Source organism: Heptranchias perlo, chromosome 7 (assembly GCF_035084215.1).
Source record: "Heptranchias perlo isolate sHepPer1 chromosome 7, sHepPer1.hap1, whole genome shotgun sequence".
NCBI classification, from domain to species: domain Eukaryota; kingdom Metazoa; phylum Chordata; class Chondrichthyes; order Hexanchiformes; family Hexanchidae; genus Heptranchias; species Heptranchias perlo.
The window spans coordinates 6,808,021-6,868,968 of NC_090331.1; the positions used below are offsets into that span (position 1 = coordinate 6,808,021).

Below are 60,948 nucleotides of genomic sequence, written 5' to 3' on the forward strand. Positions count from 1 at the left end.
AGGGGAATAGTTTGGTCTATTGGGATTCTATACAATGCGAGTAAATGGGAATCATTTGGTCCATTGGGAGTCTATACAATGGGAGTGAATTGGACAAGATTTGGTCCATTGAGATTCTACACAATTGGAGTGAATGGGAAGATATTTGGTCCCTTGGGTTCTATACAGTAGGAGTGATTGGGAATGGGTTTAGTCCTTTGAGATTCAGTAGGTGTGAATGGGAATATATTTGGTCTGTTGGGATTCTACACAATGGGAGTAAATGGGAAGGAGTCTGGTCTCTTGACGTTCTGCAATAGGAGTGAATGGAAAGATATTTGGTCTTCGGGATTGTATACAATGGAAGTGAATGGGAAGATGTCTGGTCTATTGGGATTCTATACAATGGGAGTGAATGGGAAGATATTTGGTCCATTGGGTTGTATATAATGGGGAGCAAATGGGAAGGTATTTGGTTTATTGAGATTCTATACAATGGGAGTGAAAATTAGGATATTTGGTCTATTGGGATTGTATACAAAGGGAGTGAATGGGAATTGTTTGCTCTATTGAGTTTCTACACAATGGAAATGAAAGGGAAAGGGTCTGGTCTCTTGAGGTTCTGCAATAGGGGTGAATGGGAAGATATTTGGTCTATTGGGATTGTATACAATGGGAGTGAATGGGAAGATGTTTGGTGTATTGATATTCTATATAATGAAAGTGAATGGGAATTGTTTGGTCCATTGGGAGTCTATACAATGGGAATGAATGGGAAGGAATTTGTTCTATTGAGATCCTATGCAATAGGAATGAATGGGAAGATATTTGGTCCATTGGGATTGTATACACTGGGAGTGATTGGGAAGACATTTGGTCATTGAGACTATATAATGGGAGTGAATGGGAATTGTTTGGTCTATTGGGACTCTACAATGGGTCTGAATGGGAAGGAGTTTGGTCCGTTGGGTTCCTATACATTGGGAGTTAATGGGAATGGGTTTTGCCCATTACTATTCTATACAATGGGACTGAATGGGAAGGAGTTTGGTCCGTTGGGTTCCTATATATTGGGAGTTAATGGGAATGGGTTTTGCCCATTGCTATTCTATACAATGGGACTGAATGGGAAGAAATTTGGTCTATTGTGATTCTATACAATGGGTGTGAATGGGAAGATATTTGATCTATTGGGATTTTATGCAATAGGAGTGAATGGGAAGGAGTTTTACCCATTGGGTTTCTTTACATTGGGAGTGATTGGAAAGGGGTTTGGTCTATTGGGATATGACACAATGAGAGTGAATGGGAAGGGGTTTGGTCTCTATTGAGATTCTATAAAATGGGAGTGAATGGGAAGATAATTGGTCTATTGGGATTCCATACAATAGAAAAAAATGAGAAGGTGTTTGCCCATTAAAATTCTGTATTGATACAGGGAATGAGTTTATCCCTTGTTCACTATTATAACATGGCCTGTGTTCGTGTGTTCTATTTTGAGTGATAGCCTCATAGCTCAGTTTTTCTGGGACTTGTTTCTCAATCTCTCCGCTGGCACATTTGGCAGCAGTCAGCACAGGTTTAAGTGTTTCCTGGTGAATAGAGGATCATACCTCATTGAATCCGACTATTCCACCTTGGGGTGAGGGGAAGGGAAGGTAAAACTGATATTGGTCAATTGGAATTCTGTACTAGAAATCTGCGGGCATGGCCTGAGATTAAAAAGATCAGAGAGTGGCATCTGTCAGGGAAATGAGTGTGAACTGTACAGTTTTCTCACAGAATCATAGAAGGTTATGGTACAGAAGGAGGCCATTCGGCCACTCGTGTCCGTGCTGGCCAAAAAAGAGCTTTCCAGCTTAATCCCACTTTCCAGCCCTTGGTCCATAGCCCTGTAGGTTACAGCACTTCAAGTGCTCATCCAAGTACTTTTTAAATGAGTTGAGGGTTTCTGCCTCTACCACCCTTTCAGGCAGAGAGTTCCAAACCCCCACCACCCTCTGGGTGAAAAAATTTCTCCTCAGCTCCCCTCTAATCCTTCTACCAATTACTTTAAATCTATGCCCCCTGGTCACTGACTCCTCTGCTAAGGGAAATAGGTCCTCCCTATCCACCCTATCTAGCCCTGTCATAATTTTATATACCTCAATTAAATCTCCCCTCAGCCTCCTTTGTTCCAAAGAAAACAACCCCAGCCTATCCAATCTTTTCTCATAGCTAAAATTCTGCAGCTCTGGCAACATCCTCGTAAATCTCCTCTGTACCCTCTCTAGTGCAATCACATCTTTCCTGTAATGTGGTGACCAGAACTGTACACAGTACTCAAGCTGTGTCCTAACCAATGTTTTATACAGTTCCAGCATAACCTCCCTTCTCTTATATTCTATACCTCGGCTAATAAAGGAAACTATCCCATATGCCTTTTTAACCACCTTATCTACCTGTCCTGCTTCCTTCAGGGATCTGTGGACATGCACTCCAAGGTCCCTCACTTCCTCTACACCTCTCAGTATCCTCCCATTTATTGTGTATTCCCTTGCCTTGGTTGCTCTCCCCAAATGCATTACCTCACACTGCTCTGGATTGAATTCCATTTGCCACTTTTCTGCCCACCCAACCAGTCCATTGATATCTTCCTGCTGTCCACAGCTTTCCAGCTCACTATCAACCACATGACCAATTTTTGTATCATCTGTAAACTTCTTGATCAAGCCCCCGACATTCAAGTCCAAATCATTAATATACACCACAAAAAGCAAGGGACTGAGTACTGAGCCTTGTGGGACCCCACTGGAAACAGCCTTCCAGTCACAAAAACACCTGTCAACCATTACCCTTTGCTTCCTGTCACTGAGCCAATTTTGGATCCAACTAGCCACTTTCCCTTGGATCCCATGGGCTTTTACTTTATTGACCAGTCTGCCCCTGTGGGACCTTGTCAAAAGCCTTGCTAAAATCCATGTACATACACTACATCAAACGCATTACCCTCATCGACCCTCCTGGTTACCTCCTCAAAAAATTCAATCAAGTTAGTCAGACACAAGCTTCCATTAACAAATCGACGCTGACTGTCCTTGATTAACCCATGCCTGACGATTTATGCTGTCCCTCAGAATCGATTCCAATAATTTGCCCACCACCGAGGTTAGACTGACCGGCCTGTAATTACTCGGTCTATCCTTTTCTCCCTTTTTAAACAATGGTACAACATTAGCAGTCCTCCAATCCTCCGGCACCACGCCTGCAGCCAGGGAGGATTGGAAAATGATGGTCAGAGTCTCCGCTATTTCCTCCCTTGCTTCTCTTAACAGCCTGAGATACATTTCATCCGGGCCTGGCGATTTACCTACTTTCAAAGATGCTAATCCCCTTAATACTTCCTCTCTCACTATGTTTATCCCATCCAATATTTCACACTCCTCCTCCTTAACTACAATCTCTGCATCGTCCCCCTCTTTTGTGAAGACAGATGCAAAGTATTCATTAAGAACCAGACCCACATCTTCCGCCTCCACACACAGGTTACCTTTTTGGTCTCTAATAGGCCCTACTCTTTCCTTAGTTAACCTCTTGCTCTTTATGTATTTATAAAACATTTTTGGGTTTTCCTTAATTTTACTTGCCAGTATTTTTTCACGCCCTCTCTTTGCTTTCCTAATTTCCTTTTTAATTTCACCCCTTGCACTTTCTATACTCCTCTAGGCTTTCTGCAGCATTGAGCTCTCGGTGTCTGACATAAGCTTCCCTTTTTTGCCTTGTCTTTTCTGCTGGAACAAGACTGGATAGAAATAAACAGACCGTGGATGCACGGAACAGGGGTGGGGGGGGGGGGGGCGGAGGCAGGAGGTGTGGGGGAGGGGGTGAGGCGGAGGCAGGAGGTGTGGGGGGAGGGGAGGTGTGGGCCGCAGACGGACGCTCAAGAAAAATATTTTTTTATGGAAGAATGCCGGCCACTGTTTAGAACTGTACTTGCGTCTTGACGGTTTACAGCCTCCTCCGTCGCATGCTTTTACATTGGGGATGGGACCAGATGGGTGGAGATACATTGTTTGGCCGCCAGGGGGGGTCAGTATGGCTCCTACTTGGTGCAGTGGATGATGTCAAAAACTTGGAGAGTTAAAATGGAGCCTGTGCTCACGGAGCGCACTGTAGGACGGTGAAGAGGCAGTGCGTGCTTCGCGTGATCAAATCGGCTGCTCTTGTGCCGCAAACGGCTTTGGGAACTTGTCAGACGGAGCCACGCGGAGGAAAACGTCCCTCGGTGCTGATTGCTCCCTCACAGTGATGGTCTGCTCTCGCCCCAGCGATGTCACACAAACTGAGGCACAGTGATGAGGGGTTTGGTCACGAAAAAAGAAAGAACTTGCATTTATATAGCGCCTTCCCCAACCTCAGGACGTCCCAACCGCTTTCACAGCCAGTGAAGTACTTTTCGAAGTGTAGTCGCTGTTGTAAGGTAGGAACCACGGCAGACGATTTGCGCACAGCAAGATCCCACAAACAGTAACGCGATAATCTTGTTTTTTTTTAGTGATGTTGGTTGAGGCATAAATATTGGTCCAGGAAACAGGGGAGAACTCCCCTTGCTGTTCTTCGAAATAATGGCCCTGGGACCTTTTACATCCACCCGAGAGGGCAGACGGGGCCTCGGCTTAACATCTCATCCGAAAAAGACGGCACCTCTGACAGTGCAGCACTCCCTCAGTCCTGGCTCTGGGAGTGTACGTCCTGGATTTGGTGCTCAAGTCTCTGGAGTAGGACTTACACCCACAACCTTCTGACTCAGAGGCGAGAGTGCTGCCCACTGAACCACCAGCTAACACTGCCTTGAGTGAGGATTAAGTTTAATTAATTAATATTTTTCTATTAAATACAGAAGTATAGTGCCATGCAGTTAAAAGGGAGGTCCCGGGACAGGCACCCTGTGGCTTGTGGGTTGCCCGGTTTCCGTTACAGACCAAGGTGCAGCTTCTGTATCGGTGCCATCTGATGCCAATAACCCACAACTGCAGTACAGACAGGTAGGAGGCAGGCCCACGCTGCTGACTCGCAAAGATAGAGCAGCGGTCACTCTCACTGGACGCCAGCGGAGAACTGGAAGGTCCGTATCGGTCACCCACCCTCGATTTTCATTTTCCATTGACTTCAACAGAACAGATAATCGAGTCGGGGCGTGTACAATGGGCGTCTGAATTCACAACCGCCAGCTCTCTGCCCGCGTCCAGGGTGAAGGTGAACCCCTGTAAACTCATTGAGGGGGGTGAGAACATAATCCCGCCCCCCCCCGCCAGGACAAAATTCAAAACACCTCCCCGCCTCCCCGGACTGAATTACTGCCTTAAACTCACAAAGAGATGTCTACTCTATAAGATCGACCAGACAGCATCAATTCCCAATGCCCTCCGCCCCCCCACCCCCGCCCCCCCCCCACAAACCCAGCCCCCGCTTCTTTGACTCGGGGCCTTTGACGATATTCAGTCTGTTTTAAATGAAATGGAGCAGTGTCCCTCAGATAAACGTGCCACCAGTTGGCGCCGAGAGCTGGTTAGAGTTACCGATTTGGGTACACTTGGCACATGTTGCATGATTTGGTGCCCGAGCGTTGATATTTTGGGTAAAAATTACTCGGGGTGCGGTGGGGCGGGGGGGGCCGCGGGGTGGGGGTGGGGATGGGTGGGGAGGGGTGGATGAAAACGAGGGCTAAAAATAACACAACAATCGCGCATTCGCCACGACCGGACAAACCGAAACCCGGCCGGACATTGGATGAAATCCTGAGATCTTTGCCGGTGTTTTTTTTTTGGTGGATCTCATTTCCCAATTCCCTCCATTTTTGTTGCCCGCCCCCCCCAAGCTTCCATTAAAAAATTGGCAAACCAGGGATTTCTATTCCCTAAAATCAGGGGGCCACTCTGATACAGGGGCAGGGAGAGGAGGGGAACGCAACAAGTGAAATTCCGTTTTTATGACCTGGGATTCCCGGGATTTTTATTTTTTTACCATCCGGCGGTCTCCTGCTGCGATTCCGGACCATTCATTTATTTATTTTTTTGTAACCTATTAAAAGCCGGCAGCCTTGCAATCACTTGCCCTCTTGACAGGACACCCCCCACTGAACCTTTGTAAAATCCTCCAGTTCAATGTTTCTAACCCTGCACTTTCCACTGTGTACAGTAACAGATTTTATATATTCCCGCTCCCCCCTCACTGCTGCTCATCTGACGGGTGTTGGGTATTTGTGTATATGAGCGTACATTTATAAATTATTTTATTGAGAATAGATGTGACAATAATAATTTTAAAAAATTAAAAGAATTGAAATGATTGGTGAGAAGACCCTGGCATTTGAACTGTGAATACGGAGCTGAGTGAAAGTTAATTTTTTTTTCTGTGTCAATGATTTTTCTGATTTCTTTCCTTCTGTATGTGTGAAGCTGTGCCCTCCAGAACCAGCTGTGTGTTTTATATTCTAACCACGAGAAGTGTTCCTTTTCCCGACACAGATCTGACGCAGTCAGCTGTTCAATAAAATTTGGTGTGTTACAATCACTTACACCCTGGTGTCTCCTTCTGGTCATTGGTGTGAGTAGCTCAAGGTGAATGAGGGAACAATGAGAACATTAAGATCAGGACCAGGCCATTCAATCAGATCACGGCCCATCTGCATCTCAATTCCTTGGCTCCATATCCCCTTGAGGGTGGCAAATGTAACCCCACTATTTAAAAAAGGAGGGAGAGAAAAAAAACAGGGAATTACATGACCAGTTAGTCTAACATCAGTAGTGGGGAAAATGCTAGAGTCTGTTATAAAAGATGTGATAACAGAACACTTGGAGGGCATTAACGGGATTGGACAAAGTCAGCATGGGTTCATGAAAGGGAAATCATGCTTAACAAATCTACTGGAGTTTTTTGAGGATGTAACTAGTAGAATAGATAGGGGAGAACCAGTGGATGTGGTGTACTTGGATTTTCAGAAGGCCCCACACAAGAGGTTAGTGTGCAAAATTAAAGCACATGGGATTGGGGGGACTATACTGGCATGGATTGAGAACTGGTTGACAGACAGGAAACAGAGAGTAGGAATAAACGGGTCTTTTTCCAGGTGGCAGGCAGTGACAAGTGGGGTACAGCAGGGATCAGTGCTTGGGCCCCAGCTATTCACAATATATATCAATGATTTGGATGAGGGAACTGAATGTAACAATTCCAAGTTATCAGACGACACAAAGCTGGGGTGGAATGTGAGCTGTGAGGAGGATGCAAAGAGGCTCCAATGTGATTTAGACAAGTTGGGTGAGTGGGCAAGAACATGGCAGATGCAGTATAATGTGGATAAATGTGAGGTTATCCACTTTGGTTGTAAAAACAGAAAGGCAGATTATTATCTGAATGGTGATAGATTGGGAAAAGGGGAGGTGCAACGAGACCTGGGTGTCCCTGTACACCAGTCGCTGGAAGCGAGCATTCAGGTGCAGCAAGCAGTTAGGAAGGCGAATGGTATGTTGGCCTTCATTGCAAGAGGATTTGAGTACAGGAGCAGGGATGTCTTACTGCAGTTGTACAGGGCCTTGGTGAGACCACATCTGGAGTATTGTGTGCAGTTTTGGTCTCCTTATCTGAGGAAGGATGTCCTTGCCATGGAGGGAGTGCAACGAAGGTTTACCAGACTGATTCTTGGGATGGCAGGACTGACGTATGAGGAGAGATTGGGTCGACTAGGCCTATATTCACTAGAGTTTAGAAGAATGAGAGGTGATCTCATCGAAACATAAAATTCTAACAGGACGAGACAGACTAGATGCAGGGAGGATGTTCCCGATGGCTGGGGAGTCCAGAACCAGGGGTCTCAGGATACGGAATTTGCCATTTAGAACCGAGATGAGGAGAAATTTCTTCACTCAGAGGGTGGTGAACCTGTGGAATTCTCTCCCACAGAAGGCAGTGGAGGCCAAGTCATTAGATGTATTCCAGAAGGAGATAGATATATTTCTTAATGCTGAAGGGATCAAGGGATATGGGGAAAAAGCGGGAACAGGGTACTGAATTAGAAGATCAGCCATGATCATTTTGAATGGCGGAGCAGGCCCGAAGGGCCGAATGGCCTACTCTTGCTCCTATTTTCTATGTTTCTATGATACCCTTACCCAACAAAAATCTATCGATCTCAGTCTTGAAAGCTCCAATTGACCCCCAGCATCTACAGTCTTTTTGGGGGAGAGAGTTCCAGATTTCCACTCCCCTTTGTGCGAAGAAAGTGCTTCCTGATTTCGCTCCTGAACGGCCTGGCTCTAATTTTAAGGTTATGCCCCCTTGTTCTTGATTCCCCCACAAGAGGAAATAGTTTCTCCGTATCTATCCTATTAAATCCTTTTAACATTTTAGGTACCTTGATCACATCACCCCTTGCTCTTCTATACTCGAGGAAATACAAGCCAAGTTCATGCAACCTGTCCTCATAATTTAGCCCTCTAAGCTTGTGCTCCAGAACTAGCCGCGCCTCTAGCCAAGCTGTTCCAGTACAGCTACAACACTGGCATCTACCCGACAATGTGGAAAATTGCCCAGGTATGTCCTGTCCTCAAAAAGCAGGACAAATCCAATCCGGCCAATTACCGCCCCATCAGTCTACTCGCAATCATCAGCAAAGTGATGGAAGGTATCGTCGACAGTGTTATCAAGCGGCACTTACTCACCAATAACCGGCTCACCGATGCTCAGTTTGGGTTCCGCCAGGACCACTCGGCTCCAGACCTCATTACAGCCTTGGTCCAAACATGGACAAAAGAACTGAATTCCAGAGGTGAGGTGAGAGTGACTGCCCTTGACATCAAGGCAGCATTTGAGCCCTAGTAAAATTGAAGTCAATGGGAATCAGGGGGAAAACCCTCCAGTGGCTGGAGTCATACCTAGCACAAAGGAAGATGGTAGTGGTTGTTGGAGGCCAATCATCTCAGCCCCAGGGCATTGCTGCAGGAGTTCCTTAGGGCAGTGTCCTAGGCCCAACCATCTTCAGCTGCTTTATCAATGACCTTCCCTCCATCATAAGGTCAGAAATGGGGATGTTCACTGATGATTGCAGTGTTCAGTTCCATTCGCAACCCCTCAAATAATGAAGCAGTCCGAGCCTGCATGCAGCAAGACCTGGACAACATCCAGGCTTGGGCTGATAAGTGGCAAGTAACATTCGCACCAGACAAGTGCCAGGCAATGACCATCACCAACAAGAGAGAGTCTAACCACCTCCCCTTAACATTTAACCGCATTACCATCGCCGAATCCCCCACCATCAACAGCCTGGGGGTCACCATTGACCAGAAACTAAACTGGACCAGCCATATAAATACTGTGGCTACAAGAGCAGGTCAGAGGCTGGGTATTCTGTGGCGAGTGACTCACCTCCTGACTCCCCAAAGCCTTTCCACCATCTACAAGGCACAAGTCAGGAGTGTGATGGAATACTCTCCACTTGCCTGGATGAGTGCAGCTCCAACAACACTCAAGAGGCTCGACACCATCCAGGACAAAGCAGCCCGCTTGATTGGCACCCCATCCACCACCCTAAATATTCACTCCCTTCACCACCGGCGCACTGTGGCTGCAGTGTCCACCATCCACAGGATGGACTGCAGCAACTCGCCAAGGCTTCTACGACAGCACCTCCCAAACGCACGACCTCTACCACCTAGAAGGACAAGGGCAGCAGACACATGGGAACAACACCACCTGCACGTTCCCCTCCAAGTCACACACCATCCCGACTTGGAAATATATCGCCGTTCCTTCATCGTCGCTGGGTCAAAATCCTGGAATTCCCTTCCTAACAGCACTGTGGGAGAACCTTCACCACACGGACTGCAGCGGTTCAAGAAGGCGGCTCATCACCACCTTCTCAATGGCAATTAGGGATGGGCAATAAATGCCGGCCTCGCCAGCGATGCCCACATCCCATGAACGAATACATTTTAAAAAAGCCCTCTGAGCCCTGGTTGAGATGAACTGTGGGACGGGTGCCATTAGTTTATCATCTGTGGGATGAAAGGTTCAAATCCAAATGGGTTTGTAGTGGTTCAAATTGCCAGGTTTATTGAATTCAGTTTCACAACTTGCCATTGTGGGATTTGAACTCACAAACTCCAAGTTGCTAGTCCAGTATCACAACCACTACAACTCACACAAAGGCTGCGGGAATAGCGGTGGCAAAATGAAAATATTACCCTGGTGCAGCAGGGGCCACACTTTTGATGTTTGATGGGACAGTGTAGAGGGAGCTTTACTCTGTATCTAACCCGTGCTGTACCTGCCCTGGGAGTGTTTGATGGGACAGTGTAGCGGGAGCTTTACTCTGTATCTAACCCGTGCTGTACCTGCCCTGGGAGTGTTTGATGGGACAGTGTAGAGGGAGCTTTACTCTGTATCTAACCTGTGCTGTACCTGCCCTGGGCGTGTTTGATGGGACAGTGTAGCGGGAGCTTTACTCTGTATCTAACCCGTGCTGTACCTGCCCTGGGAGTGTTTGATGGGACAGTGTAGAGGGAGCTTTACTCTGTTCAATTTTGTATCCCTCTTTCAATAGACCCGTAAGGAGACACTGCATTGCCCCAGTGTCATCAACTAAAAAAATCTAACAAAAATGCCCCCTTTTTAGAGAGGAACAAATAATAAACACCCAGATCATACCAAAGAATGGAGCTTACAAAATTAAACAACAATATTATTTTCAGTGTCCTGTACACACTCCAGTCCCTGCGGTGCCCACTGGCCGGCACACACCGCGTGCTCCCTCTCCAGGGCCACCCGGGCACGGACAAAGCCGCGGAAGAGAGGCAGGGAGCCAGAACGACCCCCCCCACCAATGGGCCGTGACCAACCTCGACCTGTGGATGGCCACCCTGGCCAGACCCGAGGAGCAGACGCCCGAGAAGGTCCTTCAAACCTAGTAGTGGGTTCCTGCGAGTATCGACACCCCTCCAGGGACCCACGATGTCCGAACTTCTCAAAGACAATGTCAACCATCCAATGCTGCCGTTATCAAGCAAGAGAAATAACCTGCTCGTAATTGAGCGGCTGCCCAAAAACGTCGGAAGCAGGTTTGTGCAGACACGACTCAGGGTGTTCGATGTGCCCAGACCCATATTGACAAACATTTCATGACTTTGCAAATCCCTACGATCATCTTTCAAACACCTATGTTTGCAGACCCCAACTTATGTCTGGGAACCCTGAGGGTGGCGGTGGGGGGGGGGGGGCGGGGGAGGGTCTGCGAGGGGCAGTGGGCAAATGCAGCAGTCATTTTGTACACAGCAAGATCCCACAAGCAATAATGAGATGAATGTGCAGTTCTATTTTGATTCTGGGCCGATAGACTGGCATTGGGCGTCCACCCAATCACCAAGTACAAGTGCCCCTCCCCTCCCCTCACCCCCCCCACCAGGGGCCGAGCACCACTGATACCAAACAAGTGGCCCAGTCAAACTAAGAGCGGGTGCGTAGCGTAGTAAAACAGGCCATGTCCTACGCTGTTCACCGACCATGGAAGGCTTGGACTGCTAAGTGGCAAGCAACATTCGCGCCAGAGAGGGAGTCCAAAACTAGGGATCACAGGTCTGCATGAGCCTCCTCCCACCCCTCTTCATCTCACCCTATCAGCATATCCTTCTATTCCTTTCTCCCTCATGTGTTTATCCAGCTTCCCCTTAAATGCATCTATGTTATTCGCCTCATCTACTCCTTGTGGGAGTGAGTTCCACATTCTCACCACTCTCTGGGTGAAGAAGTTTCTCCTGAATTCTCTATTGGATTTATGAGTGACTATCTTATATTTCTGACCTCTAGTTCTGGTCTCCCCAACAAGTGGAAACACTTTCTTCACATCTACCCGATCATCTTAAAGACCTCGATCAAGTCACCCCCCCAAAGCCATCTCTTTTTTTGAGAAAAAAGAGCCCCAGCCTGTTCAGTCTTTCCTGAGAGGTATAGTCCCACTCTCCCCTGCTCTTTCCCCATTGCCCTGCTAATTTTTTCTTTTCAAGTATATATCCAATTCCCTATTGAAAGTTACAATTGAATCTGAACGTGGTGTCCACTGATTTTTTTTTTATTCGTTCATGGGATGTGGGCATCGCTGGCGAGGCTGGCATTTATTGCCCATCCCTAATTGCCCTTGAGAAGGTGGTGGTGAGCCGCCTTCTTGAACCGCTGCAGTCCGTGTGGTGAAGGTTCTCCCACAGTGCTGTTAGGAAGGGAATTCCAGGATTTTGACCCAGCGACGATGAAGGAACGGCGATATATTTCCAAGTCAGAATGGTGTGTGACTTAGAGGGGAATGTGCAGGTGGTGTTGTTCCCATGTGCCTGCTGCTCTTGTCCGTCTAGGTGGTAGAGGTCACGGGTTTGGGAGGTGCTGTCGAAGAAGCCTTGGCGAGTTGCTGCAGTCCATCCTGTGGATGGTACAAACTGCAGCCACAGTGCACCGGTGGTGAAGGGAGTGAATGTTTAGGGTGGTGGATGGGGTGCCAATCAATGGGCTGCTTTGTCCTGGATGGTGTTGAGCTTCTTGAGTCTTGTTGGAGCTGCACTCATCCAGGCAAGTGGAGAGTATTCCATCACACTCCTGACTCGTGCTTTGTAGATGGTGGAAAGGCTTTGGGGAGTCAGGAGGTGAGCCACTTGCTGCAGAAAACCCAGCCTCTGACCTGCTCTTGTAGCCACAGTATTTATGTGGCTGGTCCAGTTTAGTTTCTGGGTAATGGTGACCCCCAGGATGTTGATGGTGGGAGATTTGGCAATGGTAATGCCGTTGAATGTCAAGGTGAGGTGGTTAGACTCTCTCTTGTTGGAGATGGTCATTGCCTGGCACTTGTCTGGAGCGAATGTTACTTGCCACTTATCAGCCCAAGCCTGGATGTTGTCCAGGTCTTGCTGCATGCTTCAATATCTGAGGGGTTGCAAATGGAACTGAACACTGTGCAATCATCAGCCAACATCCCCATTTCTGTCTTTATGATGGAGGGAAGGTCATTGATGAAGCAGCTGAAGATGGTTGGGCCGAGGACACTGCCCTGAGGAACTCCTGCAGCAATGTCCTGGGGCTGAGATGATTGGCCTCCAACAACCACTACCATCTTCCTTTGTGCTAACTATGACTCCAGCCACTGGAGAGTTTTCTCCCTGATTCCACTGACTTCAATTTTACTGGGGCTCCTTTGTGCCACACTCAGTCAAATGCTGCCTTGATGTCAAGGGCAGTCACTCTCACCTCACCTCTGGAATTCAGCTCTTTTGTCCATGTTTGGACCAAGGCTGTAATGAGGTCTGGAGTCGAGTGGTCCTGGCAGAACCCAAAATGAGCATCGGTGAGCAGATTATTGGTGAGTAAGTGCCGCTTGATAGCACTGTCAACGACACCTTCCATCACTTTGCTGATGATTGAGAGTAGACTGATGGGGCAATAATTGGCCGGATTGGGTTTGTCCTGCTTTTTGAGGACAGGACATACCTGGGCAATTTTCCACATTGTCGGGTAGATGCCAGTGTTGTAGCTGTACTGGAACAGTTTGGCTAGAGGCGTGGCTAGTTCTGGAGCACAAGTCTTCAGCGCTACAGCCGGGATGTTGTCGGGCCCCATAGCCTTTGTTGTATCCAGTGCACTCAGCCGTTTCTTGATATCACGTGGAGTGAATTGAATTGGCTGAAGACCATATGACCATAAGAGATAAGAGCAGGAGTAGGCCATTCGGCCCCTCGAGCCTGCTCCGCCATTCAATGAGATCATTGGCTGATCTAATTTTTACCTCAACTCCACTTTCCTGCCTTTTCCCCATATCCTTTGACTCCCTTGCTGATCAGAAATTTGTCTAACTCAGCCTTGAATGTATTCAATGACTCAGCCTCCACAGCTTTTTGAGGTAAAGAATTTCCACAACTTTTTGGGGTAAAGATGAAGACTGGCTTCTGTGATGGTGGGGATCTTGGGAGGAGGCTGAGATGCATCATCCACTCGGCACTTCTGGCTGAAGATGGTTGCAAACACTTCGGCCTTGACTTTTGCACTCACGTGCTGGACTCCACCACCCTTGAGGATGGGGATGTTCATGGAGCCTCCTCCTCCTGTTAGTTGTTTAATTGTCCACCACCATTCACGACTGGATGTGGCAGGACTGCAGAGCTTTGATCTGATCCGTTAGTTGTGGAATCGCTTCGCTCTGTCTATAGCATGTTGCTTCCGCTGTTTAGCATGCACGTAATCCTGTGTTGTAGCCTCACCAGGTTGGCACCTCATTTTTAGGTATGCCTGGTGCTGCTCCTGGCATGCTCTTCTGCACTCCTCATTGAACCAGGGTTGATCCCCTGGGGCTTGTTGGTAATGGTAGAATGAGGAATATGCCGGGCCATGAGGTTACAGATTGTGCTGGAATACAATTCTGCTGCTGCTGATGGCCCACAGTGCCTCATGGATGCCCAGTTTTGGGCTGCTAGATCTGTTCTAAATCTATCCCATTTAGCACGGTGGTAGTGCCACACAACACGCTGGACGGTGTCCTCAATGGTGGATTGTACCAGGCCCAGGAGTAAACTCACCAGGAGATCCTCCAATCTGCTTGACCACTTAACCGTGTCGGATAAGGAAAGTAACGTGAACCAGGATCTCTGGAGATCTCCCTGCTAATTTTTTACTATGAGATCACCAGAGGGGAACAATCTCAATTCCACCTTCGGTGACTGGTGGGCATCGCAGGGACTGGAGTGTGTCGTCCATGCTGGAAATAGTCTTATTATTTAATTTCATAAGTTTCCTTGTTTTCGGTATAATCTGGGTGTTTATTGTTTGTGCCCCTCCAACAAGGGGGCACTTTTGTTAGTTTATTTGGGTTGATGACACTGGGGAACAAACCCAGTGCCTCATTCCAGGTTCACGAAAAGAGACAATCTCAGGTCCACGTTCTCGCACCTCAATTCCTTTTTTTGGGGGATAAGGGTCGATTTCAACTCCTTTACTTGAAAAGTGCCAATTAAAATGTCAACAAGTACGTTGTGATCGTTTAATTAAAACCCAAACTGTTCCAATTGGGCTGATCGGTTGCAGGTGATTGGAGAGTATTAGAAGCAGGTCCCTGGTGGGTGAAGGAAATCACTGGGTTATAAAGTTTTTTTTTTAAAGAGTTCAGTAGTTGTCAGTAAAGTCTATTCGATCATGAAGTCGGTCGCTCCTGTCGTTAAGCACCAGCAATCCGCTGAGCTGCGCAAAGCCACGAAAATGACAAGTTTCAAACGCAAGACCAGTTACTCCACCTACATCTACAGGGTCCTGAAACAGGTAAGGAGACATCCTCCGGCCGGGGGCCGACTTTGAGATGTAGTGGCTGTTGACTCATTTAATTCGGTGCCGGACGGTAGCACCTACTGGTGGCGAGGTCTGGCTGTAAAGTTAGACCTTCCTTGGTCTAGCCACAGAATCTTCCTCCTCCCCCCTCTAATCTGAATGATTCCTGACCCTTGGTGAGGTGTTTTTTTTTGTAGTCTCCGATTGTATGGAGTAGTCGAACCGATTAGAGAATGGGCGGGTGCTATTGGGGTGGGAAACTTTCAACCGGGATTTTATTTTTAACTGTAGGTTAATCCAATCTTCTGACTAGTGTCTTGGGTGGGAGGCGAAGACCGTGGGATTTGTGTGTGTGTGTGTTGACTAATAACGTTTGTTACATACCTGCAATGGATTCTGCAGACTTGGGTAGGACAGTGTCCTGGAAGCGTAGGGACTCTTTCCCACTCAACACAGTTTGTAAGGCAATTCTCTCCTAACCAGGTAACACTGGCTAGGCTGTATGCATCTGGTTGGTATGTGAATTAGGTTGGAATTGCCTCTCCATTTCTTGGGCATTGTTAACAAACAGTTCTGTGTGTGCGCCTCCCCTCTTGAACTGTTAATGCTTCTCTGCAACCTCCTCCTTGCCTTGAAGGGCCAGCTTGCCATTGGGGAATGCACTATCCTTTCCAATTTCAGGCTTATTGTAAATGCTCACGTCTAGGTGAGACCCCTGGGTAGAGGGAAGAAATGTCTTGCAATTATATCAAGTCTACAGCACTGAAATGGGCTAATAAATGGAAGCATCATCTCTACTTCTACCCTCAATGATAAAGACCCCCTATCAGGTCACCCCTCACTCTCTTCTCTCTAGAGTCTCAGCCTTTCCTGATAAATATAACCTCAGTTCTGGTGTCATCTTTGTAAACCCTTTTTTTTTGTTCTCAGTGCCTCTATATCCTTTTTTGTAATATGGAGACCAGAACTGTTCACAGTACTCCAAGTGTGGTCTAATCAAAGTTCTGTACAAGTTTAACATAACTTCTCTGCTTTTCCATTCTATCCCTCCAGAAATGCACCCCTGTGCTTTGCTGGTTTTTTTATGCCTTTGTTGCTACTTTTGTGCTTGTGATTTCTGCACCTGTACCCATTTAGACTCTTGCTAGCCAAGCTGGTTTGGCCACAACTGGAGTATTGTGTCCTGTTCTGCGCTCTGTATGGAAGGCCTTAGAGGGTGCAGAGGACATTTACTAGAATGTTTCCAGGGATGAGGGGCTTAAATTATGTGGGTAGGCTGGGGTTGTTCTCCTTGGAACAGAGAAGGTAGAGAGGAGATTTGATAGATGTTTAAAATCATGAAGGGCCTCTACATAGGGAGAAACCCTTTCCACTGGTGAAAGGGTCAAAAACCAGAGGGCATAGATTTAAGGTGATTAGCGAAACAACCGAAGGTGACATGAAAAACTTTTTTAGTGAGTGGTTATGATCTAGAGAGAGCCCCTTACATTTCTATGCCCAGACATTCTTAATGGTCCTTGCATCTCCAATTTTGATTGCTTCAAATCCATTCCTTAGACCATATGCTGGATGCAACACTATTTGTTTTACAAATCCCAGTCCTTGGACAGAATAGCAGATAGGAATGAGGTTCCTGCTTTTTTCACATCTATTGCTTTCCTGATCCAAAGCCTTTGTGTCCTTGTTACCTTTTTCTTGCATTACCCTCTGCTGTGTTGAAAAGCTTGTGCTTCCAAAAGCCTGCTAACACTTTAGCTCACTATTATCCATCTAGCTTATTTAGTTAATAATCTAGATATCCAACTGTAGTACAAGGTCGTCAATTCCCAAAACTCATACTGCTCCAATGCAATCAGCATCAGTGAGGGAAAAACAGGATTGGCAAGAACAGTTTACCACATTAGTGTGTGCAGGTTTTCAAATGCCTTCTTTCCTTTAACAAAAGCTATTTAAAAGAAGTTTTGAACCCAACAAATCAGCTTTGATCTCATTGAATGGCAGAACAGCCTCAAGGGGCTAATGGCCTCCTCCTGTTCCTGGCACAGCCTGCACTTCCATTTCTAGTTTTGTTATTTAATTCTAGCTACAATTACATCTTTATTTCAGATTAATTAGTCTTTTTGTTTATTAACTGTGTCCCTTAACTAATTTGTGTGCCAGATTTTTACTTAGTGCAATTCTGATCCCTTTAATGTTGGTATCCCCTTAGATCTAATTAATGTTAAAAAAAAATATTTACTGTTGTCCCTTGGTTTAAATTATTTAGCACTTCCTTCCCACTCTTCCTGTCACTGTTTAGTGGAATTGTGTGCCCTACTGCCCCCACCCACATGCTCCTGATTTGCCCTAATTGGTATAATGGGATATGAAAGTGAAGATTTGAGAACCTGAATAGAGCAGTTCTTAATTGATGCATCAGTCTAAATTATTGCTAGGGAGTGTAGGGTAGTCTCAGATTTCTGAAGCATTATGCTTGCAGTGAAGAAAATCCTTTTTTTGTATTCTCTGGGAAAATTGGCTCTGCTTGATGCTATAAGCATAAGACTTCCTATAGCTGGCCAACTGGCACATCCTCTGGGAATGGCTTGGAAAGTGTCCATCTTACAAATGGAGCTGGAGTCATCAGATCAGGTACTTGCATATTGTTGACTGAACACTAGTTGGCACCCTGTTGGGAGTAAGAACACTGTAGCAATTACACTCCAATGTCACCTACTTCCGAGTCCCTCTTGGAACAGTCTGTCAAAGTAACTGACAGACCCATTTGTGTTTTTTATTTGGGCATGACACTGATTCCTCTGCCTTGACCTCACTTTTTTGGGTTTATCATCTTGTTGCTACACTGGCACTAATGGTCATTGTCTGCTGCCTGCCTCACTCTTGGTTCAAATGAACTGGATGGCAGCTCAGATGGCTTGCTGTTGGCAAAAGTTCTCTATGCTTGCCCTATTGAATTAATACTTGACCATGGAAAGTGCTGAGCCTTTTCCCACAAACTAATCCTATACTTAAGCATAGCAACAATACCACATCTAGCTGCCAAATTGTCCCCTATCTTTGTTTGTAATCTTGGCCCTGACTTGCTTGGAACCTACATTTTTGATGTGTTGACTTGTCTTCTCTCTTTCCAATTATGGAGCCTGATAATTAGATCAACTTGATCACTTCCACAATGGGGCTCCATGCAAAGAAGTAGTTGCAGTTCACAAGAGTAGACTTGTGTTATAATATCCCACACTTAATGAATGGATAATCACTGCTCTTACCCTGACCATTTGTTATCTGACACACACCCTCTTTAACTGAATCAATGGGCTCTGTTTACAGGTGCATCCAGATCATGGGCACTCCATGGAGTTTGTGCCAATGAACTCCTCCCCTCTGTTTGACCAGATAGCTGCTGAAGCTGCCAGGTTGTCCCTCTACAACAAGAGAAGCACCATCACCAGCCAAGAAGTTCGGAATGCTCTTCGCCACATACTCTCTGGAGGACTTGCCAATGCTAAATAAACTCTCCCATGTGAACTCTGCGACCTTTGATACAAAACTGAAGTATGTTTATTTTTTCCAATAAAAGATGAATTTTGATACATAATCTGAACTATTGATTGTATCTTCTTGTCAAATGACTTGATCTCTCGCAAATCCCCAATTTCCTTTGCTCCACCATTGGCAGCCTTGCCTTCAGCTGTCTCAGCTCTGGAATTCCCTCCCTAAATCTCCAAGACATGTCTTAAAATCTAACTCTTTGACCAAGCTTTTGGTCACCTAATCTCCTTATGTGGCTTGGTATCAAATTTTGTCCATAATGCTCCTGTGAAGCGCCTTGGGATGTTTTACTACATTAAAGACACATAGGAACAGGAGTAGGCCATTCAGCCCCTCGTGCCTGCTCTGCCATTTAATAAGATCATGGCTGATCTGTGATCTAACTCCATATACCTGCCTTTGGCCCATATCCCTTAATACCTTTGGTTGCCAAAAAGCTATCTATCTCAGATTTAAATTTAGCAATTGAGCTAGTATCAATTGCCGTTTGCAGAAGAGAGTTCCAAACTTCTACCACCCTTTGTGTGTAGAAATGTTTTCTAATCTCTCTCCTGAAAGGTCTGGCTCTAATTTTTAGACTGTGCCCCGTACCCATGGAATCCCCAACCAGCGGAAATAGTTTCTCTCTATCCACCCTATCTGTTCCCCTTAATATCTTAAACTTCGATCAGATCACCCCTTAACCTTTGAAACTCTAGAGAATACAAGCCCAATTTGTGTAATGAAATTCTGCAAGTTGTTGTGTCTGCTTACCTTAGTCATTTGAAACTTACATAGGTGTTATGGGGGTGAGGTGAGCCTCTGGATTACCAATAGCCCTTTGTAATCAAGATTTTGCAATGGGGTTGCACTACCTACCCATGTTCTCCTGTAGTATAATTGAGTAATATTAACAGGGAAATGGTGGGGGGAAGAAAGTAATCAGCAATGCTGACTTTGCACAGTACTTTAAACCATTGGGAGGGAAGAATTGTCTTATGATCATGCTCTTCAAAAGAGATAGTCTTTTTCACCATGATCCATTTAACTCCAAGTGGTGTGAATGCTGCTCTAAACTGGCTTTTAGCACTCTGATCTCTGCTGTCCCTTCTGTAGATGTGCAAGGAAGTTGTATGTGATGCATTCCAAATACATGTGATGAGGGCTTTTTCAGCAGGTTGCTACAATTGCCTGTAGACAGTGTGGACTCTCTTATAGGAGTGGTAAATTTAACCTTTTTGTGGGGGGGGGGGGGGGGAGAGATAAAGTAACACCCCCTCCTAGCAACCACCAATTAATTGGCAAGTGGAGGCCATTCAGCTCCTTGAGCCTGTTCTGCCATTCAGTTAAATCATGGCTGATCTGTATTGTCACTCCATTTACCCACCTTGTTCCATACCCATTAATACACCTACCTAGTTGAGGGGGCTAGACAATTTCAAAACACAACAGCTTTTTGGGGCAGAGTTCCAGATTGCCATTACTTTGTGATGTGCTTCCTGACATCAGCCTAGCTCTAATGTTATTACCCCTCTGTTCAGGACACTCCCACCAGAGAAAATAGTTTCTCTAAGGACCAATTCCTACACTTTTAAGGATCTCAATTCAGGGATAATGTGGTCTGAGCTCACAATGTCCTATTGATGAGCATGAAGGATGTTTAAATTGCACTATGGGTCTTTGTATCCCATCCCATATAAACTGTCCATGGGAAAATTTCCATTTGGTTCCCATAACCTGAAATGCCCTCAGTGTTTTAGCATTGAGACCAGTGCTGCAGGAACAAAGCTGTGACAAAAACAAATGACTAAATTATATCTATGCAATCCTAGAATTATTTCTTAATACTGTGATTGCTGGATTATAGGAACAGGAGCAGGCCATTCAGCCCCTCGTGCCTGCTCTGCCATTTGATAAGATCATGGCTGATCTGTGATCTAGCTCCATATACCTGCCTTTGGTTGCCAAAAAGCTATCTCTCATTTAAATTGAGCTCGTATCAATTGGCGTTTGCAGAAGAGAGTTCCAAACTTCTACCACCCTTTGTGTGTAGCACTCCCTCAGTACTGCACTGGGAGTGTCAGCCTGGATTTTGTGCTCAAGACCCCAGAGTGGGATTTGAACGCTCAACCTTCTGATTCAGAGGTGGGAGTGCTACCCCACTGAGCCACAGCTAACACCTTGTGTGCCAATGTATGTATCCTGTGCCAGGTTTGCAATCAATAGGCACTTTTCTGACTGGTGGGGAGCCTCTCCTACTGGGAGTACAGATGTGCCAGGCACCATTTTCCAATCAAAATAGTCAATCATTGCACATTTTTTTCGCTCTTGCCCCTTTCTTGCTCGCACGCTCTTTCCTGTTTGATTTATGGGCTCCTGGCAGGGTACCACTCCCTACCAGGAGTGCAACGTCAGGAAAAATTACCCTGTGTATGTTTTCAACACAACAAAGGCTTGCCATACCCCAAAAAAATGACTGCTCCTGGGGTATAGTCACATGACCATGCCTTTATTTATTCTTGATATGGGCATCACTGGCATTTGTGGTCTATGTGGTGAAGGTGCTTCCACAGTCCTGTTATGGAATTCCTGGATTTTGACCCAGTGACCATGAAGGAACGGCCAATATGCCCAAGTCAGGATGGGGTGTGACTGGGAGAACCTGTGGGTCTAGCTCCCGCCAGACTCGAGGTGGAAGTTTGTTCTCTGTTGTAAGGGTCTTAAGTGAATTAGTTTCAACCTGGTTCTACATTGTTGAGTGCATTAATTTTCACCAGGGCTTAGAGGGCAGGTTGCATAAACTTGGCTTTAATTCCCTTGAGTATAGACGATGAAGGGTGGTCTGATCTTGGTGTTTTTAAAAAAAAAAAAATTGGATCGGGTAGATAGAGAAACTCTCCTCTGATGGCATCAAGAGGGGACATAACTCTAAAAGGGAAACCAGGAAGCACTTTTTCACACAGGATTGTGGAACTTTTCTCCCCCAAAAGGCTGGGGGTCAATTGGAGCTTTTAAAACAGATTAACAGTTTTTTGTTAGGTAAGGGTATCAAGGGATATGGAGCTAAGGTGGGTTAATTAAATTTAAAATTCTCATCCTCGTTTCTAAATCCCTCCATAGCCTCTCCCCTCTCTCTGTAACCTCCTCCAGCTCTACAACCTTCCAAGATCTTTGTGCTCCAATTCTGGCCTCTTGCCCATCCCCAATTTTCATCGCTCCACCATTGGCGGCCGTACCTTCAGCTGCCTGGGCCCTAAGCTCTGGAATTCCCTCCCTAAACCTCACCTCCATTCTCTTGCTCGCTTCCAATCTCGCTTTCTATTGCTCCTTAAAACCTACCTCTTTGACCAAGCTTTTGGTCACCTGCCCTAATATCTCCTGGCTCGGTGTCAAATTTTGTTTGATAATCGCTCCTGTGCAGCACCCTGGGACGTTTTTATTACGTTAAAGGCGCAATATAAATACAAGTTGTTACAAATATTAGTGGATTCGCATTTCAATATGTCAAAACTTTTTATTAAATCTTAATGAGGCTCTTTGAAAGGGTTTGACTTGTTGGTGGTCAGGAAAGGCGCTTGGTCCACGTTGAGGGTAGAGAAAGAGGCAAAATACTCTGCAGCAAAGGTGATGACGTCTTGCGGTTTTCGGAGGAGGAGGAACTGCAGGAAGTCTGCCAGTAAGCACCTCAGCTCCGGGTGGTTTCGGATGTAGCTGCTGTAGTCTGCTTTGAGCGCCTCCTGAAAGACAAGAGCCTCCCTCAACAGTCCTTCCAGGCTGCATTAAGTGACGATGCAAGTTTTCCCAAACATGGTGACGCGTCGCTGGGGACGAAGGCAGGAACCAGACAGGGTCACCGAGCCTGTCTGGCTCACTGTTGTCTTCGGTCGACCGTGCAGGATGTGCGAAGGTTACTTTCATCATATCAGCTGTGGCTCAGTGGCTGGCACTCTCCTCAGTCAGCGGGTCGTGGGTTCAAGCCCCACTCCAGAGATTTGAGCACATAATCCAGGCTGACACTCCTGGTGCAGTGCTGCGGGAGCGCTGCACTGTCGGAGGTGCGGTCTTTCGGATGAGACGTTAAACAGAGGCCCCGTCTGCCCCCTGAGGTGGATGTAAAAGATCCCCGGCGCCATTTCGAAGAAGAGCAGGGGGAGTTCTCCCCGGTGTCCTGGCCCGATATTTATCCCTCAACCAACATCACTAAAACAAATTATCTGGTCATTATCACATTACTGTTTGTGGGAGCTTGCTGTGCGCAAAGTGGCTGCCGTGTTTCCTACATTACCACAGTGACTACACTTCAAAACGTGCTTTGGGATGTCCAGAGGTTGTGAAAGGCGCGAATGAAATACAAATACTTTATTTCTCTCCCATCAACAACATGCCCATGTTCCCCCATCTCTGTTCCTCCCTCCCCTCCTCCCATGTTTCCTCTTGTTTTGTGTTGGCCCCATCTATCTGTAGTTGGGATTGGGGGGGGGGAGCGGGGGAGCTTTAGCCCCTTCATCGCCCGATAGATTTGCGCCGAGGCAACTGTCGAGAAAGCAACATAGCTGGGGAGAGGTAAAAAGGTTGCGCTGAAGTCCAGCAACTTCGGTTTAATTTTATCTTCTCTGTGCTAATTGAATGCTGGGGAAACTGAGTCACTTTCTATCAGGTAAAGTACTCCCGCAGATGCTGCGTGGGTAGATGCAGAGCACGTTTCCCTCAACGCTGTCCCCGTCAAGCATCCGCAGATCAGGTGCAGGTGGGGTGGGTTGCATGTGTGGTACAGCTTGCTCTACACTGCCTCCATCAGGCACTCCCAGGTCAGGCAGGAAGGAGAAAGAAAGAAATTGCATTTGTATAGCATCTTTCGCATCCTCAGAACGTAAAGTGCTTTACAGCAGGTGCATTACTTTTGAAGTGGGGTTATTGTCTTGTAGGCGATCGCGGCGGCCGACTTGCGCACAGCAATGGCCCCGCGCACAGCAAGTGAGACAAAGGACCAGTTGATCTATTTTTTTGGTGATGATGGCAGAGGGATAAATATTGACCCAGGACACCAGGGAGAACTCCGCTGTTCTTCGAAACAGTGCCAGTGGGATCTTTTACATCCACCTGAGAGGGCCGACGGGGCCTCGGTTTAACGTCTCATCCAGAAGGCAGTGCCTTTGGAAATGCAGAAGTCCCTCAGAGGGAGGATTTGTGTTCGAATAAACGCAGCCAACTGTAAAACTTTCTTTGCTATGTTCTAATCTCAGAACAGTGTCACTCTATTCACCAGCTCCCTGTGGTCACTCTAGTGGTGACTGCAGTTTAGTGTTAAATTAGAGGCTGCATTGTTCACTGAGATTGGGACCTCCTCAAACTCATTTCCTGTACAACCCTTTCAGCCAGGAGTCCCTGGTCCGTCATCCCATCAGTCCAGCCTGTATTCAGCGCTCTGGTTTCAGAGACAAAAACCGTGCCATGCAACTTTTATTTTTGTGAACTTTGCACTTAATCAAGGTGAGGGATCTTAGTGCTGGGGAACGGGACATGATCCATTTCAGGGACTCAATGTCGGCATCGACCACTCCTAGGTCAGATGTGGGAAGGAACATAGGAACAGGAGGAGGCCATTCAGCCTCTCGAGTCTGTTCCGCCATTCAATTAGATCATGGTCGATCTGTATCTTAACTCCATTTACCCGCCTTGGTTCCGTATCCCTTAATCCCCTTACCCAACAAAAATCTATCAAGCTCAGCCCTGAAATTTTCAATTGACCCCCGGCCTCAACAGCTTTTTGGGGAAGAGAGTTCCAGATTTCCACTCCCCTTTGTGTGAAGAAGTGCTTCCTGACATCACCCCTGAACGGCCTGGCTCTAATTTTAAGGTTCTGCCCCCTTGTTCTGGACTCCCCCCACCAGAGGAAATAGTTTCTCTCTATCGACCCTATCACATCCTTTAATCACCTTCAACACATTGGATCACCCCTTAATCTTCTATACTCGAGGGAATACAAGCCTAGTCTGTGCAACCTGTCCTCATAATTTAACCCTTTTAGCCCAGGTATCATGCTGGTGAATCTGCACTGCACCCCCTCCTATCCTTCCTGAGGTGAAGTGCCCAGAAATAAATGCAGTACTCTAAATGGGATCTAACCAGAACTTTATATAACTGCAACATAACATCCACTGTCAGATATAGCAAAGTAAAGTTGCTTCTGCACTCCTGCAATGTGTCTCAGCCCCAACCTCCGAACAGCACTCCCGTCTGTACCTGCGTTCCATCCTGCAGCCTAACTTGAATGAGATTGCCAATTATGGGCAGTTTTGTGCCTTGGGCTGATTCCTCCCAGGAACTGACATGAAACTGTCAACACTCATTTCACGTAGGACCCTTAGGGTCAGCAGACAGAAGAGACTTTCAATCCATGAATCTCAACTGAACTCGCACCAAGTCCCGTTCACCCATCACCCCCTGTGCTCGCTGACCTACATCGGCTCCCGGTCCGGCAACGCCTCGATTTTAAAATTCTCATCCTTGTTTTCAAAACCCTCCATGGCCTCGCCCCTCCCTATCTCTCTAACCTCCTCCAGCCCTACAACCCTCCGAGATCTCTGCGCTCCTCCAATTCTGGCCTCTTGCACATCCCCAGCGTGTTGCAACTTAATGCATTGCACCAGGGACACAGAGTGTTGCAACTTAATGCACCGCACCAGGGACACAGCGTGTTGCAACTTAATGCACCGCACCAGGGACACAGCGTGTTGCAACTTAATGCACCGCACCAGGGACACAGCGTGTTGCAACTTAATGCACCGCACCAGGGACATAGCGTGTTGCAACTTAATGCATTGCACCAGGGACACAGCGTGTTGCAACTTAATGCACCGCACCAGGGACACAGCGTGTTGCAACTTAATGCACCGCATCAGGTACCCAGCGTGTTGCAACTTAATGCATTGCACCAGGGACACAGCGTGTTGCAACTTAATGCACTGCACCAGGGACACAGCGTGTTGCAACTTAATGCACCGCATCAGGTACCCAGCGTGTTGCAACTTAATGCACTGCACCGAGGACCCATCATACTAGTGCTCAACATATTTGCAGCAATGCACATCTGTGGCTTTCTTTGGTTTCATTGTTTTAGATGGACAAGGGAAAAAGAACAATATTTCAGCACCTTATGTCCAGTGCGGGTTCAGCCCCAGCCCAAACAGTTATTAGCTGTTACCGTTCTGTCGATAAACCGAAAGTATAACTGCATGTCCTCCTCCCAGTCCAGGGACTTCTTCTCAAAGACTGGTTTGGGCTCCTCTTCCTCTGCAAAAGTTGAGAAGCACAAGAACATTTCTTAAATCGATAATATAAAACGTGTAAATCCAGTTGAAGACGTAATGAAGGATGGACCCCAGCAAAAAGCAGTTTATACTGTGTCAATCAAACGGAGCTGGATAACTATCTGGAGCAGAACTGGAGATTAATGAGGCAGGTATAGATGGAGGTGGGGCATGGGCAGGGGTGGGGAACAAGCACTGATAGTGGAGTCTATATTGGTGTGGAGAAGGAAGGATGATACCGGTTGTGTTCGCTTTAATGGGGCGTCTCCCTGTCCGGGAGGGGAGGATGCGGTCTGATCGGAGCTTTTGAGATGGTGAGGTGAAGGTGGATTCCTACTGATTCCTTCTTAAAAGTCAAAATTTTCTGCAATGTTTGATCCCCAAGATAAAGGTGAAAAGTGAAATAATGGGCTTGATCCGTCGGAACTGACTGTCGGAATCACTGAATTTTAGGCGATTTCTGCACTCCCTCCTTTTAAAAATTTTTTTATTTGCTTTCTTACCCCCCCCTGCCCGCCACCCCCTCCTCTGCAGGTTGACCCTGTGCGCCTTGGGACGTTTTTCTGGGTCAAAGGCACTACATAAATGCAAGTTGTTGACTCAGGATAGGGTATGTTTGTACTGCTGGCACCTTGCTAAATAGTTCATTCTTTTGTGAGTCCCTAGGAGTGAGCATCAACGGAGTGTTTGACTGTGGAGGCATCACATCTGAGCTTGCACCCAATGTCCAGATGCAAGTTCTGGATCACAATCAGGAAAACTGGCTGGACTTTCCTTCCCCTCCCTCGCCCAGGAGCCAACTGCAGCCTTTACTGAGATTAACTAACTCAGTAGAATTCCAGGGTTTGAAAGTGGGACCTCCTTGATTTGTATGGCTCAGTACCACACCATGTAGTGCATTTTCCAACTTAAAGCATTGGGGAAATTCATGATAGATTATTGTACGGCATGGGTATTAAGGGATATGGAACCTAGGCGGTTAAATGGAGTTAAGATGCAAATCGCCCATGATCTAATTGAATGGTGGAACAGGCTCGAGGGACTCAATGGCCCCCTCCTGTTCCGATGGTGACTATTATGATGGGTACATGGGACTGGGATGTTATAGCTATTACTGAAACATGGCTAAGGGAGGGGCAGGACTGGCAGCTCAATGTTCCAGGGTACAGATGCTATAGGAAAGATAGAGCAGGAGGTAAGAGAGGAGGGGGAGTTGCGTTCTTGATTAGGGAGAACATCACGGCAGTAGTGAGAGGGGATATATCCGAGGGTTCGCCCACTGAGTCTATATGGGGAGAACTGAAAAATAAGAAGGGAGAGATCACTTTGATAGGATTGTACTACAGACCCCCAAATAGTCAACGGGAAATTGAGGAGCAAATATGTAAGGAGATTACAGACAGCTGCAAGAAAAATAGGGTGGTAATAGTAGGGGACTTTAAATTTCCCAACATTGACTGGGACAGCCATAGCATTAGGGGCTTGGATGGAGAGAAATTTGTTGAGTGTATTCAGGAGGAATTTCTCATTCAGTATGTGGACGGCCCGACTAGAGAGGGGGCAAAACTTGACCTCCTCTTGGGAAATAAGGAAGGGCAGGTGACAGAAGTGTTAGTGAGGGATCACTTTGGGACCAGTGATCATAATTCCATTAGTTTTAAGATAGCTATGGAGAATGATAGGTCTGGCCCAAAAGTTAAAATTCTAAATTGGGGAAAGGCCAATTTTGATGGTATTGGACAGGAACTTTCAGAAGTTGATTGGGAGAGTCTGTTGGCAGGCAAAGGGACGTCTGGTAAGTGGGAGGCTTTCAAAAGTGTGTTAACCAGGGTTCAGGGTAAGCACATTCCTTATAAAGTGAAGGGCAAGGCTGGTAGAAGTAGGGAACCTTGGATGACTCGGGAGATTGAGGCCCTAGTCAAAAAGAAGAAGGAGGCATATAACATGCATAGGCAGCTGGGATCAAGTGGATCCCTTGAAGAGTATAGAGATTGCCGGAGTAGAGTTAAGAGAGAAATCAGGTGGGCAAAAAGGGGACATGAGATTGCTTTGGCAGATAAGGCAAAGGAGAATCCAAAGAGCTTCTACAAATACATAAAGGGCAAAAGAGTAACTAGGGAGAGAGTAGGGCCTCATAAGGATCAACAAGGTCATCTATGTGCGGAAGCACAAGAGATGGGTGAGATCCTAAATGAATATTTCACATCGGTATTTATGGTTGAGAAAGGCATGGATGTTAGGGAACTTGGGGAAATAAATAGTGATGTCTTGAGTGTACATATTACAGAGAGGGAGGTGCTGGAAGTCTTAACGCGCATCAAGGTAGATAAATCTCCGGGACCTGATGAAATGTATCCCAGGACGTTATGGGAGGTTAGGGAGGAAATTGCGGGTCCCCTAGCAGAGATATTTGAATCATCGACAGCTACAGGTGAGGTGCCTGAAGATTGGAGGGTAGCAAATGTTGTGCCTTTGTTTAAGAAGGGCGGCAGGGAAAAGCCTGGGAACTACAGACCGGTGAGCCTGACATCTGTAGTGGGTAAGTTGTTAGAGGGTATTCTGAGAGACAGGATCTACAGGCATTTGGAGAGGCAGGGACTGATTAGGAACAGTCAGCATGGTTTTGAGAGGAAAGTCATGTCTCACGAATTTGATTGAGTTTTTTGAAGGGGTAACCAAGAAGATAGAGGAGGGCTGTGCAGTAGACGTGGTCTACATGGACTTTAGCAAAGCCTTTGACAAGGTACTGCATGGTAGATTGTTACATAAGGTTAAATCTCACGGGATCCAAGGTGAGGTAGCCAATTGGATACAAAATTGGATTGACGACAGAAGACAGAGGGTGGTTGTGGAGGGTTGTTTTTCAAACTGGAGGCCTGTGGCCAGCGGTGTGCCTCAGGGATCGGTGCTGGGTCCGCTGTTATTTGTTATTTATATTAATGATTTGGATGAGAATTTAGGAGGCATGGTTAGTAAGTTTGCAGATGACACCAAGATTGGTGGCATTGTGGACAGTGAAGAAGATTATCTAGGATTGCAACGGGATCTTGATAAATTGGGCCAGTGGGCCGATGAATGGCAGATGGAGTTTAATTTAGATAAATGTGAGGTGATGCATTTTGGTAGATCGAATTGGGCCAGGACCTACTCCGTTAATGGTAGGGCGTTGGGGAGAGTTATAGAACAGAGATCTAGGAGTACAGGTTCATAGCTCCTTGAAAGTGGAGTCACAGGTGGATAGGGTGGTGAAGAAGGCATTCAGCATGCTTGGTTTCATTGGTCAGAACATTGAATACAGGAGTTGGGATGTCTTGTTGAAGTTGTACAAGACATTAGTAAGGCCACACTTGGAATACTGTGTACAGTTCTGGTCACCCTATTATAGAAAGGATATTATTAAACTGGAAAGAGTGCAGAAAAGATTTACTAGGATGCTACCGGGACTTGATGGTTTGACTTATAGGGAGAGGTTAGATGGACTGGGACTTTTTTCCCTGGAGAGTAGGCGGTTTCGGGGTGATCTTATAGAAGTCTATAAAATAATGAGGGGCATAGATAAGGTAGATAGTCAAAATCTTTTCCCAAAGGTAGGGGAGTCTATAACGAGGGGGCATAGATTTAAGGTGAGAGGGGAGAGATACAAAAGGGTCCAGAGGGGCAATTTTTTCACTCAAAGGGTGGTGAGTGTCTGGAACGAACTGCCAGAGGCAGTAGTAGAGGCGGGTACAATTTTATCTTTTAAAAAGCATTTGGACAGTTACATGGGTAAGATGGGTATAGAGGGATATGGGCCAAGTGCAGGCAATTGGGACTAGCTTAGTGGTATAAACTGGGCGACATGGACATGTTGGGCCTGTTTATACCACATGAAAGGCCTGTTTCCATGTTGTAAACTTCTATGATTCTACGATCCTTCCCCTGACTTCCAAAAGCCAATCGAACCACAATGTCTTTCAAAATGAGAAATGCTTACATTTTACACAGTACCTTCTATGTAAAGACACAGTATGGGTGTCAGCCGTGGCTCAGTGGGTAGCACACTCACCTCTGAGTCAGAGGTTTGTGGGTTCAAGTCCCACTCCAGGGTCTTGAGCACAGGCCGACACTCCCAGTGCCAGTACTGAGGGAGTGCTGCACTGTCGGAGGTGCCGTCGTTCGGATGAGGAGTTAAACTGAGGCCCTGCCTGCCCTTTCAGGTGGACGCAAAAGATCCCACGGCCACTATTTCGGAGAAGAGTAGGGGAGTTCTCCCTGGTGTCCTGGCCAACATTTATCCCTCAACCAACACCGCTAAGACAGACTATCTGGTCATTATCACATTTCTGTGTGGCAGCTTGCTGTGTGTAAATTGGCTGTTGCATTTCCTACATTGCAACAGTGACTACACTTCAAAAAGCACTTGATTGACAGTAAAGCACTTTGGGACATCCCGAGGGCATGAAAGGCACGATTTAAATGCGAGTTCTTTCTTTTTAACGAAGCATCACAAGGCATTTAATGAGTTGGAACGGTGGGCATTGAGCAGGAAGCTGCTGATAAGTTATGGAGCTGACCAAAAGAGGTAGGTTTCGAGGAGGCTTTTGAAGGAAGGAAGGGAGGGAGGGAGGTAACAAGGTAGAAGGGTTTAGGGAGAGAGTTTTAGAGCACGGGCATGCCAGTGGTTGGCTCTGTCACTGTTAGGGGAGAGTAGGGAGGGTGGATGCAAAATGGCGAGATGGTGAAGCTCCCTTTCTATGTCAAAATGAGGTTCTTCCTACAGTTAGCGTACATTGTACAGTGCATAATGTTTATTTATAAGAAAGGTGAAACGGATCATCGTTTCCTCAACCAACGTAGCATGCATAAAAATCACATTACCTGGTTCTATGAGATGAGGTATCTGCGTCACAATCATTGTAATGGGAGAGCCCACCTGCACCCTGCTTGTTAAATGTCTGCAAGAGGAATGGATTGCACAGATATATCAGTGAGGAATGAGCAGAGGCAACATCAAATCGGCAGAAAAAACAACAATTTGCATTTATATAGCACCTTTAACATAGTTTAAAAACATCCCCAAGGCGCCTCACAGGAGCGATTATCAAACAAAATTTGACACCGAACCCACATAAGGAGACACTAGGGCAGGTGACCAAAAGCTCGGTCAAAGAGGTAGGTTTTAAGGAGTGTCTTAAAGGAGGAGAGAGAGCCGGAGAGGTTTAGGGAGGGAATTCCAGAGATTGGGCCTGGGCAGCTGGAGTCACGGCCGCCAATGGTGGAGCGATGAAAATCGGGGATGCGCAAGAGGCCAGAATTTCACCCGTAACCAGGCTTGTTTCTATTCCTGCATACCGCAGACTCTGTTGGGTAAACCTTCCCATTGCACACCCCTGGTGCGGAATCTTGAGCGCTGGGAACGCCGGGCAGGAAATTGGGAACGCAGCCGATGGGCTGGTGGTGGCTTGTGTGCGCGCGGTTGTCCGTCACCAAGGTTAGTTTCACAGCATCTCCCTCCCCCCTGTGACTTTCCTCCCCTGCGACCTCTACCAGCGAGAAGGATGACAGCACCTCCGCGATCCCATCCCAGGTCACGCACAGTTCCAACTTGGACATGTGTCGCCAGGCATTCCCTACCTGACAGCAATCTGGGGTCCCCAACACCACGAGGAATGCAACGGTTCAAGGAGGAGGCCCATCACCACCTAGTCAGGGTAACTAGGCATGGGCAATAAATGAGGCTTTCAACCACTTCCTAAGGATAAATAAAAATGTGTTCCCAGCGGGCTCTCTGTGGCTAGAGCGTGCAATCGGAAAATTTTCCCCTTGCACGCCTCATTGCTCTGAACCATGTTGCATAGTTTTTTTTATTCGTTCATGGGATGTGGGCGTCGCTGGCGAGGCCGGCATTTATTGCCCATCCCTAATTGCCCTTGAGAAGGTGGTGGTGAGCCGCCTTCTTGAACCGCTGCGGTCCGTGTGGTGAAGGTTCTCCCACAGTGTTGTTAGGAAGGGAGTTCCAGGATTTTGACCCAGCGACGATGAAGGAACGGCGATATATTTCCAAGTCGGGATGGTGTGTGACTTGGAGGGGAACGTGCAGGTGGTGTTGTTCCCATGTGCCTGCTGCTCTTGTCCTTCTAGGTGGTAGAGGTCGCGGGTTTGGGAGGTGCTGTCGAAGAAGCCTTGGCGAGTTGCTGCAGTGCATCCTGTGGATGGTACACACTGCAGCCACAGTGCGCTGGTGGTGAAGGGAGTGAATGTTTAGGGTGGTGGATGGGGTGCCAATCAAGCGGGCTGCTTTGTCTTGGATGGTGTCGAGCTTCTTGAGTGTTGTTGGAGCTGCACTCATCCAGGCAAGTGGAGAGTATTCCATCACACTCCTGACTTGTGCCTTGTAGATGGTGGAAAGGCTTTGGGGAGTCAGGAGGTGAGTCACTTGCCGCAGAATACCCAGCCTCTGACCTGCTCTTGTAGCCACAGTATTTATATGGCTGGTCCAGTTAAGTTTCTGGTCAATGGTGACCCCCAGAATGTTGATGGTGGGGGATTTGGTGATGGTAACGCCATTGAATGTCAAGGGGAGGTGGTTAGACTCTCTCTTGTTGGAGATGGTCATTGCCTGGCACTTGTCTGACGCGAATGTTACTTGCCACTTCTGAGCCCAAGCCTGGATGTTGTCCAGGTCTTGCTGCATGCAGGCTCGGACTGCTTCATTATTTGAGGGGTTGCGAATGGAACTGAACACTGCAATCATCAGCGAACATCCCCATTTCTGACCTTATGATGGAGGGAAGGTCATTGATGAAGCAGCTGAAGATGGTTGGGCCTAGGACACTGCCCTGAGGAACTCCTGCAGCAATGTCCTGGGGCTGAGATGATTGGCCTCCAACAACCACTGCCATCTTCCTTTGTGCTAGGTATGACTCCAGCCACTGGAGAGTTTTCCCCCTGATTCCCATTGACTTCAATTTTACTAGGGCTCCTTGATGCCACACGGTCAAATGCTGCCTTGATGTCAAGGGCAGTCACTCTCGCCTCACCTCTGGAATTCAGCTCTTTTGTCCATGTTTGGACCAAGGCTGTAATGAGGTCTGGAGCCGAGTGGTCCTGATGGAACCCAAACTGAGCATCGGTGAGCAGGTTATTGGTGAGTAAGTGCCGCTTGTTTACAGCACAGAAACAGGCCATTCGGCCCAACTGGTCTATGCTGGTATTTATGCTCCACGCGAGCCTCCTCCCATCTTGCTTCATCTCACGCTAGCAACATATCCTTCTGTACTGTGCCGTGGCTCAATGGGCAAGCACGCGTGCCTCTGAGTCAGAAGGTCGTGGGTTTGAGTCCCGCTCCGGAGACTTGAGTACATGATCAAGACCAACACTCCCAGTGCAGTAGTGAGGGAGTGCTGCACTGTCTGAGGTGCCATCTTTCGGATGAGACAGGGCAGTTCTCCCTAGTGTCCCTCAATATTTGAATTTTCAAAAGGCATTTAATAAGGTGTTACACAAGGCTGGGATTGGGGGTAATATATTAGCATGGATTGAAGATTGGTTAACAGACAGAAAACAGAGAGTAGGGATAAACGGGTCATTTTCGGTTTGGCAGTGGGGTGGCGCAAGGATCGGTGCTTGGGCCTCAGCTATTTACAATGTAAATTAATGACTTAGATGAAGGGACCGAGTGTATCCAAATTTGCTGACGATACAAAGCTAGGTGCAGGGATTGGGGGAGGGACCGGTCTGCTGAGAGCCGACGCGAGTCCCACTGTGGACCCAGGAAAGGCCCCAAACCGTAAACAGGAAAAGGTCATTGAACCTGGAGTGGGGAATGGATCGCCTTGGCCAGAAGTGCTGCTAATTCCACTGGGAGTATTAGTCGTTGGGCCCCTTCCCTGGGCTTCCTTCTGAACCTCTGAGCGGCATGGTGCCAACAGCCAGTCCCAATCTTGCAGATGACCCAATCCTTGGGATTGGGATTTGGAATTGGGGTCTGCGTCCCAAGATCTGGACAGCCGGGGGTTCCACTCCCCCCGAACTTCGACTGGTGGAACTGGATTCTTGGAATGTCAGGCCCATGATGTTTCCCAACAGTAGGCAGCCATCCAGCTGGTCGCCAGCTCTCTGAAAGAGCTCTCCACTTAGTCCCAACTCCCCCGCCCTTTCCCCAGACACTCGTTAATTTTTTCTTTTTCTGTTTCTGGTAGGTCACGCCATGTTTTAATTTGTGTGTTTAAAAAAAAAATGAATTCTGCTAACCTCTCTCTTTGTTCTTCTTCCAGTGATCTTAAACTTATGCCCTCCAGTTGCTGATCAACTTGAGCTCATGCAAAACTCTGCTGCCCATATCCTAAATGGCACCAAGTCCTGTTCACCCATCACCCTTGAGCTCGCTGACCTAAATTGGCTCCCGATACACCAATGTCTCCAATTTAAAATTCTCATCCTCGTGTTCAAATTCCTCCACGGCCTCACCCTCCCTATCTCTGTTACATCCAACTCTGGCCTCTTGTACATCTCCCACTTCCTTCACTCCACCATTGGCAGTTGTGCCTTCAGCTGCCTAAGCTCTGGAATTCCTTCATTAAACCTCTCCTCCTCTAAACCGCTCTCTCCTCCTTTAAGATGATCCTTAAAACCTATCTCTGTGACCAAGACCTCTCCTAATGTCTCTGTCTTTGGTTCGGTGTCAATTTTTAGTCTGATCACGCTCCTGTGAAGCGCCTTGGGACGTTTTACTACGTTAAAGGCGCTATATAAATGCAAGTTGTTGACTCACCAACCACAGGAAATAGTTTATCCCTATTTACTTCATCTAAACCCCACAACCTACAGATCCAAAGGCAAGAATCATAGAAAGTTACAGCACAGAAGGAGGCCATTCAGCCCATCGTGTCCCTGCCAGCCGAAAATGAGCCATCCAGCTTAATCCCACTTTCCAGTACTTGGTCCGTAGCCCTGTAGGTCACGGCACTTCAAGTGCACATCCAAGTACTTTTTAAATGAGTTGAGGGTTTGTGCCTCTCCCACCCTTTCAGGCAGTGAGTTCCAGACCCCCACCACCCTCTGGGTGAAAAAAATTCTCCTCAGCTCCCCTCTAATCCTTCTACCAATCACTTTAAATCTATGCCCCCTGGCCACTGACCCCTCTGCTAAGGGAAATAGGTCCTTCCCTATCCACTCTATCTAGTCCCGTCATAATTTTATATACCTCAATTAAATCTCCCCTCAGCCCCCTTTGTTCCAAAGAAAACAACCCCAGCCTATCCAATCTTTTCTCATAGCTAAAATTCTCCAGCCCAGGCAACATCCTCATAAATCTCCTCTGTACCCTCTCTAGTGCAATCACATCTTTCCTGTAATGTGGTGACCAGAACTGTACGCAGTACTCAAGCTGTGGCCTAACCAGTGTTTTATACAGTTCTAGCATGACCTCCCTGCTCTTATATTCTATGCCTCGGCTAATGAAGGAAAGTATCCCGTATGACTTAACTACCTTATCTACCTGACCTGCTACCTTCAGGGATCTGTGGACATGCACTCTCAGGTCCCTTTGTTTCTCTACATCTCTCAGTATTCTCCCATTTATTGTGTATTCCCTTGCCTTGTTTGCCCTCCCCAAATGCATTACCTCACACTGCTCTGGATTGAATTCCATTTGCCACTTTTCTGCCCACCTGACCAGTCCATTGATATCTTCCTGCAGTCCACAGCTTTCCTCCTCACTATCAACCACACGGCCAATTTTTGTATCATCTGCAAACTCCTTAATCATGTCCCCCACATTCAAGTCCAAATCATTAATATATACCACAAAAAGCAAGGGACCTAGTACTGAGCCTTGTGGGACCCCACTGGAAACAGCCTTCCAGGCACAAAAACACCCATCAACCATTACCCTTTGCTTCCTGCCACTGAGCCAATTTTGGATCCAACTTGCCACTTTCCTTTGGATCCCATGGGCTGTTACTTTTTTGACCAGTTTGGCATGTGGGACCTTGTCAAAAGCCTTGCTAAAATCCATTTACACTATATCAAATGCATTACCCTCATCGACCCTCCTTGTTACCTGCTCAAAAAATTAATTCAAATTAGTCAGACACGACCTTCCCTTAACAAATCCATGCTGACTGTCCTTGATTAACCCGTGCCTTTCTAAATGACGATTTATGTTGTTCCTTAGAATCGATTCCAATAATTTGCCCACCACCAAGGTTAGACTGACTGGCCTATAATTACTCGGTCTACCTCTTCCTTTTTAAACAGCAGTACAACATTGGCAGACCTCCAATCCTCCGGCACCACGCCTGTATCCAGGGAGGATTGGAAAATGATGGTCAGAGCCTCCGCTATTTCCTCCCTTGCTTCTTTTAACAGCCTGGGATACATTTCATCTGGGCCTGACAATTTAGCTACTTTCAAAGATGCTAATCCCCTTAATACTTCCTCTCTCACTATGTTTATCTCATCCAATATTTCACACTCCTCCTCCTTAACTACAATCTCTGCATCGTCCCTCTCTTTTGTGAAGACAGACGCAAAGTATTCATTAAGAACCAGACCCACATCTTCCGCCTCCACACATAGGTTACCTTTTTGGTCTCTGATAGGCCCTACTCTTTCCTTAGTTAACCTCTTGCTCTTTATGTATGTATAAAACATTTTGGGGTTTTCCTTAATTTTATTTACTGGTATTTTTTCATGCCCTCTCTTTGCTTTCCTAATTTCCTTTTTAATTTCACCCCTGCACTTTCTATACTCCTCTAGGCTTTCTGCAGTATTGAGCTCTTGGTGTCTGACATAAGCTTCCCTGACATAAGCCACCAACTGAGCCAAGCTGGTTTTCGCGTGGGGAGTTGGGGATAAGTGCACAAATATGAAGGAGAAATTAATTTAACATTAAACACCCAGTACTGTGCCGAGCTCCCTGTCAGTGCTTCAACGGGCCTCAAGCACCCCAAACTGGCAAATAAAAAAACAATTAAACGTCTCAGAGCTTCTCCAGCACTCACCCATCCGACAGGAAGGTGCACTGCCAGCTCATGGGACCGTTTTCGTCCGAGTGAATTGTTCTTTCGATGCCAAAAACATTCTGTTCTTCTCTCCCGATCTTCATCATTCGGGGACCCAGATCGAACTGTTCAAAAACAAAAATAATTACAGAAGACAAGGAACTGAATGAAAAGTCCTGCAGTTGCTGCCGCCAGTGATCTGTGCTGGGTACCCGATGATCGGCTGGCTCTGGATATGAAAGAGCTTGCATTTATAGAGCACCTTTCACAACCTCAGGACATCCCAAAGTGCTTTACTTTTGAAGTGTGATCACTGTTGTAATGCAGGAAACATGGCAGCCACAAACAGCAATGTGACTGAACAGTCTGTTTTTTTAGTGATGTTGCTTGAGGGATACATGTTGGCCCAGGACACCGGGGAGAACTCCGCTGCTCTTATTTGAATAGTGCCCATGGGATCTTTTATGTCCACCTGAGAGGGCAGGCAGAGGCCTTGGTTTAACATATCACCCAAAAGACAGCAGCTCCGACAGTGTAGCACTCCCTCAGAACTGCGCTGGGAGTGTCAGCCTGGATTTTGTGCTTAAGTCCCTAGAGTGGGATTTGAACCCACAACCTTCTGGCCCAGAGGCGAGAGTGCTGCCCACTGAGCCACAACTAACACCTTATATGATTGTAGATACACAAAGGAAGATACCGTGTAAACTCCTTAGTATTATACAGAAGGAGGCTATTGGGCCCATCTTGCCTATGCTGGCCCTTTGAAAGAGCTATCCAATTAGTCCCACGCCCCCTGTTCTTTATCCATCGCCCTGCTTGCAATCAACTAACTGCAGCTAGAGATTATGCTTTATCGGTGATTTTTGTTAAATCAGAATAATCTCATTCTGGAGGACCCCAGTGTGGGTACTTACATACGTGGAAGTGGAAAGCAGCACTTCAGTGTCGAAAGAGAGGAAGACCATGTTGTCAGGGACCTTGTTTCGTCGGGACAGAACTCGTAAAAGGACCAGGTTACAGGCCTCCGACACGAACCCTCTCATATCCTCCAGCGCGAAAGTCAAAGACTGGGACTTCAAGTTCTGATCAAATACAAGGAATATGAGTGTGTTTATCATGAGACTGTATTACATCAAATTACAGAGTCTACAGCACAGAAACAGGCCATTCGGCCCAACTGGTCCATGCCGGTGTTTATGCTCCACTCGAGCCTCCTCCCTCCCTACTTCATCTCACCCTATCAGCAAATCCTTCTATTCCTTTCTCCCTCATGTGTTTATCCAGCTTCCCTTTAATGCATCGATGCTATTCGCCTCAACTACTCCTTGTGGTAGCGAGTTCCACATTCTCACCACTCTCTGGGTAAAGAAGTTTCTCCTGAATTCCCTGTTGGATTTATTAGTGACCATCTTATATTTATGGCCCCTGGTTTTGGTCTCCCCACAAGTGGAAACATCGTCATACGTCTACCTTATCGAACCCCTTTATAATTTTAAAAACCTCTATCAGGTCACCCCTCAGCCTTCTCTTTTCTAGAGAAAAGAGCCCCAGCCTGTTCAGCCTTTTCTGAGAAGTATAAGCCACTCAGTATCTTGGGGATAGCATCAACCTGTCACAATCGGAGTTCCTGATGGCCCTGTGGGTTAATGCATCCACTCAGAGTGGTACTGACTGCTTGTCCCAGGTTCGATCCCTGGCCTGTGCTTAGTTAGTTGATCTCAGCCAGGATGGGCCTGCTTCTTGAAGCACTGCAGTCCGTGGCTAGGCACAACTAGGCACTGTGCCTAGACACTGAACCCAGCGAAGATGAAGGAATGGCCGAAATATTTCCAAGTCGGGATGGTGTGTGACTTGAGGGGGAACTAGGAGATAGTGGTGGAAGCCTGCTGCCCTTATCCTTTTAGGTGGAGGAGGTTGCGAGTTTGGGAGGTGCTGTTGAAGAAACCATGGCGAGTTGCTGCAGTGCATCCTGGAGAAGTGGGGAGCCAGGTTCCAGGCTGCGGCTGACCATCACTGTCACTGGCTGTGGCAGCCCTTTGGTGCAGGTGCCATGCACAGGACAGCCTCTGACTCTCTGCTGACCAAGCACCTGAGAAGACTGTTCCCTCGTGGTTAGAGAAGAAAGAAAGAACTTGCATTCATATAGTGCCTTTCACGACTCAGGATGTCCCAAAGCACATTACAGCCAATTAAGTACTTTTTTGAAGTGTAATCACTGTTGTAATGTAGGAAATGCAGCAGCAAGATCCCACACAAACAGCAACGAGACAATGGCCAGATCATCTTTTTTAATGATGTTGATTGAGGGATAAATATTGACCAGGACACTGGGGAGAACTCCTCTTCTTCTTCGAATAGTGGCCGTGGGATCTTTTACATCCACCTGAGAGGGCAGACGGGACCTCAGTTTAACGCCTCATCTGAAAGACGGCACCGCCGACAGTGCAGCACTCCCTCAGTACTGCACTGGGAGTGTCGGCCTAGATTTTGTGCTCAAGCCTCTGGAGGTGTGCCAGGGCCTGGGTCTCTTGGCAGGTACAGCCAATCGGGCTACGCTGGCCTTTGGTCACCCTGATGTGCCTTCTTTCATGCAGTGCCACTGGAAGGCACGGCATACTGTGATCGGGCTGCTTTCAGGGAAGTGTGCAACATCACTTCTAGTCAAGAAATCACATATCCTACCAGTGCCATTGCTGAATGCAGCCCCAGCTCCCTTTGGAGAGAGGAGCCTCCGTACGCACTGAGCCTCTGCAAAAGCGGGTGTTGTCACCTCTGCATGCAGATGTGAATGTGAGGGTACAAGTCCATCTCTCATGTAGCCTGACCCAGTCTGTCCAATCCGCAGAGAAACAATTCCCCTCCAACTGACCTTGGTCTAACCGGAAATAGGCTCCTGCACCTATTAATGGTGACTAAACCTTGAGAACCTAAAAGGGACACAGCCCCACATCAGCATCGGAAGCATACAAGCGTGCGGTACGCCATTAATGCTGCTGTCCTTATGAAACAGTGTATCCTCCAACTTACCATGTAAGAGCATTGAAGGCCCACTGGTACAATGCTAAAAAGTATGGCAGCTGATCCTTGCATTTACTTACACACTTACCTCTCCGACCGTGACAGCCTTTGTCACCACAAACCCATCCTTGTGTTTTTCCACGTGCGTCTTCTTAACCAGAGGTTGATCCTTCAGCTGTACCCAAGCCACCCCAAAAAAAAACAGGTGAGAGAATTGCTGTCAGCATCTATCAATTATACAGACATTTTGAGAACATCCATAATGCTTTAGAGGCAACATTTCAGAGGTAACACCTCAAAGTATAAAAAGAAAGGAAGGAAGGGTGCCAGAAATTTACAAGCACCATCCAATCTACAAACTTTCCACCCCATACAACAATTAAACTCTGGGTGACCTCAAGGCGTGCTTACTTATTCCAGTTAGTCCTTGCGTCCTGAATGGGACAAGCCACCTTAAACATAGCTGCACCGAAATGGCAGGATATTACATTATTATATAATAATATTACATGGCATAACATTGCTGTCCTTATTAGAACTGTGCATTACCTGATTCACTGTGAGTAGTGCCACGGGAGATTCACTAGCAAGAAAGACTTGGATTTATTTAGCACCTTTCAAGACGTCCCAAACTGCTTTACAGCCAATGAAGTACATTTGAAAAGTAGTCGCTGTTGTAATGTAGGAAACGCGGCAGCCAATTTGCGCACAGCAAGATCCCACAAACAGCAATGTGGTAATGTGCAGATAATCTGTTTTTTTAGTGATGTTGGTTGATGGATAAATATTGGCCAGAACACCGGGGAGAACTCCCCTGCTCTTCTTCGAATAGTGCCATGGGATCTTTTACGTCCACCGGAGAGGGCAGACGGGGCTTCGGTTTAACGTCTTATCCGAAAGACGGCACCTCCGACAGTGCAGCACTCCCTCAGTACTGCACTGGGAGTGTCGGCCTGGATTACGTGTTCAAGAGTCTGGAGCGGGACTTGAACCCACAAACTTCTGACTCAGAGGCGAGAGTGCCGCCCACTGGGCTATGGCCGACACCTGCAGTCATTAGGGAGCAACATGGCTGCCGAAACAACGATGGAAAATATATTTGAGCAGTTTGATTGGTTGGTTTTGAATTCATTGTTGATTCCAGATTGGTAGCTCTAACAAAAACATGTGAGCGATTTGATTGGTTTTATGCAGGCTCCTTGTTCTTGATTGGTAGCGATTGGATATTTAAGCCAATTGTTCACATTTAAGGTATGGCAAATGTTAGACCCAAGACTTTAATTAGAGAGGACACCAAACACTGAAGCTGAAAGATGCTGGAGATGTTACTGGAGCTTTTCGCACAGAATTTGAGAGGCACATTCAGTCTATTTCAATAGAATTATATAGAATGTACAGCACAGAAACAGGCCGTTCGGCCCAACTGGTCCGTGCCGGTGTTTATGCTCCACACGAGCCTCCTCCCTCCCGACTTCATCTCACCCTATCAACATATCCTCCTATTCCTTTCTCCCTCACATGTTTATCGAGCTTCCCCCTGCACTGTCGGAGGTGCCGTCTTTCGGATAAGACGTTAAACCGAAGCCCTGTCTGCCCTCTCCGGTGGACGTAAAAGATCCCATGGCACTATTCGAAGAAGAGCAGGGGAGTTCTCCCCTTCTCCCTAAGTGCATCTATGCTATTCGCCTCGTGGTAGCGAGTTCCACATTCTTACCACTCTCTGGGTAAAGAAGTTTCTCCTGAATTCCCTATTGGCTTTATTGGTGGCCATCTTACATTTATGGCCCCTAGTTCTGGTCTGCCCCGCAAGTGGAAACCTCAAAATAAAAAGTAATAAGATAATGTATTACCTTTACATACTCATGGTGATGTTGCTCCAATGTTTCAAGATTGTTAGAGATGTAAGCTGTGAAAATAAAACCGTGTTATAGAAGTAATTAAAGAAGTTCCCTGATAGGGTTAAATGCTCAGCATGGCATCATGGAGTAGCCTCCGACACGATGGGCCGAAGGGCCTCTATCCGTGCTGTATAACTCTATTAGCAATGCCATGGGGGACTCAATATTGTATATCCATCTCTATTTATTATGTATTAAAAATGGAGTGGTATCGCATTCCAACGGTATTGCATCTGACGTCAGGGGCAGGAATTCTTCATGATTACTACTTAAAGAAAGAAAGACTTGCATTTATACAGCGCCTTTCACGACCTCAGGACGTCCTAAAGCGCTTTACATCCGATGAAGTACTTTTGAAGTGTGGTCACTTCAATGTAGAAAACGTGGCAGCCAATCTGCCCCCAGCAAGGACCCACAAAACAGCAATGAGATAATGACCAGATCATCTGTTTTTAGCTGTTCCCAGTGTCCCTGAGCTGGGGGGAGACCAACGAAATCAGCCGTGGTTCCCACTGTGGATCAATAACCGGCAAAGTTACGGTACGCGGGTGTGCGGATGAGGCAGGGGCATGGCTGTGATTTGTACTGATCTCAAATGGCCTGTGGGCACACACTGCCTTGCCTCGTGCATGAAGAATGGCCAGTTGAGCAAGCTGTTGATGCCCATGAAAACATCATCAGGAGAGGAGGGGCGGGGGAGAGGAAATATCAAATAATTAAAGAACTCTTCAGCATAGGATGACCCACTGAGGTACAGAGCGCTAGGAGGTGGGCTTACCGCCCTTGACTCTGATCTGTGTTGTGCTCCCGAGTCCAGCTGCATTGTTTGGGGAGATATCAAAATGGAAGGTGAGGCGCACCCCAGGTGGGAGGGAAGGCGGATTTGTCATGGTTATATTACTGGACTAGTAATCTAACAACGTGAGTTCAAATCCCACCATGGTCGTTTGACAATTTGAATTCAGTTTTTTTTTTAAATCGTGAAACAAAAAGCTGATATCAGTAAAAGTGACCATGAAATTGACAGATTGTTGTAAAAACCCAACAGGTTCTACTAGTGTCCCTTTAGGGGAAGGGAACATAGGAACAGGAGTAGGCCATTCAGCCCCTTGTGCCTGCTCCGCCATTTGATAAGATCACGGCTGATCTGTGATCTAGCTCCATGTACCTGCCTTTGGCCCATATCCCTTAATACCTTTGGTTGTCAAAAAGCTATCTATCTCAGATTTAAATTTAGCAATTGAGCTAGTATCAATTGCCGTTTGCGGAAGAGAGTTCCAAACGTCTACCACCCTTTGTGTGTAGAAATGTTTTCTAATCTCACTCCTGAAAAGTCTGGCTCTAATTTTTAGACTGTGCCCCCTGCTCCTAGAATCCCCAACCAGTGGAAATAGTTTCTATCCACCCTATCCGTTCCCCTTAATATCTCTTTACCCGTCTTTACCCAGTCTGGGCCTATATGCGACTCCAGTCCCACACCCAACGTGGTTGACTCTTCACTGCCCTCTGAAGTGGCCTAGCAAGCCAGTCAGTTGTATCAAACCGCAACCTAGCAGGTTCAAGAAGGCGGCCCACCACCACCTTCTCAAGGGGAAACTAGGGATGGGCAAGAAATGCCGGCCTTGCCAGCGATGCTTACATCTTGAGAATGAAATTTTAATAAAAATGATCAGCAACTGAATCAGCCTCACGATAGTCTTGCAGACGTCTGGCAGAGACCAAGATCTTGACATGCACTGAATAGGAATTTGTTGGGGGGGAGAATCCTTCATGATTACTGCGTAAAGAAAGAAAGACTTGCATTTCTATCGCGCCTTTCACAACCTCAGGACGTCCCAAAGCACTTTGCAGCCAATGAAGTACTTTTGAAGTGTAGTCACTGTTGTAATGTAGGAAACGTGGCAGCCAATTTGCGCACAGCAAGATCCCACAAACAGCAATGTGATAATGACCAGATCATCTGTTTTTTGACGTTTATTACAGAGGCACGGTACACAGGGATAGTGGGTTTCAGCTACTGGCTAGAGAGGGGCCGTAAAACTCTCTCTGTGCCTCTAACAATGCACCTCAGCCTCAAGAGAAGGTCCATGCACAACAGAAACAGGGCTGAGACTGCCCCAGTTCATTCCAAATAGAATCCTTGCAGCCAGCAGGCAGAGAAACCTGGGCTGGAGTAGAACCCAAAAGTGAAGGCCAGACCTAACCCACTGCGTTTCTGCATACCAATTGGCATGGCAACAGGGTTCGACCAGAGACAGCTGTAATAAGGACAGCTGTTGGAGAAATTGTATTGGGTTATCAGGGACTGAGACTTTACCATAGTCTTGGTGCTGGCTTCCGCAACACTGGGTTTGCAAGTTATGGCTTTGCTAGCTGGAGGCTCTGGGTTAGTCTCTGAGATGCTACAGCTGCCCCCCCTTCCCCCTCCCCCAATGGAGCAACATGGTAACTGCATGATATGGTGCAGTACTGTGTCATACAGACGAGAAGTTTCCAGATATGGTTCTTGGTCTGTGCTCTCAGCCAGGATGCCAGAATTGGCCTCAGTTCCTCTAAGCTACAGAGAATAATGAACTGGGATTCCTGCTCCTGATTGTTATCCAGTGAGCCCTGCTGGAGAGTGCATGTCAGGCTTGGCCACGATGCTCTCTACAGTCAAGTAGCCTACTGGCGCTCACTACCTAAGCTGAGACATGAATAGCCTCTAGGTGCTAAAGCCGGCACCTGCAGGTGAGGAGGGGAGAAATAAAAAAATTGAAGGGAAAAACAAATGCATTTATGTTCCTTTAAAAGCGTGAGGCATGCGGCCTACCTGAGATGGATGTTCCACATGGAATCTTGTCGATGGAGCCATGGCTGTTGGCGTTAATGCTGAGACACAGCTCTCCCTTATACAGGATGGACTGAACCGTGATGGTAAATTCACCAAGCTCTTTCCCTGTATCGGAAAACGTCACCAGGGAATCTGTGAAGAGAATCATCTGCAGCTCTTCGGGCGCTGAAACAGAACAAATCATCGCCATGGCAATCATCAGAGTTATCGTTAGAAATGGTCCAATTGCAGCCCCCCGACTGTCGCAACAACTCACATTTATACAGCGCCTTTAACGTAGTAAAACGTCCCAGGGCGCTTCACAGGAGCGATCATCAAACAAAATTTGACACCGAGCCACATGTCGAGATATTAGGACAGGTGACCAAAAGCTTCGTCAACAAGGTAGGTTTTAAGCAGCATCTTAAAGGAGGAGAGAGAGAGATAGAGAGCAGAGAGATTTAGGGAGGGAATTCCAGAGCTTAGGACCTAGGCAGCTGAAGGCACGGCCGCCAATGGTGGAGCGATGGGCTAATTGGGGGAACGCACAAGAGGCCAGAATTGGAGGAGCGCAGAGACCTCGGAGGGCTGTACAGCTGTAGGAGGTTACAGAGATAGGGAGGGGCGAGGCCATGGAGGGATTTGAACATGAGGTTGAGAATTTTAAATTCGAGACGCAGTGAAAGCATCCACTATCTGCTGATTGTGAGGATTCTACGTGAGAGTGAGTTTGAGCAGTTCCTAGTGGGCACAGGCTCATGGTACAGAAACTACTTCCACCAAATGGCCAATCTCACTCAGAGGGCAGCTAGGGCTAAGGCATGTTGTTTCAGCAGAATAGAGCATAGGTTTGAAAATTGGGATACCTGGATCCCAGGGAGGCCTGCGAGTTCAGATTACTGTCCATCTGGGTATGTTCTGACTTTCTAATACCTTACTTTGTTTCCTACATTACAACAGTGACTCCACTTCGAAAGTACTTCACTGGCTGTAAAGCGCTTTGGGACGTCCTGAGGTTGTGAAAGGTGCTATATAAATGCAAGTTCTTTCTTTCTTTTCTGTGCTGATTTTCCTTTGGTGAGCTGACACTGTATTTCAGAAATTGAGACTGGGAGTGCTGGGGATAACATTTACAGGAGGTTCCGCTACACAGAAAGGTTTGAAAATGCAAAAACGTTGGAGAAGAGGGAGCTTTGCTCTGAATCTAACCTAGCTCTACAAGACCTGGGAGTGCTTGATGCTCACAGCCTGTGCCTGACATGGAAAATGTTCTATTCCTTGGCATTAGCATCACGCCTTGATGAAAAGACACACACACACACGCGCACACACACATGAACACACACACATGCGCACGCACACACGCACACATGCGCGCGCACACACATGCACACGCACATGCACACACACACACACACACGCACACACAACAGTAACTAACCGTGGAGTACAATGGCACAGTGTGAGCAGCATTTCCTCCGCCACATTCTCCCTTCAACAAGCTTCTAGTCTCAGCCACATCCTCCGGGCTAGAAGGGAGAAAGAGGTAGTCAGTGGCTGTAAGGCATCACCCAACAGGGATCTGGCTCCCCTGTGATTTCCCCCGATGGTTGAATAGCCTGCCGATATTCACTGCCTAGGCTCACACGTGAGGAATGGCCGCTTGGGTAAGGTACCAGACAGCAGTGGTGCCCAGAGAACTCTAACCCAGCAAAAGAGGAGAGCACTGGAAGGAAACTTTTTTTTTAAAAAAAGGAAGTTCTAACTCTTGCCAGACTTTGTTCATGCAGGTTTGATATTAAAAGTCTCACTTACCATACAGACATGCACATGTATGTACATCAGTGTTGTCCGATAGAAACCGCTGACTAGCCACAAGTGTGGCTACAGCGACACCGTTTTAGCCACACGCACTGATTTTAATAGAAAAAGCCTTATACACACTCACACAATACAGGTAAATGTATCACTTGTATATATTTACTTAACAAACATCTATCACCATTCAGTGGCACCCACAGCGATAAAAAAGCACTCACAAACTCTGATTTTCATCTTAACATTTTACCATCAAAAGGTTAAAGTTCACACCCATACGCCATGCGAATACGGGTATTTAAATCACATACCTAACGACGGTGTCTATTACTTGTTTTTTATTTGCTAATCAGAAATGCAATTAGCCACATCTGGATTCCCAATTAGCCACATGTGGGTGGTGGCTAATGTATTGGACAACACTGATGAACAAGCATGGTGCAGACACATACACGTGTGTGAACGGACGGTGGAAGATTGGTGCTATCTCGAGCTGTGAAAGGAAGACACTTACTGATAGAAGCCAAGAAATTGATGGCTTCAGGACTAGCTCTCGGCAAAGGCTTTGGGGGTGGTTGTTCTGGGGGTACTGGCTGGTCCTTCGGTACAGGCTGATCCCTCGGTACCAGCTTTTCCGGCTCATCCAAAGGTAGCGGCTCTTCCGGGGATGGCGGCTGTTCTGGGTGTTCCAGAGGTACCGACTGATCCGGGGGTTCCGGCTCTCCTGGGGGTTCCGGCTCTCCTGGGAGTCCCGGATCTCCCGAAGGTCCCGGCTCTCCTGGAAATTCAGATGCCGACATTCTGAAATGTGCTATCCTGCAAAACAAAGGAAAACTTAATAGAATGAAGGGACTGGGACCGCTGGTCTGTACAACTGTGTAATTCATAAAAAAGATTAAATCCTGCACTCATCAAGAAAGCAACATTTCTCCCCCCATTTTCCTCACCCTTTGCCCCCCTCCCTTACTGAAGGTGCTGGGCTCTGCATCTACAGTAACTCACCATTGCCCATCACAATGCTGGTGCCCAAAGAACCATCTCGCAGAGGAAATCGACACCTTCAAAGTTGCCCAAAAGAAAAGGACCTCTCTCTCCAGAGGGGCCAGCACTCCGCATTCACCAGAATGATACCGGCGCCAAAAGGGTTAAATTACGAGGCCAGGTTGCACAGACTAGGCTTGTATTCCCTCGAATATAGAAGATTAAGGGGCGATCTAATTGAGGTGTTTAAGATGATTAAAGGAATTGATAGGGTAGATAGAGAGGAACTATTTCCCCTGGTGGGGGGAGTCCAGAACAAGGGGGCATAACCTTAAAATTAGAGCCAAGCTGTTCAGGGGTGATGTCAGGAAGCACTTCACACAAAGGGGAGTGGAAATCTGGAACTCTCTCCCCCCAAAAAGCTGTTGAGGCTGGGGGTCAAATGAAAATTTGAAAACTGAGATTGATAGGTTTTTGTTCAGTAAGGGTATTAAGGGTTACAGAACCAAAGCAGGTAAAAGGAGTTAAGGTACAGATCATCCGTGATCTAATTGAATGGCGGAATAGGCTTGAGGGGCTGAATGGACTCCTCCTGTTCCTATGTAGACAGGCTTTTCTTCTTCCTCCTGATGACGCTGATGGTTGCTGGGGTACAGTTCTACGGGTGTAGACAATCTTGACCACCTAGCCCCACACCCCATCCGTCACGTGCGAGAGCCCAGACAGGGGGGGCTGGGGCATCGCCACTTGGCCAATCCCTGCCCTAACCCAAAGTCCAGATGCACACACTCACGCACCTTCCAGCAGGAAATGAAAGACTTGAATTTTTAAACGTTTTCGTACACTAAGGGAATCAAGGGATATGGGGATAGTGGAGTTGAGGTGGAAGATCAGCCAAGATCTTATTGAATGGCGGAGCAGGCTCAAGGAGTCGTAAGGCCTACTCCTGCTCTTATTTCTTGTATTCTTATGTTCTTATTCATAGAATTATACAGCACAGGAGGAGCCATTTGGCCCATCGTGCCTGTGCCGGCTCTTTGAAAGAGATATCCAATTAGTCCCATTCCCCTCCTCTTTCCCCATAGCCCTGCAAATTTTTCCTTTTCAAGTATTTATCCAATTCCCTTTTGAAAGTTACTATTGAATCTGTTTCCGCCACCCTTTCAGGCAGTGCATTCCAGATCATTACAACTCCCTGCGTAAAAACATTCTCCTCATCTCCCTGTAAGAATATAGACATGTTTTTACATTATTCTAATACAGAACAAAGACAGAATAGTAATGTCGGCAGAATTGGTTTGAACTGTGCCCCCGCAAATCTTGTCTTTTCCCCCCTGTGATGATGGTAACATTGGAGAGAATGAATTTCAGGGCCGAAGACATTGTACTGTAAGGATAGGCACATATAGATTATTAAATAAATAAGCTAGTTGGATAATATGGAGCTAAAAGGGTTGTTAGATTAAAACATATATAGGCTTTTAAAACACAGGCATTTGATCACAGCAGGGGGGAGTGTAAGAGAAGAAAATTACTGCAGTATAAATAAGGCAGTAGGTTCCTTTTACTATGGAGCATAACATCGAAGGTTTGACTATGACTTGGGAAAAGCAAGGATAGGAAGTGACCATATGGTGACAAGACATGAGACCCCCCCCCCCGGCAATCTGTTTAATGATCTACGGGTCATAAAACACACAGTAGAGTTTGAACCAGTAGGAAGCCAGACAATGAATGGACTACTCCTGTTCCTATGTAGATAGGCTTTTTTCCTTCCTCCTGATGACGTTGATGGTTGCTGGGGTACAGTTCATGGAGGCAGAGGGAATGGCTGAGGTATTAAATGAGTACTTTGCATCTGTCTTCACCAAGGAAGAAGATGCAGCCACAGTCTCAGTAAAGGAAGATATAGTTGAGATACTGGATGGGCTAAAAATTGATAAATAAGAACATAAGAACATAAGAAATAGGAGCAGGAGTAGGCCAATCGGCCCCTCGAGCCTGCTCCACCATTCAATAAGATCATGGCTGATCTGATCCTAACCTCAAATCTAAACACAAGAAGTAGGAGCAGGACCCGGCCACTCAGCCCCTGGGCCCGCTCCGCCACCCACAGGGCCTTGACCGATCCAAACTCAGCTTCATGTCCAATTTCCTGCCCGCTCCCCGTAACCCCTAATTCTGTTTTAAATTTATTTAATGATGTAGCTTCCACAGCTTCCTGGGGCAGCAAATTCCACAGACCTACTACCCTCTGAGTGAAGAAGTTTCTCCTCATCTCAGTTTTGAAAGAGCAGCCCCTTATTCTAAGATTATGCCCCCTAGTTCTAGTTTCACCCATCCTTGGGAACATCCTTTCCGCATCCACCCAATCAAGCCCCTTCACAATCTTATATGTTTCAATAAGATCGCCTCTCATTCTTCTGAACTCCAATGAGTAGAGTCCCAATCTACTCAACCTCTCCTCATATGTCCACCCCCTCATCCCCGGGATTAACTGAGTGAACCTTCTTTGTACTGCCTCGAGAGCAAGTATGTCTTTTCTTAAGTATGGAGACCAAAACTGTATGCAGTATTCCAGGTGTGGTCTCACCAATACCTTATATAACTGCAGCAATACCTCCCTGTTTTTATATTCTATCCCCCGAGCAATAAACGCCAACATTCCGTTGGCCTTCTTGATCACCTGCTGCACCTGCATACTAACTTTTTGATTTTCTTGCACTAGGACCCCCAGATCCCTTTGTACTGCAGTACTTTCCAGTTTCTCGCCTTTAAGATAATAACTTGCTCTCCGATTTTTCCTGCCAAAGTGCATAACCTCACATTTTCCAATATTGTATTGCATCTGCCAAATCTCCGCCCACTCACCCAGCCTGTCTATAATCCCCTTGTAGGTTTTTTATGTCCTCCTCACTCTCTACTTTCCCTCCCATCTTTGTATCATCTGAAAACTTTGATATGTTACACTCGGTCCCCTCCTCCAAACCGTTAATATAGATTGTAAAGAGTTGGGGACCCAGCACCGACCCCTGCGGAACACCACTGGCTACTGGTTGCCAGTCCGAGAATGAGCCATTTATCCCAACTCTCTGCTTCCTGTTAGATAACCAATCCTCCACCCATGCCAGAATATTACCCCCAATCCAGTGATTCTTTATCTTGAGCAATAATCTTTTATCTGGCACCTTGTTGAATGCCTTCTGGAAGTCTAAATACACTACGTCCACTGGTTCCCCTTTATCCACCCTGTACGTTATGTCCTCAAAGAACTCAAGCAAATTTGTCAGACATGACTTCCCCTTCATAAAGCCATGCTGACTTTGTCCTATTAAATTGTGTTTATCTAAATGTTCCGTTACTGTCTCCTTAATAATAGACTCCAAAATTTTACCCACCACAGATGTTAGGCTAACTGGTCTATAATTTCCAGCCTTCTGCCTACTACCCTTTTTAAATAAGGGTGTTACATTAGCAGTTTTCCAATCTGCCGGGACCTTTGCTGAGTCCAGAGAATTTTGGAAAATTATTACCAAAGCATCCACAATCCCTACTGCCACTTCCCTCAAGACCCTAGGATGTAAGCCATCAGGTCCAGGGGATTTATCCGCCTTGAGTCCCATTATTTTACTGAGTACCAATTCCTTAGTGATTTTAATCGTATTTAGCTCCTCCCCCCCCCAGAGCCCCCTGTTTGTCCAGTGTTGGGATAAAGAAGAGGTACCAGAAAGACTAGCTGTACTTAAAGTAGATAAGTCACCTGGTCCAGATGGGATGCATCCCAGGCTGCTGAGGGAAGTAAGGGTGGAAATTGTTGAGGTACTGGCCATAATCTTCCAAACATCCGTAGATACGGGGGTGGTGCCAGAGGACTGGAGAATTGCAAATGTTACACCCTTGTTCAAAAAAGGGTGTAAGGATAAACCCAGCAACTACAGGCCAGTCAGTTTAACCTCAGTGGTGGGGAAACTTTTGGAAACGACAATCTGGGACAGAATTAACAGTCACATGGACGAGGGTGGATTGATTAGGGAAAGCCAAAGGCAAATTGTGTTTAACCAACTTGATAGAGTTTTTTGATGAGGTAACAGAGAGGGTAGATAAGGACAATATAGTTGATGTGGTGTATATGGATTTTCAAAAAGCGTTTGATAAAGTGCCACATGGGTAGGCTTGCTATTAAGATTGCAGCCCATGGAATAAAGGGGGCAGTAGCAACATGGATACAGAATTGGCTAAATGACAGGAAACAGGGAGTTGTGGTGAACAGTTGTTTTTCGGACTGGAGGGAGGTGTACAGTGGTGTTCCCCAGGGGTCAGTGCTGGGACCACTGCTTTTCTTGATATATATTAATGACTTGGACTTGGGTGTACAGGGCACAATTTCAAAATTTGCAGATGACACAAAACTTGGAAGGGTAGTGACAGACATCAAGAGGTTACAGACACGCTGGTGGCATGGGCGGACACGTGGCAAATTAAGTTCAACGTGGAAAAATGTGAGGTGATGCATTTCAGTAGGAAAAAATGAGGAGAGGCAATATAAGCTAAATGGTACAATTCTAAAGGGGGTGCAGGAACAGAGTGACCTAGGGGTATATGTGCACAAATCTTTGAAGGTGGCAGGGCAGGTTGAGAAAGCGGTTAAAAAAGCATACGGGATCCTGGGCTTTACAAATAGAGGCATAGAGTACAAAAGCGAGGAAGTTATGTTGGACCTTTATAAAACACTGGTTCGGCCACAACTGGAGTTTGTGTTCAATTCTGGGCACCGCACTTTAGGAAGGATGTGAAGGTCTTAGAGAGGGTGCAGAAAAGATTTACTAGAATGGATCCAGGGATAAGGGCCTGCAGTTACCTGGAGAAGCTGGGGTTGTTCTCCTTAGAGGAGAGAGGGTCAAGACGAGATTTGATAGAGGTGTTCAAAATCATGAAGGGCTTAGATAAAGTAAATAAAGAGAAACTATTCCCATTGGTGGAAGGGTCGAGAACCAAAGGACACAGATTGAAGGTGATTGGCAAAAGAACCAAAGGCGACATGAGGAAAAACTTTTTTACACAGCGAGTGGTTATGATCTGGAATGCATTGCCCGAGGGGGTGGTGGAGGCAGATTCAATCATGGCCTTCAAAAAGGAACTGGATAAGTACTTGAAAGGACAAAATTTGCAGGGCTACGGGGATAGGGCAGGGGAGTGGGACTAGCTGAATTGCTCTTGCATAGAGCTGGCGCAGATTCGATGGGCCGAATGGCCTCCTTCCATGCTGAACCTTTCTATGATTCTATGACTTGTGAGTGAGTCCACAACAAGGAGGCATAAATATAAGATAGCCATTAACAGATCTAGTAAAGAATTTAGGAAGAATTTCTTTACACGGAGAGTAGAAAAATTGAGCAGGCTGGGATTCTTTTCTCTGGAAAAGAGAAGACTAAGAGGAGACCTGATAGAGGTCTTTAAAATTATGAAGGGGTTCAATAGGGTGGATATCGAGAAACTGTTTCCACTTCCGGGTGAGTCCAGAACAAGGGGGCATAAATATAAGATAGTCACTAATAGATCAACAGATTGTATCCGCACATATTAGAAGGAGTTAGGAAAGAGGTAGCAGAGGCACTATTACATATATATAAAAATTCATTAGGAAAGGGAATAGTGCCAGGGGACTGGCAGACAGGTAATGTTATTCCTATATTCAAAAAGGGAGATAGATCAGTTTGGGAACTATAGACCAGTTAGCTTAACATCAGTGGTAGGAAAGATAATGGAATCTTTACTCAAAGATCTCATGGAAAGACATCTAGAAACCGAAAATATAATAAAGAATAGTCAGCACGGATTTCAGGAGGGAAGATCATGCTTGACCAACCTTATTGAATTCTTTGAAGAGGTAACAGAAAGAGTAGACACGGGTAACGCAGTAGATGTAATATATTTGGATTTTCAAAAGGTTCAATAAGGTACCACATAGTAGACTCATGACTAAGGTCATTGCATGAGGAGACAGGGGACAAGTAGCAGAATGGCTGGCTGCAAAACAGAAAAGAGAGTAGGGGTTAAAGGTAGTTACTCAGACTGGCAAAAGGTGGGAAGTGGTGTTCCCCAAGGATCGGTGCTGGGACCACTGTTGTTCACCATTTACATAAACGATTTGGACTCGGGAATCGGAAGTACAATTTCAAAATTTGTGGACGACACCAAATTCAGAGGTATAGTTAATACAGGGGAGGACTGTGACAAAACACAGGGAGACATTAAGAAACTTGCAGAATGGGCGTGTAATTGGCAAATGAATTTCAATATAGATAAGTGTGAGGTGGTACATTTTGGTAGGAATAATAAGGAGGCCACATACTCCTTGGAAAATAAGAGTCTAAACAGGGTAAAGGAGCAGAGGAATTAAGGGGTGCAGATACACAAATCACTAAAAATAGTGACATGGGTTAATAAGACGATAAAAAAAGCAAACCAATCACTGGAGTTCATTTTAGAGGGACAGAATTGAAAAGCAGAGAAGTTATGTTAAACTTGTATAGAACCTTGGTTAGACCACACTTGGAGTATGGTGAACAGTTCTGGTCTCCATATTATAAAAAGGATATAGAGGCACTGGAGAAGGTGCAAAAAAAGATTTACTGGGATGATACAGAAATGAGAGGTTATACCTATCAGGAAAGATTGGACAGGCTGGGGGTCTTTTCGCTAGAAAAGAGAAGACAGAGGGGTGACACGATAGAGGTTTTTAAGATTATGAAAGGGTTTGGTAAGCTGGATGTAGAGAAGATGTTTCCACTTGCAGGGGAGACCAGAACTAGGGGCCATAAATATAAGACAGTCACTAATAAATCCAATAGGGAATTCAGGAGAAACTTCTTTACCCAGAGAGTGGTGAGAATGTGGAACTCACTACCACAAGGAGTAGTTGAGGCGACTAGCATAGATACATTTAAGGGGAAGCTAGATAAACACACCAGGGAGAAGGGAATAGAAGGATATGCTGATAGGGTTAGATGATGATGGGTGGGAGGAGGCTCAAGTGAAGCATAAAGACCGGCATGGATCTGTTGGGCCGAATGGCCTGTTTCAGTGCTGTATATTCTTTGTAATTGCTTGCCATATTTGGGCTAAACTTAGAAACCCCCAAATAACTCAAAGAATAAATGGCACTGAGTCGTTGAGACCAGATGGTCCGATGGCCATTCCCCAGTCTGTGCCGTGTTAGCTGGACAGCTGCAATTCACCTCAGGATCCTGCGACAGGTAGGGTTAAAAAAAATCAGAGAGAATTCCTGCTCCTGGTACCCTATCCTGGGACCCTGCAGGGGTCACGTGTCTGGCTACCTTTCTTTCTCTTAAAATGCTCACTAAACTACCATGTGTTTCCAGTTTTTATTTTACACTTTTTGAAAAAAATTCATTCTCAGGATGTGGGCGTCGGTAGTGAGGCCGGCATTTATTGCCCATCCCTAGTTGTCCTTGAGAAGGTGGCGGTGAGCCGCCTCCTTGAACCGCTGCAGTCCTGAGTGGTGAAAGTGATCCCACAGTGAGTTGTTGTGATCTGGAATGCGCTGCCTGAAAGGGTGTTAGAAGCAGATTCAGTAATAACTTTCGAAAAGGAATTGGATAAATACTTGAAATGGAAAAAAATTACAGGGCTATGGGGAAACAGCAGGGCGCAGAGGGCAGTGGGACTAATCGAATAGCTCGACCAAAGATCTGGCACAGGCACGATAGGCCGAATGGCCTTCTTCTGTGCCGTATCATTCTATGAGAGCTGTTGGGCGGGGAGTTCCAGGATTTTGACCCAGCGACGATGAAGGAATGGTGACATATGTTCAAGTCTGGCTGGTGTGTGAATTGGAGGGGAACTTGGAGGCATGAAGTTCCCTGCTGCCCTTATCCTTCCAGGTGGTGGAGGTCACGGGTTTGGGAGTTGCTGCCGAAGCCGTGGCGTGTTACTACAGTGAACCCTGTAGATAGCACACACCTTATTAATGGCTACGTGGAGATGCACTGAAACAGACCCAGGGTGAAAATTTACATAGTGCTGTTGCAAGTTTGGGTCTGCTGTAGATCCTGTCTCAGGTTCAGTGGTGTCCGCTGCTCCTGGAAATGGTCTGATCGTCTTACTTTTCTGGGCTTTGCAGTCACACTGCCTGTATCTATTTTTATGATGGTGTAACCCAGGGATATAACAATGACATCCCCTTATGATCTGGACCAGATATTCATATCTTTTGCATATGTGCTTCTTCAATCTCTGAAGGTAGACCCAGCAAACACTTGGTGAGATGATGTGGAAATGCATAAAGAGATACCTGACCATATTAACTCTCTCTAATACACCTAACTCACAAATGTAGAAATGCATGATGGATATTTGACCATATTAACTGACCAGCTAATTCAATTTAAAGCTCACATAATAGTTTCTCACGAAAACACATAGAAGCACAATTGTGTAATTACTTTGAGCTTTCTCATGCTGATAGCTGTCTGACTAACAGAAATGAATGACCATATAGCCTTGAGGCTAGCTATAGACTTACTGATAATAAAGAGAGTTTCTTAGGGAAAAAGCACTTTCCCAGGCCTGAGTCCAAAATATTGAGACGGCCATGGGAACCAGAGGGTGGGTTCTCTATTTTGATTGACTAACTACCTGAGCCAATAAAGAATGTACGTGTGCGCCCATATTCTGTGACAGGTGGGCGTTGTATAAACGTGAGCTGTTTCTTGAACTCAGCGAAGATGTAGCCTCAACCATTGTTTTGAGGTACTCTTCCACTTGTACAAGTTTCTTAATAAATTCTCGCTTGTCTTATTTTTGTTTGGGTGTTAATGCATTGTATAGAATAAGTAATATTAAGTTTAAGTTTTCGACAATGAGGCTTGATGCTTTACTTCAGAAAGAGAACAGCCATTAAGATCACTCACTAAATTCAATCCGTACAACTTATCTGCACAATACAGTAAAAAAAATAAACACGCCATGCTACCAAACATCAGTGGGTCGTCTAACTTGACTTAAACAGAATAACTCCTCTGCATTGTGGCCCTCAGCCTAGGGCAGAATCTCTTCTCCCTGCAGTCTGGTGTCTTTTCTTCATCCACTGTCAATCTTTAGTCAAAACTGACTACCCACCCACCCAAGAGCAGAATCCACCAGCCTAACTTGGCACTGACCCCTGCTAAGTTTAAATGAATAGAGTTGTCACCTCAACGTGAATAATCAGCAGAATTTAAACGGTCTTCCAATGTCTCAGCTCACTGCTTCAGACACCCCCATCCGAATTTTAATCTGCATTGTCCTGTGAACTTAACCCTTTGAAAGCAAAGGTCAGCTCAATAGTAGCATTTGTAACATCCCCCCGGTGGTAACATAAGCAGAAAGCCCAAAACATGACGACTGCATTTCACATCCTCGGGACATTGGAAAGCATTTTACGACTAATAGTTTGCCTTTGCTGTTAGGCAGGCAAATGCGGCAGCCAACTGCGTAAAGCAAGCTCCCACCAAGGGCAAACGAGATGAATGGCCAGTTAATCTGTTTTCGATGTGTTGGCCCTTTTCCCAGAAAGTTCCTGCGCCCGGTGAGGGCAGGATTGGGACTCAGCTGTGATGCACTCCACGGTTCAATAGCCTGCTGATAAACGTCAGGGCCCGGGCAGGAAGGCTGGACATTTAATGTTAGGTGCTGGAGGGCGGCCGGGGCAAACCAAACCGTACCCCCACCCCACCCCAGCAAAGAGTCAACCTCACCGGGATAGGGAGGGGCAAAGGTTGGGGGGCTGGGGGTCGAAATGCTCCTTAACCTTGTGTCCAGAGACCCTGCCCCACTTAGAATAGGGCCCTTTACATTCCCACCAATCAGGGAGCGGTTGCTAGGGCAATCCCCCCCCCCCAACCAGTGACGGACAGCCAACCCAACCACTGAGGAGGCGCGCCGCGAAGGCGCTGAACCCGCCTTCCATTTCCAACCAATCACGGCGCGGCAAGAGGGCGGCGCCAAACCTGATCGACTGCCCCTCCAACCAATCAACGGACAGATCGGTCGCCTGGGCAACCAAACCGACAACCGGCCTCTCACTCCCCCGATAAACGGCGGCGATAACGAACGCGTTAATTTCCTTTGGTTTTTATAAATTAAATGTTAAAATCAGGGCTCTGTATTTGATATGTGGGCCTTACCGCCGGGTTCCTCAGGATCCCCCCCGTTCCCCGCGGTTTAACGGCTCCGAGGCGGCTCCAGACTCCCACCGTGTCGCCTCCAGCCGCACCAAGGACCCCAGTGCCATGGAAACAACAAACCACGCCCCCCACCCAGCGAATAGCTGACTTCCCTGCTGCCTGTTATCACCATAGCAACAAAAAAAAATCCTTTGATTCTTTTTATAGAAGATGGAAAAAGGGTGTGTATTTTTTTTTATTCGTTCATGGCCGTCGCTGGCGAGGCCGGCATTTATCGCCCATCCCTAATTGCCCCTTGAGAAGGTGGTGGTGAGCCGCCTTCTTGAACCGCTGCAGTCCGTGTGGTGAAGGTTCTCCCACAGTGCTGTTAGGAAGGGAGTTCCAGGATTTTGACCCAGTGACGATGAAGGAACGGCGATATATTTCCAAGTCGGGATGGTGTGTGACTTGGAGGGGAACGTGCAGCTGGTGTTGTTCCCATGTGCCTGCTGCCCTTGTCCTTCTAGGTGGTAGAGGTCGCGGGTTTGGGAGGTGCTGTCGAAGAAGCCTTGGCGAGTTGCTGCAGTGCATCCTGTGGATGGTGCACACTGCAGCCACAGTGCGCCGGTGGTGAAGGGAGTGAATGTTTAGGGTGGTGGATGGGGTGCCAATCAAGCGGGCTGCTTTGTCCTGGATGGTGTCGAGCTTCTTGAGTGTTGTTGGAGCTGCACTCATCCAGGCAAGTGGAGAGTATTCCATCACACTCCTGACTTGTGCCTTGTAGATGGTGGAAAGACTTTGGGGAGTCAGGAGGTGAGTCACTCGCCGCAGAATACCCAGCCTCTGACCTGCTCTTGTAGCCACAGTATTTATGTGGCTGGTCCAGTTAAGTTTCTGGTCAATGGTGACCCCCAGGATGTTGATGTTGGGGGATTCGGCGATGGTAATGCCGTTGAATGTCAAGGGAAGGTGGTTAGACCCTCTCTTATTGGAGATGGTCATTGCCTGGCACTTGTCTGGCATGAATGTTACTTGCCACTTATGAGCCCAAGCCTGGATGTTGTCCAGGTCTTGCTGCATGCGGGCTCGCACTGCTTCATTATTTGAGGGGTTGCGAATGGAACTGAACACTGTGCAATCATCAGCGAACATCCCCATTTATGACCTTGAGAATAGCTACTCTGTTATTGAGCCTGCTTCTTCCGAATCTACTGCCAGGGCCTTGGCATTACAACGGATAACTTAGTAGTGCAGTCACTGGACAAAATACAGCAGCCATTTTGTGCACAGCAAGATCCCTCTCTGCCAGCAAATGAGGTGAACTGACTTTGACGGATAATCACCGTCGTTCCTTCATCGTCGCTGGTTTGAATCCTGGAATTCCCTACCCAACTGTGCGGGTACATTCACCACCCGGACTGCAGCAGTTCAAGAAGGCGGCCCACCTCCAGCTTCTCAAGGGTCAACTTGGGATAGGGTTACCAACCCTCCAGGATCATCCTGGAGACTCCAGGAATTAAAGATTGACCTCCAGGATACGTCTACAAGCAACCCTGGAGAAAAATCATAGGAGCATTTAAATTGTGTTTCTTTTCATTTTCTTTATAACTAATAAATAAAAGTATTCAAAGAAATTGGAGAGGGGAAAAAGGCTGTTTGACTGGGCGGGGGTTGGAGGCAGGAGGTAATTTGATGAAATCTCCAGGAATATGCTCAATCAAAGTTGGCAACCCCAACTAGGGATGGGCAATAAATGCTGGCCTTGCTTGTAACACCTGTAGCCCAAGAATGAATAAAAAGAAATGACATTATTCTGTTCAGATGGTATTGGTTGAAGGAAGAACATTGGCTGGGAGAACTAACCTTCTTTGAGTGGTGCTGTGGGATCTTTTACACTCGTATGAGCCAGCAAAAGGCCAGATGGTCTTGCTTTAATGTCTCATTTGATCAATGGCACTTCTGCCAATACAGTACTTGATCAGTACTGCACTGGTGTCTAGCAGCGTAGTGGTTGGAGTCCTAGCAATGATGATTTCAAATCCAAGTTATGAAATTAAATTTAATAAATCTGGTAATTTACACATTAGCCCCAGAAAATCACTATAAAAACTAGCAAATTGTTGTAAAAACCTAATGTTCCTTCAGGTAAGGGAACATGACCCAACCCTACCCAGTCTGGCCTACATGTGACTCCAGTCCCACACTATGTCACTGACTGTTAATCCAAGTTGGGAAATGCCAGCAATGCATATGTCCATAAGTCAGTCAGTCTAAAGACCCTTCCTCAGGACTGGGACTGTCCAGAGGAAAGACCAGAGATGTCGACTGAACTCCACAGGTGCTGCGCAACCTGCTGAGCACTTGTGGCCTTTTTTTTTTCTGATTTTGTTTTCGGTGCCATTCTCTCATTTTACTGACTCAGCGCTAAGATTGTCTCGCTTTAACACAAAGAGGAGGCTGCGGCCAACGTCTCAGGAATCGCCTACGTAGCTGGGGTCTGTAAAGCTGTCCGATGCTAGTTCTTCCACTCGCCATCAATTAACTACAGCAGCAGGGCTATAAAAAACGTCCGCTAATCCATCACAGAGCACATAATTCCCCCCAGTGCAGTACTGAAGGAGTGCTGCAGTGTCGGAGGTGCCATCTTTCGGATGTTACGTTAAACGGAGACCCCGCCTGGCCTCTCAGGTGGGTGTAAAAGAGTCCACGGCATTATTTCGAAGAGCAGGGGAGCTCTCCCCAGTATAACTAAAACAAATTATCTGATTATCGTCACGTTGCTGTTTGTGGGATCTTGCTGTGTGCAAATTGGTGCCACTTTTCCCTACATCACAACAGTGACTACATTTCAAATGTACTTCATTGGCTGTAAAGTGCTTTGGGGCATCCTGAGATTGTGATAGGTGCTATATAAATGCAAGTTTTCTTTCTTTGCTAAGGTGCAGCTGTTTTGTAACGTGACCTGTCTCACTCTAAGTGCTGCAAATCCTGGAATCGATTAAATAGATCGATCAATATCTGTTGCTGTTTGGCAGGTCGGTAGACCCTTGTAAATTTCCTGCTCCAAGTGAGGATAAACCAGCATGAGATGACTGGCTTCTGTTCTCTCCATACATGTGACACTTTGAT

General features: G+C 46.7%; 2 protein-coding genes across 3 annotated transcripts; one reads left to right on the top strand and one right to left on the bottom strand.

The window, feature by feature from the left end:
• The first annotated feature begins 15,104 nt into the window (after window positions 1-15,104).
• On the top strand, window positions 15,105-18,889 carry LOC137323255 (histone H2B-like). The gene is made up of 2 exons (XM_067986746.1): window positions 15,105-15,297; window positions 18,631-18,889. The coding sequence occupies exons 1-2, from the start codon at window positions 15,175-15,177 to the stop codon at window positions 18,811-18,813; spliced, it is 306 nt and encodes a 101-aa protein (XP_067842847.1). The 5' UTR covers window positions 15,105-15,174; the 3' UTR covers window positions 18,814-18,889.
• Window positions 18,890-22,325: 3,436 nt separating this feature from the next.
• Window positions 22,326-57,937, bottom strand: catip (ciliogenesis associated TTC17 interacting protein). 2 transcript variants are annotated; one of them, XM_067986996.1, is made up of 10 exons: window positions 57,841-57,937; window positions 47,187-47,488; window positions 44,855-45,040; window positions 41,995-42,050; window positions 40,233-40,319; window positions 38,041-38,208; window positions 37,127-37,251; window positions 30,999-31,075; window positions 26,036-26,124; window positions 22,326-22,568 (listed from the first exon to the last, which is right to left on the bottom strand). In XM_067986996.1, the coding sequence occupies exons 2-10, from the start codon at window positions 47,470-47,472 to the stop codon at window positions 22,356-22,358; spliced, it is 1,287 nt and encodes a 428-aa protein (XP_067843097.1). In that variant the 5' UTR covers window positions 47,473-47,488; window positions 57,841-57,937; the 3' UTR covers window positions 22,326-22,355. The 2 variants fall into 2 exon arrangements, with proteins under 2 accessions (XP_067843097.1, XP_067843098.1); XM_067986997.1 differs by having other exon boundaries at window positions 22,480-22,568; window positions 25,985-26,124.
• Between the last annotated feature and the right edge of the window lie 3,011 nt (window positions 57,938-60,948).

What these genes read in the sequence shown, in the direction of transcription:
- LOC137323255 (XM_067986746.1), top strand. Translation starts at nt 15,175, where the DNA reads ATGAAGTCGGTCGCTCCTGTCGTTAAGCACCAGCAATCCGCTGAGCTG. An exon ending in TCTACAGGGTCCTGAAACAG is followed by an intron (nt 15,298 to 18,630) that starts GTAAGGAGACAT and finishes CTCTGTTTACAG; the next exon opens with GTGCATCCAGATCATGGGCA.
- catip (XM_067986996.1), bottom strand. Translation starts at nt 47,472, where the DNA reads ATGTCGGCATCTGAATTTCCAGGAGAGCCGGGACCTTCGGGAGATCCG. An exon ending in AGGCTGTCACGGTCGGAGAG is followed by an intron (nt 38,209 to 40,232) that starts GTAAGTGTGTAA and finishes GTATTTGATCAG; the next exon opens with AACTTGAAGTCCCAGTCTTT. An exon ending in TGCACCTTCCTGTCGGATGG is followed by an intron (nt 31,076 to 37,126) that starts GTGAGTGCTGGA and finishes TTCCTCTTGCAG; the next exon opens with ACATTTAACAAGCAGGGTGC.